The sequence below is a fragment of the Punica granatum genome, chromosome 3, assembly GCF_007655135.1.
Source record: "Punica granatum isolate Tunisia-2019 chromosome 3, ASM765513v2, whole genome shotgun sequence".
In the NCBI taxonomy this organism is placed as follows: Eukaryota; Viridiplantae; Streptophyta; class Magnoliopsida; order Myrtales; family Lythraceae; genus Punica; species Punica granatum.
Window position 1 is genome coordinate 11,365,330 of NC_045129.1, and position 57,614 is coordinate 11,422,943.

Consider the following 57,614-nt stretch of genomic DNA (forward strand, 5'->3'; position numbering starts at 1 on the left):
CCTTGCAGGCCTGGGCGATGGCGGGCGGGGTTAGGGCTAGGGACGGCCTGCGGTCCACCAAGGTCAGGCGGGGGTGGCCAGCGGCGGAGGAGAGCGGGGAGAGGAGAGAGAGGAGAGAGAGGAAGAGGAGGAGACCGGCCATTATTGATTGGAATAATGCATTCATTCACTACTCTCAGTTGCAGAGACAGAGTGAGTGAGTGAGTGACAGAACTGTGTGAGAATGGTGAAAAGGTAAAGTTGGGGGTAATAGGAATGGCACTCTCTGGACGCTCCACCAGCAGGGAGAAATTAGTAATTGCATTCAAAATTATTGGAGACAAAATTAATAATAACAACATGAATTGTCAATTCATGTCATTCAACATGTCTTCCCTTCAAACACAATCTCGGATATGGGTCTTAACAAATAGAGAACATCCACGATCGAAAGAGTATTATCCCTTAACTCGATCTAGTTAGAACTTAAGCTTTTGAAGATCAAGTGGTGTACATCGAAAAAAGAATTAATAATTTTTATTATTCGTAATTCAGATATAGTGAATGAAGAAAATTCATTATTAAAAATATATTATTCTTTTATAGAGTGTCCTAACTTGAATTTGATTTTTTTATACTAAATTGTGCATGCCGAAGAAATGAATTAATACTGCTTTCTGAAAATAGTGCAAGAACATCCTCCAAGTCCAATATATAAATTTTTGATGAGTATGTCGTCAATCCGTTCAAAATCTACTTAAAAAATATTTTGTGGTTATGATAAAATATTGTTCGAGCACATATTGATTTTATATAATTTTATAGGCTGAAGACACCTCATGATCTAATAGAAAAAAGAATAGCTTCAATTTCTATCTTTTGTAATTCACGGTAGTTTAATAGGAACGTTCAAGCAAAATGTGCAACGGAAAATGTCCTATGCATAATAAATTGGACGCTTCATGTGGGCATCATGACCGTTAGACTAATGCGGTGGGGTTGCATGATCAGAAAGGAATTGGCCCATCCTTTGTCGACGTTTCCATTCCACCATGGCATCTATCCGCGTTCCTAATGAGATTGTTGGGTAAATAATTTTGAAAATGGAAGCATTGTTTGGATTTGGATTTGGATTTAAATTTGAGTAAGTGAGATTTCTCGTAACGATTTATTTTCCTTTTTCTTATCTTATATAAGGGTCGATAAACCTCATAACCGAAGCTAATTAAAGTATTCTTGACCATGAAGTATGTAATCATGCCCTACATACAATTCTTTTGGCATCTCGGTATGTCAATGTAATCGACCAATCAATTCCCATTTATGTGCTTTTGGCAATCTTTCTTGCTCTCAGAAATTCTTTTCCTGCGAGGGTGGCGAAAGTTGTCCGGCATCTCCCTCGCGTCATATCATTCTCCATGATGTTTCTTTAATTATGAAAATCTCGCTTTGAAATATATTTGGAGAGGAATAAGCTCTTTTCATTTTGCCTCCAATGTCCCTCTCTTTTTACCTGGCATTTCGCCAATACACGTATGATAATACCCCATAGCGAGAGAAAATGAATCCTAAAATTTATCGTGTTCGAACAACACGCATGGTCTCGGTAGCTGCAGTCTCTACAGGTTCGAAATGTATTATTCCAAAACTAAAGACATTGCCATATGGCTTAAAAATTATTCTTCTTTTCCAGCTTACAAGTATCTTAACCAAAGGGAGGAAAGAAGGAAGCCAAGCTGGCTGAGAGTGCATCTAGAACCGTTAATTAATTTCAGCAAAAAAATAATTGGAATTTTTCCCTCTTTGGATATATAAAATAAGGCTGAAATACTCACGTCGAAATTTTTAGTAACTATTCTGTCGAAAATTCTTAATAATTACTCAGTCGATATTAGCTTCAGGTAGAGTTGCATGCTTGACTGCATTTGCTTGCAACAGAATAATTATATATTATATGTTAAAAAAAGTGTCATCGTTTAGCGCGAGTCACGGGAGGAGACCTGCTTCGGATTTTTCTTATTGTTTTTTTATAGAAGAGATGAACTAATTGATTATGTTTGGATTGTTCATATAGACTAGATTTTGTGGCTTAGATTCTATAAAGTGACGGGATTAGATTACTAAATTCAACATACAATTGAAAGTATATATTAAAAGAAATAAGAACATAAACTAACATATTATCCTCAGGCCGGGGTCCACATAAATGTGGAGATCTTAATTTTCAAAGTTCTTTTGACAAAACTGCTGGCCTTGAAGCCAATGAAAGCCACTTTGGTCTACGTCAGTGCATCTGTTTATCGACCACATGCATCCCCATACCCAGAACAAAAACAAAGAAAATTTTGAAACAAAAAAGAAACCTAAATTTTATGGTGCATATTTTAAGTTTTTTCACGACATACATAATTAATTTGGACCCTTAGATATCCTTGAAAAACACTCTTAATAGACAGAAACACAATTGGAATCTGGAATTGTTTCCAAAAATTATCTATATTATCAAAAATAATTGATTCAGGTAGTTCGATCATTTTTATTCTTACTCAATATTTCAATTTCATGTCTTGTGAATAAAAAAAAGGTCCACCATTGAGATTGTTATACTTTTTAGAGAGCTCATTCGGCTTGAATCTAAACTTTTCAGGTCTGATTGAACTTTCGAATAGTAAATATGATGCGCACCAGAAAGAAAAAATTACTTTTTTTTTTCTTTTTTCAAAATTTTTAAGACAAATAGGTTAACGTAGTTTGCTGATTGGCTGATGTGTTGCTAAGAAATCGGAAACATGGACTGCGGTTGACAACAGATGGACGGAGGTGATTGAGATGGATTGGTGGAGGTGGAAGGGGAAGAAGAGCTTTGTGCTTGCAAGAGAAGCAAATTGAATATACAATTTTTATTTTAGAATTGAATATCTTACTTATTAAAAAAGTTGTTTGTGAATGAGAGAGAACGTAGTTCTTATATACGCCATCACCTATAATTTTAAGATTTCAAATTCAATTTTCATGATAAGACTCTTTTATTATATTAATTTTATGATGTTAAGTCTATGTGTCTTCCAAAAAAAAAGAAGTTTATCTAAAGCATTTTGCGGGACCAGTTGAAGAAAGGAAAAATTTTGAATTTGATAAGGGTGAAAAAATGATCATTTGGATATACATTTTTTTTCCCAAAATAGCTCATTAACTAATAAAATATCACAATAAAGTTCTTTTTTTCTTTTTTATAAATCAGTAAAGTCTATCCAATCGGCCATTTAGAATTAATGTTGTTATATCATATGATGAGGTTCGCTTGAATTCATACGCTAATGCATTAATCTCGAGAGTACATAATGAAAATTGTATAATATCAATCTACATATAATGACACTTTCGACAGGCTCTCTCTTGTATCTTTCCTGTAGTTTTAATTAGGTAAATTTTTTTTTTAAAAAAAGCCCTTGAAATTTCTATATTAACTGTTGGAAATATAAGAGATGGCTTTTTACTCTTTATATCTTTAGGAAAGTAACTTAGATAAGATCAATTCACCGAAAAAGAACATACATATATATATATATATATAATCAAGGAGACAGACGAGAAGATTTTGTGTGTAATAGAACATAAGATTAAATTATAAGACACATAGAAAATATTATTTTTGACAATAATGATCTATTTTTGTCAACAATGAATTCTTCTTATTTTTGTTTACATACTAAAAATTAAAATATCAATATGAGTTAGTTCAAGTGATTTGACTTTTTATTTCACTTACGCAAGGTTTCGAGTTCGAGTTCTTGTGAATGTAGAAAATATATGTTGGGAGAGTTTTACCTCTTAGTGGGTCGACTTGGCTCAACTGAATTAGTCGGGTTCCAATTAAACTTTCGGATACTAAGGTTCATCAAAAAAATCAAAATGATAGGCTCTTATTGGTTTGTGACATTGCCAGGTGATACGTCCGTTGCATACAAGACTTTCTCGAGGTGGACCCACATTCATCTTTGATAGAAAAAGGATGGTTTTTACATAAGAAATTATGGAAGTTTTAAGTTAAGTACACTGCTATATGCAATTTGAATTAAAAGTAAAGATGAAGCTAAATAATACTATTGACCAAAAAATTTCCTTGGATAATAATGCAATTGAATGGAACGTGGGTCCAGCTTTTGATCGTCCATAGGCAACCTCAAGGAGGCGGTGGACTGCGGTCCCACCGCCTCTTGGAGGTCGGACCCCACTGCCTCCATGGTCGGAATTTGTGAAAGAGAGAGGGGAGATTGGAGAAGGGAGAGCCGTTCAGGTAATTTCGAAAGGTCAGAGAAAAAGTCATTTCCCTGAAGAGTGGGGACACATAGCAAACTCTTATTGCTTAGTTTTGGTAGGCCAATCTTACCCAAGGTACCAAAAATCTAATATATATATATATATATATATATATATAAAGTAATAATGGTGGTTCGACATATATTCCTTTGAGTAAAATTTCGAATTCGAGTCTCGTGAATAGAGAATTAATGATTAAAAGCGCTTGACTCCTAGTGGGACAACTTGATTTGAACCCAAATTGATTTGGGCAATTTTTAAATATCAGGTGATACATTCAAGGAAAAAGAAATATATATATATATATATATAAAGTTTAATTCGCTAGGTATATATCGAATTTAATGATTCTTGAATCACATATCAAAATATACTTAACGACGGCCCACGAATATGGGCGGGCTATAATTATTGGGCCCAATCATTTTTTAAATTTTATTCAAACATGCAAATATGAAATATAGCCTATTAATATTGAGAATGGAGAAGTACTGGTAAAATGATATGCGTATATGCAGATTTATATAAGAAATATTAAGAGCGAAGATGAAACCTTTTCATTATCTTAATTTATTATAATTTTATTGAAAGAGCTTGTGGTATAGTGAGAATCAACTTTTTTTACATAAGACTCCACTTTATTTTGAAGATTTCAATATCAATGCAATATAATCGCGAAAAATTTCTCCCACCATGAATTTATGCGATGATGATTTTGAGAGTGACTTTTACTCTCAACTTGACAAAATTTAAAAAAAAAAATTTAACCAAATGAGAAGCAACTATTCTAGCTTCTAAGAACCTTCTCAAGCAAAATATTATAAGCAAGTGATACCAGTTTCTAAGAAGTATCAGAAGTAAAATGTGAGGAAAGATTTTGCATCCATCTGAGGCATTTTCAAGTATTTTGTCTATGTCATACATCAAAGCATGTTTCTGACGAGCATAAATAGTCCTAAATGCATCCTAACATAATAAATCTTTAAATACAATAGACTGAAGAAAGTATTGGACCAGAAAAAAGATTCAGTAAAATTTCTTCGAATTAGAAGTACTTGTTGAGATATATGAAATTTTTACTTGATCAAAGTTTAGATAAAAAAATCTCAAAGGCTCTTCTGTGAATTTTTCCGATAATTTCCTACAAAAAATGGTAAATTCCTTTATGCCTAAATAATAACACATCTCTATATTACTTCACAGCCCTTCCATGGAAATGGTTCATGGAAGTTTTAATATGGCAATTAAATAGATTCTTTATAAGCTAGTCTTTTTGGTCTTTCGTTGCAGGTTATTTTAGTTAAGGAAGTAAAGTGTCATCACAGTATTACGCCATTTGTCAAGTTGTTATTGGTAGTCACACGAAGTATCATGCAAGGTAAAGCCCTCTTCATCCTATATGGCGCTTCTCAATGAGTTGTCCCGACTTTTAATATTATATATAGATAAGAATGCATTTAAATTATCATTGGAAGATATAATACTAAATTAAAATTCTAAGCGTATAAGAGAAAATGTGCCCACACAAATTCATCGAAGCGATTCAATCTGTGACAATTATTTTCCGTTCCATTACCAACCCCACCCCCCCCCCCCCCCCCCCCCCCCCCCCCAAATTACTATCATCATAGCTGTCGAACCCGAGATCATTAGCAAGATGTCAGATCATATTAGACCATACATATGCAGTTATATATATAGACTCAAAATCCTACACGATTATGATTTAGAAAATCTCATGATGCGAAAAATCTAAATGATCAACGGCTGCATTTGGTTCGACAATTGGTCGTGGTGGCCCGCTAATTAGTTTCTGCAATAGAGGGCTGCATTGTTTTCCAACTGTGAAGAGCGTAAAATTTCATCGAACCTATAAGTTATTGGACCCATCTTCAATCGGAAAGATTGAGCCGGTAGGTTGTGGCACCAATCACTTATAAACCTGTAGATTTCTCTTTAATTTTTTCATATGGTACAATATGTCTCAACACCCACCCTCACGTGGCAATATGTGGTTTTGATACTTCATGTACACGTGCTACGTGGTCTTAAACACCCGCCCTTAAGAACTGAGTACGAGTTAGGACTGAACTTTTGTGCTCGGGAATTAACCATTAGGGGGACTTTTTCTTGCACCTCGGGTGAAAGAGGGGGGATAATTTAATATGATCCAACTAGAGGACCTTTCGCACGGACATGTGGAAGCATTCCAGGATGACGGGGTATGGCATGAAGTCGAGCATTGGGACATGCGCGTGCTAGCTGGACCAAGTAAAAGAGCATGGCCCAAGCGAATCGAACAAGCCATGCAAAGGATGTTATTGCACGTCCTTAGAAGAAAAGTCGAGCTCTTGGCTGAGATGCATGTGGAATAGGAAGCCACGACTGTTAATATCCTAGAAGTCTATTTAGAAGATGATCGCAGTTCAAAGAGCTGAATTTTGTTGCTTTTCAATAACTTGGGTCTATTTCATTTTGGGCTCATTACACTTAGAATTTATTTTAACCAAGTCCATTAGCCCATTTAGGTTATTAGATAGTATCTCTCTATAAATAGGCATGTGGCATCCCTAGAGAAAATAGATCAGTTTTCATTCAACTTTGTGATAGAGATTTTCTCCGAGCTGTTACTCAGCAACTTTGCGGATATTACAAGTGTGATCACTTGTGATTCCCGACATTTATAATATTAGTTTCTAGCTCTTTATAGCTAGCGGGTCAATATTCCGTTTATAATATTGGTTTGTGGTACTTTATAGTCATCGAGTCAATATTCCCTATCCTTGAAACCTTCATCGGACGATCCCTGGTTTGATCTCACTCTATTGTTGTTGGGTCTCGCGGCAGGTTCGTCGAGGGTTGCATCATTTGGTATCAGAGCTTTGGCTCCAATTCAGGTTTCACCTATCCTATTGTGTTTTGTTGTTATCTATTGTTCTTAGGGTTCGTAAATCGTTGATAGAAGTTGTAATTTTTGTTGGTCGATTCCAACTATCCTGAAGAACCCTAAAGTTTCAATTTATCTTATTGGAGATCTAAAAAAAAAATCGTCCAAAAAAATACAGAGGAAAAAAAGGAAAAAAGTTGAAAAAAAAGAAGAAAGAAAAGAGCAATTGTTTGTGAAATCTTTACTTTACTTTTGGGGTGGAAGAAGCTTCCTTAGATATCACTGCTAATCAAGTAAAGTAGAGAATTTCAAAAGTTTCATGTTATTTTCTTCCATACCTGCCATTATCCCTAAATTACTTTCCTTTATATATTATTATTTACTTTGATGGACAACTGGCATATAAAGTGCAGTCGAGAAATCTAATAATATTTCCTTTCAATTGAATATTTTTCTATCATATTATTTTCTTGTCTCTTAGAATAATTCATTCATTCCATTTCGATACTTTCCAGAAATCTTTCCATAAATCTATTGTTTCCTTATTCCCACAAATCTTCCTTGTACATCTCAGTTGTTTCGTTAACTTCATCTATCACATTATTTCCTTTCTCATTTAGGTTTGGATCCTAAAACCAACTGATTTTACTCTTGCGATTGAATTGCTTAGTTTCTTAGGAACTTTGAGGAGAAAATCTAGAGAGAGAAAAAAAAAAAGGCAAGAGTGGTGAGTATATTAGAGGGTGAAAGCCTAAAATTGAGTGAAACATGAGTGTTGAGTGACATTAATTTGAGTGCAAACACGTAAGCGAGTAGTTGTGAGGTCCATCTCTATTTCTAAAGTTTTACTTGCAGATTTCATCATGCCACAAGAAAGCAGTGGAAATGATGAGATTAACGGAGGAACTGATTACAATATGATGATCCGAGATATGCAGCAACAATTTGAGCGCATGAATGTGATGGTTGATTTGATTTACGATCGGTTGGAAATGCGAGACAAGTGGATTGAACAGTTGCTAGATGGCTATGACGAAGCTTTCGGTTCATCCTCTTGCAAATTGAAGTGGGGTTCTTCGACGAAGAAGGAAGAGAAAATAGCCTTGAAGCCAATAAAAGAGAAACCCACAAACAAGTTTCAACCCAACGGCAAAGAGAATTGTCATATTGCTTCTCAATTCCTAGACAGCGATGGTCGGAACGCAACGCTATTGTCGCTTCCACCTAACCAAATGGAGGAACAACAACTTCAAATCAAGCGGCCCATTGGCGAGAAAACTTTGTGAGAGAGATTTTCTTCGAGCTGTTACTCAGCAACTTTGCGGATATTGCTAGTGTGATCACTTGTGATTCCCGACATTTATAATATTAGTTTCTAGCTCTTTATAGCTAGCGGGTCAATATTCCGTTCATAATATTGGTTTGTGGCTCTTTATAGTCATCGGGTCAATATTCCCTATCCTTAAAATCTTCATCGGACGATCCCGGGTTTGATCTCACTCTATTATTGTTGGGTCTCGCGGCAGGTTCATCGAGGTTCGCATCATTTGGTATCAGAGCTTTGGCTTCAATCCAGGTTTCACCTATCCTATTTCGTTTTGTTGTTATCTATTGTTTTTAGGGTTCGTAAATCGTTGATAGAAGTTGTAATTTTTGTTGGCTGATTCCAACTATCCTGAAGAACCCTAAAGTTTCAATTTATCTTATTGGAGATCTAAAAAAAAATCGTCCAAAAAAAATACAGAGGAAAAAAAGGAAAAAAGTTGAAAAAAAGAAGAAAGGAAAGAACAATTATTTGTGATATCTTTACTTTACTTTTGGGGTGGAAGAAGCTTCCTTAGATATCACTGCTAATCAAGTGTAGTAGGGAATTTCAAAAGTTTCATGTTATTTTCTTTCATACTTGCCATTATCCCTAAATTACTTTCCTTTATATATTATTATTTACTTTGATGGACAACTGGCATATAAAGTGCAGTTGGGAAATCTAATATTGTTTCCTTTCAATTGAATATTTTCCTATCATATTATTTTCTTGTCTCTTAGAATAATTCATTCATTCCATTCCAATACTTTTCATAAATCTTTCCATAAATCTATTGTTTCCTTATTCCCACAAATCTTCCTTGTACATCTCAGTTGTTTCGTTAACTTCATCTACCACATTATTTCCTTTCTCATTTAGGTTTGGATCCTAAAATCAATTGATTTTACTCTTGCGATTGAATTGCTTAGTTTCTTAGGAACTTTGAGGAGAAAATTTAGAGAGAAAAAAAAAAAGGCAAGAGTGGTGAGTATATTAGAGGGTGAAAGCCTAAAATTGAGTGAAACATGAGTGTTGAGTGACATTAATTTGAGTGCAAACACGTAAGCGAGTAGTTGTGAGGTCTATCTCTATTTCTAAAGTTTCACTTGCAGATTTCATCATGCCACAAGAAAGCAGTGGAAATTATGAGATTAATGGAGGAACTGATTACAATATGATGATCCGAGATATGCAGCAACAATTTGAGCGCATGAATGTGATGGTTGATTTGATTTACGATCGGTTGGAAAGGCGAGACAAGCGGATTGAACAGTTGCTAGATGGCTATGACGAAGCTTTCGGTTCATCCTCTTGCAAATTGAAGTGGGGTTCTTCGACGAAGAAGGAAGAGAAAATAGCCTTGAAGCCAATAAAAGAGAAACCCACAAACAAGTTTCATCCCAACGACAAATAGAATTGTCATATTGCTTCTCAATTCCTAGACAGCGATGGTCGGAACGCAACGCTATTGCCGCTTCCACCTAACCAAATGGAGGAAGAGCAACTTCAAATCAAGCGGTCCACTGGCGAGAAAAGTGAGGAATTCAAGAATTTCTTTCTCGAGCAAATACTCCCATAAAAGTCACCAATCAAGTCAGTTGTCATAAATTTAAGGACGAATCTTTTTGAAGAGAGGGGGAATGATATGATCCAGCTAGAGGACCCTTCGCACGGGCATGTGGAAGCATTCCAAGATGACGGGGTATGGCATGAAGTCGAGCATTGGGACATGCACGCAAGAATTTCTTTCTCGAGCAAATACCCCCAGAAAAGTCACCAATCAAGTCAGTTGTCATAGATTCGAGGACGAATCTTTTTGAAGAGAGGGGGAATGATATGATCCGGCTAAAGGACCCTTCGCACGGGCATGTGGAAGCATTCCAGGATGACGGGGTATGGCATGAAGTCGAGCATTGGGACATGCACGTGCTAGCTGGACCAGGTAAAAGAGCATGGCCCAAGCGAATCGATCAAGCCATGCAAAGGATGTTATTGCACGTCCTTAGAAGAAAAGTTGAGCTCTTGGCCGAGCTGCATGTGGATTATGAAGCCACGACCGTTAATATCCTAGAAGTCTATTTAGAAGATGATCCCAATTCAAATGACTGAATTTTATTGCTTTTAAATATCTTGGGCCTATTTCATTTTGGGCTCATTACACTTAGGATTTATTTTAACCAAGTCCATTAACTCATTTAGGTTATCAGATAGTATCTCTCTATAAATAGGCATGTAGCCTCCCTAGAGAAAATAGATCAGTTTTCATTCTACTTTGTGAGAGAGATTTTCTCCGAGCTGTTGCTCAGCAACTTTGCGGATATTGCAAGTGTGATCACTTGTGATTCTCGACATTTATAATATTGGTTTCTAGCTCTTTATAGCTAGCAGGTCAATATTCTGTTTAAAATATTGGTTTGTGACTCTTTATAGTCATCGGGTCAATATTCCCTATCCTTGAAACCTTCATTGGACGATCCTGGGTTTGATCTCATTCTATTGTTGTTGGGTCTTGCGGCAGGTTCGTCAAGGTTCGCATCATAATTGATAATGAGACTACACTTAGGCCGGACTAATATGAAGCACAATCTGGCTGCCTTGAAATTAGATTTGGCGTGGTGTGAACTCACACGAGGGTACGAAAGCATAGCCCGCTTTGATACCATATAAAATTTTACTGGGTCTATAAGCTATTGGATCCATTTCCAACCCAAAAACTCGAACCGATAGGTTGTGATACCCAATTACTTATAAACTCACGAATTTCTCTTTAATATTTCAGCGTGGGACAATATGTCTTAACAAAGACAAATTATCTAGTGAGTTGCATCATGAAGAATGCGGAGTGGTGTTGGCAAGGATGGACTGATTACCAGAGTTTGGCGGTTCAAAGACTGACCTATATGGATGCCTTTATGGGCTTAGACTCGTAGAAATTACGATAGTGTTTTTAGGTATGCACATAGCTGAAGCACTTATACAATTGCTAGTGCTTTGGGGATCTAGGATGTTCGATGTAAAGGTCCCAAAGTATCCTAGAGCCAAAGCAATATGGTTCCTGACGTACGCACTGAGGGTCTCTTTTATTTGCTGGCTTAGTTTACTGGAAAGACTGAGTGCAACAGATAAAACGAGTGGCTCCCGAGTGCGGCAAAATGTAGTAGAGTGTGAGGTTTACGGCCAGAAGTAGAAACCAAGGATCATTTTGTTGTTCACATTTCAGATTACTCAAGCTTTGTGGAAGAATTTGTTTTATCGGAGTGATATTTGGAGATTATTAACTCAAGCCGGTCGAATGAAGTAGTTTAGGCGTGCTCGTTAAAGTGGGAAAATCTTGACACAACCGTATTAAAGCTCTTGCGTATACACTTATGTATGTCTATCATGTTTGGAAGGAAAGATTAATATTGGATGTTAATTAGCCCCGTCTTCCTACAGGAAAAATAATGTTTGCAGGGAAAGAAACCTGCGATATTATGAAGGGAAAAAGAATGCAATATTTACTATTATTAGCCATATATCTCATATATGCTCATGGTTTGATTACGATTACATAAGTAATTAATTAGCTGGCTTTGGGTCTATCATTTGGATCAATTTCTTTCTGTTTGTCATATTTCTTTGGGTGAGTGCCTGTCATATGCACATATGTTATTTTATTAGCCTTTAAAACTCTCCACTTTATAAAAGAAGAAAGAGAAAAAAAAAACTAAATTTAGCCAATAATTAGAAAATGTCTCTATGCTTTCAGAGTTTGGTCTATACGGTTGACTGATAGTATTGACTGTTAATGGTAGCAGTTAGCAACAGAGCAGTTGTGGTTTGAAATATGAGGGACTGGGTTGGTGTAGCATTACAAGTGAGCTAGAATAGTGAAGGGGTACCACCATTGCTTTCGTCTCCAGTCTTCCATTTTCAGGTAAAACGGATAGTGAAATATCGGATTTGCTTAGTTATATCGATAACCATATATGTAACAATGATAAGACTCGGAGCTCTACATTTTCCTAATGCAACAGGGAAATTCGCGAAATAAAACGCTGTAGTTCATTTATGAATTGGCTCCACGCCACAATATCAGGCGTTATCCCGATCATGACATCGTATCGGGAAATTCAAATGCCAGTGAGCTAACCTTGCACAAGTTGTTGAAAAGTGAATGAATTTGGTATCCTTGTCGTCCAATTGCTTACCTACTTTCCATGTGAGACAGCCAAGCTGTATAATTCAAACAAATATACATAGACTCAACTAATTTTATTGACCGGCATAGGTTAGTTCAAGTGATTCGGCACCTATTTCCTTTAAGTAAGGTCTCGATTTGAGTCTTGTGAATCGAGAAAATCCACATTGGGAGAGTTTTACTCCTTGACTGATTTAGTGGGGACCTATTGGACTTTTGAATATCAGGGTTCACACCGAAAAAAAAAATAATTTTATTTTTTTAAATTCCAGAAGCTATCATAAAGAATGTAGTGCAGTGGCGTACGCCCACGCTTGGTAACAAAGAGATTCCAGTTTCGATACTTAATGGGACTACCATTGCCCATTTATTAGATGTTAGAATTTCTATTTCATTGTTTTAGGCTCATGAACCTTTCTTATAACCGAAAAAAATTCACAAGCTAAGTACGCATCTCTCACATGTTTAACATCTTAAGAATACAATGACCTTAAACCAATCACCTTCCCATAAAATCTTTAATAGGAGCAATAGTATTCGTGATGCATAGACGACCTCCCATCTGAATCTTTACATTTTGGTGCGGTGCTTAGTTGAATTAAGAGGGAAAGGAAGGGGAGGGGGAGGCGGTTAAGTGATTCAAGAAAATGGATACTCGGAATTAGTTCAATCTAATAGAAGGCAATGGCACAACAAACCAAAAAAAAAAAAAAGGAAAGAAAATCTATTAAAAGCATTATGCAGTCAGAATCAAGTCGATATCGAAGTAGAATTAGTTCAATCTAATAGAATAACCATACATGTACTCTCATCCAAAAAGAAAGAAATGGCAATTGGAGAAGTTGGGGCACTAAAACATGAGATGAGATACACGCAAGGCTCTTCCCACAAACTAATTAGTGGAGGACTCATTTGCCTAAAGCCCACCGTCGCACTTCTATTCTATTCACGCGGACGTGCCATAGTTGCCAACCGATGAGAGTGGGAAAAAGGCAATTCGGATAACGTATTTAAATTAGGGAGCATTGTGATGCTTGTAAGTGAAACAGATATTCGAGCTGAGCATTTTATATGCTTGGGATCGAAATCTTCTGAAGTAGCAGTACGATATTATTTGATAAAAAAAATACTTTCCGATTTCATTGATCGGTAAAGATGAGTCGGGTTATTGTCACCAGCAAGTTTTTACCGTAGACGAAAATCGACCGTTGATGGCTGCAATAAGTGCTGAGCTCGGCCGATCACAACTGCATAGCATTACGAACCAATGATGCATAAAGTTGTGGGCCATTAATTTAATCCCATGAAGCCGTAGATGCACCACTAGAAGAGGCTAGTATTTTCCGAGAGTAGGAAGCACGGGATTACGAGTGAACGAGGTTGGATGACATTAGCAATGCAACCACTTTCTTTGACTTGAAGGTTAAGCCAACCCCACTCCATTAACAATCACTAGGAGCTACAAGTGATTTGCATTATGAGCTATGCAATGCACCTTTTCTCCACTCTCATTTGGTTCACACAAGCTCAGCTTTTCTTGCCCGATGCCGGCGATATTTCGCTTGCTTTATGTCTTCCCTTTCCAGCCATTTCGGGATGAAAGCGAACAGTTTCAATCGGTTATGGTAATAGAGTGAAATGTCGACACTAAACAATCACGTTGCGTTCGACTAGTCTATCACGTAGCAGAAAGACCATGTTGTCCAGTATATTTTTTCTTAAATGGAATGTATGCGATCACTATGCGTCCATTTAAATCTGACCTTAGAAAACCGAACAAAGTAATGATGTTTTACCCTCTAATTGAGATTATTTGGTCAACTTTCAGGTAATTTTGAGTTTTAGAATTGTGCAAGTTTTGCAAGGGGTCGCAAACTCTCCAAGACTTTCATTCAATGATCATTTTCGGAACGCCTGATGAATTTTTATATATGTTATTAGAAATGAACTACAGAGGAGCTGCTCAAACTCCAGCACCACTTACTCCTGAGCACTTCTCTCTATAACTACCTGAAAGACCTACAAAAAGATCAGGACGATGTCGGGATCCACTCGTCCCCTTGAATGAATCTCTTAACCGAATAGTTATCCACATGCTCAGCAGGAATTTGACTACTCCATGAAACTCTCTGGGATGTATCGGACCTGGGCCCGGTGTTCTTGAACTCCCCGTAGTAGAGCGTCTTCAGGGCAAAGTCCCCGCTCCAGGGCATCCACCCTGCAGGCGTAATTAGGGCTTCGAGATTGCAGTTAATAAAGACAGTCCTTGAGTACTCCTTCCATGGCCTGCCGAGGAAATTCTTGTGCACTGCAGGCTTCTGGTTGTACAGTTTCATGTACTCCTCTGTCCCGTTGATCTGGCAGTTCTGGAACACGAAGCCAGTCGACTGGGAGGGATCCGTCCTGCCATGGGCTGTGATGGCGTTGTTCTCCCCTTTCTCAGGTTTGAGCTGGCGGGGCCGCACCAGGATCTCGCAGTCCTGGAAGTACGCGGCTGAGTTCCCAAAGATGAAGTCGACATTGCCTTCTATCCGGCACGACTTGTAGTACTGGCGCAAGGCATGGACATACAGGGTATCTTGATTCCCAAGGAACTCGCAGTTCTCTATGAAGGATAAGTCACTCTCTGATCTGAACGCAACAGCCTGATGAGCATCAGGGCCGGCAGTGTTCTGAAAGGTTATGCCGGTGGCCATGAATCCATCACCCAGGACGCCTGCATCGATTTTTGATGAACTAAGTCGCACATTAATACGATCGTATGCAAATGATCTAAGGTAATGACTTTTCAAAGGATTTTCCAATTAAATTCATGCATCTAGTTAGTGAAATTTATTGATCTTGGTCAATGAAAGGATGTTGTCAACATCATTTAATGTTAACCATCGTCATCGGTTGGTATCGCATTAAAGAAAATATCACGACATTCAGCTGTAAAGACGGAACAAAAACATCGGTTGCTTTCAAGAAATAAGGACTCAATTGCGGGGAAGCATATTCTTGCTGCAGTGATTCCTTCCCATTTCGTTCGGTCTCGCCGAACCATGAAAACAGAATAATATAGAGAGCCAAAATCGTAAAGGCATTACGAGCAGGTCGAAGGAAATTACCGACGGTGGCAGTGTTGTAAGTTGACATCCCTGGCTGGCCCACGTTCAAGGACCCAGTGATGACCGTCTTGCCCACCCCATCGCCCACAAACACCACGTTCTTCTTCTCGAACGGGACCCTCACAGTCTCCTCGTAAATCCCGGCCCTGATGCGGATCACGAACCGGCCCGCCCCGTTGTCAGGTGCAGCATCAACGGCGTCCTGCACCTTCCCGTAGCAGCCACCTCGGCCGTCCTTGCAAACTGTTGCATCCGCCGTCAGATTGGACGGGAACCCGAACCCGGCCGCGAAGTCCGAACCCGACTCAGACCCTGGCTCCCAAAACCCGTCCCGCTCCGTGACCGGCGGCCTCCACGACTTGGTGTCTTTCTCGTAGAGGTCGTAGGACACCAGCATGCCGAGGGCGTTGCTGGTCAGCATGGTCAACGAGTTGAGGAACGACATCGTTTCATTAACCTGCGGTGCAATGAGGAAGTGTATTTAATAAGGTGGGTTTACTTTTTCATAATACGGAAAGTTCACTAGGAAATAATTGGTAAGCCGCAATCAATCACTAACCGATATATGGAATAATTGTATTCTAATTATTCTGATTCATTATATTATATTACTAGTTCTTTCTCAATTGGTGAGATTACTATGTGCTTAATTTATGAAACAAAATTACTTCACTTAGAAAGAAAGAAATCTCTTAAAAAGGACAATGTACACAAAAATGTTCGGGTTTTTTTTTTCCGAGAATCATACCGTGCATCGATGACTAGTTAAATAAAACTTAAGACTTGAAAATGGAAGCTGGAACGGAACGAACAGATTCTAAAAGGGTCCGGGGATATGCGGTATCATTGATCGAGAACCATTTTTATCAGAAAATCCATATGTTCTGTGCAATGTAATTAGTTATTAATATACATGTGAATGTGGTTAGCAAATACCGACCAGGGCGGTGTCGTTGGCGTACTTGAGGCCCGACCAGCAATCGTATTGGTACAGGAGGGCGGCGCTCAGCCACGCGCGGGCGTCCTTCGTCTTGCCACGTGGCAGCGCACCGACCGTCGCCTGCGTCCGGTACGCGGAGTTGTCGAGAACCTGGAGGCAGTTATTAGCGGCGGTGGTGCGGTTCGCGTTCCCGGCGGAGGAGTCCAGGATACGTTTCACCATGCCCTGGGCCGTCTTGAGGTTGTCGGCGGACACCGAGATGGCCGCGTCCAGGATCTGTGTCGGGTCAGACCCCACCGGAGGGGACTTGGACGACAGGGAGGAGGCGCAGAGGTCCGGGAACCTCGTGGCCTTGCATGCCAGCTGGAGCGCCCGAGGCGCTGCGGCGGAGGAGGGAGGAGAACGGGGTTGCGGGTGGTGGCGGGCGGCGGAGGAGGAGGAAGGGAGGGAGAGGAAATGGAGGGAGAAGAGGCAGAGGAAGAGGAAGGCAGCCATGGAGATGATGAGGAAGTTGCGGGTTGAGAGGAGGGAGAGGAGAGTTGGGTGTCTTATAGCTCTCCTATGGACTGCTGCTGTCGTCATCGTCATCGTTGCTGATGAGCTCTATTAATGTTTGGTAACGGCGGGTTAATTTGGGAGAGAGCGAATTTTTGGATTCTACCCGTGTCCCTCTTGTGTGGATCAGAAGCTCTCAGAGCTGGAACGGAAAAGCGTTTAACCCTTTTTTCACGAGCAACAACTCTCTCTTTCTCTCTCTATCTCTATCTATCTGGGTCACGGGTTTGGTGCGTTCACGGGCTTCACAGAGAGAGAGAATAAGGGGTTGCGTTGTGGCTGAGTCGACTCGGTTGTTGGGTCGGGGAATGGACTGGGAGATCTGATCTCAGGCGGTTATTGGATCGCCATTGTTTATGGCAATGGAGGAAAAGACAGAACTTGAACGGAAAGTGGTCATGGAAGGCTTTTTTGGATGAGAGATGAGCTGTGAGATTTTTTATTTTTTATTTCCGAACATCGGGAAATTCAATTAAATCCGATTAATTCGGTTGAGCCGCATCGACTTACTTTTCCAGTATGAATTTTCTATAATCACAACGACTAGAACCCGAGATACTGTTTAAGCACCGAATCGCTTAAATCAACCCATATTAGTTGAGTCGCGGAAGTTTTAGAGAGGGAGAGTTTCAATAATGGGGTCGATTGAAAGCGTGATTAACAATATTTCCGGCCCCACTCATATTCGTTCGAAATCGATAAAGCCGTCTTGTCTTTCTATATCTCGTAAATTTACCGAGGCAACGCTTGCTTGCACGATACCACTCCCTTCCCATGTCACGAACCCGGTTGCCGATGGATTTCCTTTTTGACAGAGATCCATTACGGTTGTGATATTTTGTGGGCTATGCGATTGTTGGGGAACTCTAAAAAGTAATTGATAGGCTATTCAATTATATACCCATCAAAAAAAGGTTATTCCGTTATCGACTGAGTAATTAAAACTATATATATATATATATATATATATATATATAAAGTAACCCGGCATTATTGCATTGATAATATTTTGGGATAATACCATCGAATTTGGGTCACGTTAATATGGTACTGAGTAGGCCAAGTTTTGAGCAGTGCTCAGACCAAGCCAAGCCACACTCAGATCTAGCAAGGTCCCCATCGGACTTATAAGGGCTGGGTCTTGTCAAGAATTGGGACGTGTTTTTTGGGCCGGTCCAAGAAAGCGCAGGTGAACTTTCTTCTACGATGTCTATATATATATATATAATATAATTGTTGGGACGTTTGTGATTATACCTCAATAGTCCAAAAAGTTAAAATGGGAGGTTCTCATTTATAGAGTTTTCATATGTCAAATGTAATAAATTTACGTCACTTCCGCAAAGAGATGAAGGGAAACTTTATTATTATTATTATTGTTGTTGTTGATGTTGCAAGATTTTATCTTTTTATTTATTAACTAATTCTTTTTGTTTATTTTTTCATTCAATTAATAATCTATAAAAAAAGTTTAATAATCTAATTGAGCTTGACTAATTTTGAATTTGATTCTATTGGTTAATTTGTAAATTCTTAGCGAATAAAAATCTAATCATGAGTCATAAGTTACATGTAAAATATAATTAGTAGAAATATGATAATTAAAATTTTCAAATCAATATCTATTTTGATAACTTGCAAGTGTACACTAGAATAACTGATATTAATTTGATTAAAAACTTTTTATTTAAATAAAAAAATTAAATAAATATCAATAAACAAATAAAACATAAAATTTTGCAAGAGAATTTCGAAATAAAACTATAAATTCATTTAGTTAAACAAAATTCATAAATAAAAATTTGGGAGAATCACTAATGGTCCTATAAGTTTGCTATTTTTTAATATTGAGTCTTATAAGTTTCATTTTGATTTTTTCAATCCTAAAAGTTTATTCTGTTAGATAATTATAGTCCAAATAGTGACTGTTCGTTAACGTGTACCGATGTGAACATAACGGCGTCAAATATTTTTCTATTATATAAAAATTAATAAAATAAGTTTAAAAGAACAACCCTCTCCCCCTCTCCCTCATCTACGATCTCTCTCTACTAGTATTTCTTTGTTTCTCCCAATCGATGCCCATGTTCTCTGTTCTTTCTCGCGCTCGATCCCAATAATTAATGTTGCGTTTGGTTTCAAAGTATGATTTTAAAATAAAATTTTGATTTTGAAAAAGAGTAGTATAAATGGGGTCCGCCCTTTGACTTTATATAAGTTATTTTGTTTTGTTGTGAAAAAAAGTGCTATAAATGGGACCCACACTTTGACTTTGTATGAGTTATTTTATTTTGTTGTGCGTAGAATTATGTTAAAGTTGTGATTTTAAAATCACATTTGCAAATCAAACAAGCCATAAGGCCCCTAGCCATCTTCTCCAGTATCAAATTTCAATTCCAATAGCAAATTACGGAAAAAAAAAACAATATTTTCACCAATCAGAGTAATAAAAATTAACAAGCAGTAGATAATTGTGGGGAAAATCAAAGAAAAAAACTCAGACCAAAGAAGAAGAAGGGGAAGTTTGCTGCCGGGGTAGCATGGGATAGGCCATGACAGCAGGGATCGACAGCCATGGGAGCAGGGGGTTAACTTTTTCCTTTTGCCCTGTTTGATTTGTGGACTGGTGACCACGCCCTCATCAAGGTGGCCGACTGCCAGAGCATCCTCAAGCAACCTCGACGAGTTAAGTGCTTGTCGTCGACCTTGCCTCCAGTTCTCCCCCACCCCCCAACAAAAGAAAAAAAGAAAAGAAAGAATTGAAAATTTCATGTCAGAAAAAACCCACACAACCCTTGTCGAACTAGGTGGTTACCGGAGCGAGGGCCTCGGTGGCGGCAACCTCACCCAAGAAGGTGGGGACAATCAGCGAGGCCCAGACTCGGGTTGGGTGATTTTTTATTTTTTATTTTTTTTTATTTTTTTTTTATTTTTTATTTTTTTATTTTTTTTATGTATTTCACGTAATTATTTAAGGACACTTGGAAAAATATTTGACGTTGTCATGTCCATATCAATACAAGTTAACAGACAATCACGATTTGGATTATAAGTATTTAACAGAGCAAACTTTTAGTATTAAAAAAATGAAAATGAAACTTATAGGATTTGATGTCAAAAAATGACAAACTTATAAGATCATTTCAATAATTCTCCCATAAAAATTCTATTCGCACTATGTAAGGGATAGTGAGTAAATTTAATAAAAATATAACTTCATTTTAATTATTATAATTTGAAGTATATAAATTTTTGAGTGAATTATTATTGTATAAAAGATGTTAAATTTCAAAAATTGAATTTATGAGTGAATTATTACTGTATTAAAAATGATAAATTTCAAAAATCGTAGTATCTTCAATAATTTCGATGTTAAAAATTAAAAGAAAAAACAAGAAATCAAAAAGTTTCAATTAATTACCTTACTATTGATTAAAATAATTTTATTCATTTGATTCTACTAATTTTAGTTATACATATATAAATCAATGTGTCTCTATAATAAGTGAATGAAGTAGTACTTTGTAAATAAAGTATCTAAGATCTAACTCAATACGATGAATTTAAAATTCTTTTTCTCATCATCGATAACTTAAATATTATCAAATAATTAATTTTACTTCATAAAAGAATTAATATTTTTAAAGATTCAATTTAAATATATAATTTTTCTTATCGCGAATAACAATTCGCACGATGTGTGGATGAATTGTTTGGTTATTGAGAAAGATTTACCCCTTGATAGGTTGATCCAACTTGACTGAATTAGTTGGGAACCCATTGAACTTCCGAAGATTGGGGTGCACAAGGAAAAAAGTTTATATTTCAATTTTCACTTTCAGCAATTAACTCTGCAAAGTTTAAGTCGCTGCCAATTTGCCCCTTGAACGTTGAACTTTGGCAATTGACTACCTACCTCAGGCAATTTTTGCTAATTACCATCTTGGTCGCTTTTATAATTTTTTGCAATTTAAATTTCAAAATGTAAACTCCCTAATAAACTTTGATGCTGCTCCTCGCAAATTTACTGATGTTCTAATCCTTAATAGTAAAATCTTAATTTTTAAGCGCACAACATGCATTTTGATTCAATTTTAAAATCTCGCTAATAAATATTAAAATTTTAAAGGGGCTCATTGCACCTCTACTGAAAATTCATGGGGATTTTTGTAATTACCTGAGACACTTGATTTCCTTTCGGTCTGGGGCCACATATAGGCCTCAGTGTATATGGGGACCAATTGCAATCCCCCCTTCCCCCCTTCCCAAATCTCATGAATAGGATTGCCAGCTAACCATACCAAGGCCCGCTGCATGACTTAGATGAGCCTGGTGCTGCTTGGCTTGCGGAGAAAAAAGGAGCCATGGTGGTCCATTTTGATTTTGAGTTCGAATGGAATTTTCCAATTGAATTGGTCAAGTTACATTTCACGATTCTCTCTCAAGGGGCTTGAGACACTATTCGAGTTTTTTCAAGATTTATCTCTTCTTGTGTAATATAAGATAAAAAATAATAAGGAAATTAGCCTTAAAATTCGCGCCTTGCGTGGGCACTTTGTGTTTTTTGTTTTTAGTTGACATCTCGTTATAAATATTCTCTTTTTACACCTCTTGCCATCAAATAAATAAAATTTATGCGTGGATAATTTATCCGACCATATAGAAAAATAATATCAACAATAGTTGCATTTTCAAGAAAATCAATAAATATTAAAAAAGTTGATCGTGGGCAATTTAACTAGAACTAGGATATGTAAATATATTTATATTACAATTTGGAGAATTGAAATATATAATTTGGAGATAGATTTGAGGGAACTCGGGGAATTTCAATGGACTATCTATGGGTTTTTTTTCTTGTTTGTTTGGGGAAATTCATAGAAGTTTATGCACACAATACATTAATTAAGGGACACGAATGGATGATTAACCATGAGCTAAAGGAGTTGGCCAAAAAGCTTAAGTGGAAGGCTCACATTGATCAAACGGAGAACTCTCATGAGAGTAGTTTAAATTAATATAGTTAACTAGCCATTATGCCAGCGTATTGCATGAAAATATTATTAGTCAAAGAAAATATTATAATATATGACTTAAAAAAGGAGTATAAATCTATAAGCTAATTCTGTTTTAATTTTTTTTAACCTCTTATTCAATTTCTCTATTCAAGTTATTAATTAGAGATACGTTTTTCTTGAGTTTATTTCAGTATATGAATATCACTAATTCCTTTAAGATTTTAAAATCTAACCCTTAATTATATTTTGTGAGTGAGGCAAAATAAAGTGGAAAACATATATTTTAATCAAAATTATCGTAGTCAATTATTTTTTTATTTTATCGAACTAATTTTTTACATATTTAATTGCAAAAGAGATTTTTTTTTTGAATTTCTTGTCACATTACAGATAACTCATATAAAAAATTTTCAACTTAAAGTATAGTCAATCAATTTACTAGGCATTTTTTAGAAATTTAATTGGCATGTTATCCCGAGTATTGGTGCAGAAATCTTCATTAACATGCTAGCAGTTTAAATTGCTTTCCAACAATTTGTATGCTCATGACCTCTATGATTTGGTCCGGAGTCGAGAGACTCAGATTGGAGTCCATTTAGTGAAGAAGAAGGGTTATTATGTTGAATTGTGCATTCATTAATTCTTATCATTAAGTTTCATGCCGTACTCAATGTCCAAGCACGCATATTATTTAAGAAATAAAATCTAATAAAATTTATTTTTTTAGTATTGAGAATTTGATGAGGGAACGTGAAGGAATATTACACAATATAGCTCTATGGATGGATGTCACTCTTTCGCTTTAATATATTATATATTGATTAATAATATATAGATAGATTGGTGAATGAGAGGAGGATCGATTTGTGACTGTGTGAAAAGTATAGGGTGCAAAACGAAGAGGTACCAAAAAAGAGAGGAAACAGTACCAAAAGCACAAGAACAAGAAGACGAGGTAGCAGCAGCCAAGAAAGTATCTTAAACCGAGACACAGAGCCACTCTTCTTCGTGCTCCCTCCCTCCCTCTCTTTCCCTGCCCCACTATCTCTCTAGCTCTGTCGCGATTCCGTACGACGGCGACGGCCCAATGGCGAGCTGAGCTCACGCATTCTGTTCAATTGGCCCACCTCTCTCTCCCCTCCGGATTGCTCGAATTCTTGCCCCTCTAGGGTTTCGTATCTATTCATGGCGCTCCCCCTTTAATACCGTGTGAGTTCCTCTTGCCCCTAGTGAATTCACTCTCCGTTGTAGTCTTGTAGTGAAAGGCTTCGGTTTAGCTCCTGTTTGGGTTCTTCATGCTCGCTGTATTTTGCCTTGTGTGGAAGAAAGCTTGAATTTTTCCGTTCGCGCTCTGTGAAGTATTTGGGTTCTGTTTTGGTGTCTGAGTTCGAAATTTTGCCTTCTGTTTCGGGTAATGGTAGGAAGAAGCAATCTTGGGACCGTAGCAAGTTGGACAAAAAAGAATAAAGGAAAAAGAAAAAAGAAAAAAGAAAATGCTTGTTTTCTTTAACTTTTTCGGATGAGTAGAGTAATCATGTAGCAGATATACTTCTTGTGCTAGTGGACTGAACTGATTTGTTTAGTTGGAATGAAGTCGTAAATTAAAATGCATTGTTTCGGGTGTTCTTTTGAATGCTTTGGCATTTACCGGGATTGGGTTGATGATACTTGCACTATGACTGCTGTTGGATCATACTTGAATTATGTAAGAGATTGGGCAGAGACAAAAACTGCACTGCTCACAAAGCTGGGCTGACTGGGTTAAATGCTTATTTGAGGAATTCATCTTTAGCATGTAGTAGCATTAATGAACTTTTTGAGTTGGTTTGCATTTCTGCGAGTCCGTTGGTTCAAGATGGATTGCGCTTGCTACTGCTCTTTGTTGTTGATTTTGAGCTAGTTGAGCAAATTTTCTGCTCTGTGCACTGTGTGCACCTTTTCATTGTTCTTTCTTTCTTATGTAGACTGCTGAACCTTTATTATTTTGTTGCCAATTGATACTGACCTAATCAAAGTTCAAACTGTTAACACCATAACACTATAGTAAAGTTAGTTACATGCTGTCTCTAGGGTGAAGCCCTCCTTTTAGGTCTAATTTCTTTCCAAGTTGAGTTGCTAGAGACATGAATTTGGTTTATAGAAAAAAAAAAGCACTCCCTGTGTTAGCTCTATGTTTCTCTGTGACTGCATGAACTTGAAAGCTAATATCAAAAATAATTTTTCTGCAGTATTTTGAAAGGTGTAATGGGAGATTTGTCCAAGAGCTTCTAACGTGATGGCAATATATTCGCATTGGAATTCTTTTTCTTCCACAAAGCAAACTTGGGACTAAAACCATCTTGGTGGATTTGTCATGAAATATTGTGGAGTTGCTACTTAGAGCTTTTATGAGGATTGGGTTTCCATAGACCAGCTTTGTAGTTGAGCTATCAGAGAAGAAAAGCATTAGAGGATACCTTGTATTGGCTCTAGTGTGAATTGATGTGGAAAGGAGAAAGAGGAAAAGATATAGCAAGATTGTTAGGTGGCTATTTGATCTGGATATATTGTAATTTTACTGGAAAGACGCAGATCTTGAAATTAATTTTGTATTAAGTGATGCTGTTGCACTGGAGCGACTTCTGTTAAACTTGGGATGTTGCGCATATTGGTTTTGCCCTGATGCTAGAGATGTTTATTCATGTTACAAAAGATGCTAGTGTTTTCTTTCTTTTAGACTGTCTTTTTGTTGGGCTGATTGAATGATGCATTAAGACGGCCTTTTCTTCCAAATTGGTCGCCATACCGAATGAATGTCGAATCCTCTTTTTGGTCCCTTATTGTTAGTGTTGGTTATATTGGCTGATATACTCTGTAATAACCTTGTTGGAATGATGGGCTGTAGCGATCATGGAAGAGATTATGCTTTCAGACATAATTGAAGCAACAAAGCTCAGTAAAACTTATAATGCTAGAGTGATATTATAATATTCACTTTAATTTTTTCATTAATTTCATCCTTGCTTTCAGACTACAGAAGAGAACCACATTGATCGGGAGAAAGCATTATTGATTCAGTTCGCAGATCATGAGCGACAGGTCCAGGAGACGCTCATCTAAATGGGATCTGAAGGAAGACCGTCCTCTTTCACCTGAAAATATTCATGGCCGTAGTAGGGAGTTGGATAAGTTGACAGCATGGGATGGAGATGGAGGTTACAGTACAAGAATGTCACCTGGTCTCAATGACTGGAGAAGGCACAATCATGGGCGTTCCCCTAGGGAAAAATGGGATAGGCCTGTGAGGTCAGTTTTTCTCATCCTGATCCAAAATTTTTTGCTATTCATTTCTTGTTGAGTGCATCTCAAAGATGATATAGTGTGGGAAGTGCTATTGAAATTTATATATAAAATATAGTTTTTTTTGGGGGGTCTTATTTCAGGAACAGAAGTCGAAGCCGAAGCAGGAGCAGGAGCAGGAGCCCAGTTCGTGGTTTTAGGCAGGAATCAGGAAACTATGATAGGAACAGGAGTAGATCAGGAGCACTATGCAGAGATTTCAGTGCTGGTAGATGCAGGAGAGGAAGTGATTGCCCCTTTGTCCATCAAGGTAATCGCAACTATGATGATAACTGGGAAGATAGGCATAGGAAAGGTGGAATGTCAAAATATTCGACTGCCCATGATGTAACAGAGTATCCATCAAGAAGCAGTACTGAACGTCAACGTGAACGAAACAGGAGCAATGATACCCTTTGCAAGTTCTTTGCTGCTGGAAATTGCCATAATGGGAGGTATTGCAGATTCTCGCATGGTAAGACCAGTGAAAGCCCTGAAAGAAAGATGGATGAGACAAATAGACATTGGGAAGATTCAAGGTGGAGGGTAGCTGGCCATGTTCCTGATGCTGGAAAGTTTGAAGATGGAAATGGAAGAAGAGGTGCCTTGGATCAGAGGGTGAATGATCAATTCTCGGAAGGCCGAAGAGAGTCACGCTTTGAAAAGGAAAGTCGAACATGGAATGACCCAACTGCTGGTGCTAGTTCAGTCATTCTTCCCGAACCGAGAACTGCCGAGAAAGTTCTGGGTGATGTAGACATGTCTCCTGATTGGAACTATAGACCAACAACATCCAGTCATGCTAAAGATGAACGTCAACATAATACTTACAGCTCCCCAGTTCCAACCTCCCTGCTACCTATACATGGACATGATACAACTTGGAATGGCTCTGGACAGATGAAACACTCTCCCTCAGTAAATAAGGACATGAGATTTGATAACCCTGGAATTTTACAGAGCGATTTGAACTTCACATCCAATGTATTGCATGGACAGGGATTTGATCAGAATCGGCAGAATTTGAGTTTGGTTGCTCTTCCAAGCTTGAATCCAGTTGGACAATCTAATGCGGCAATTATCGTTGATCCACTGAGAGGAGGTCCGTTAAATCAACCCAATAATGGTATTTTTGCGGAGGGAAAACTAGTTGGGGATCCAAATATTCCCCAAGTAACGGGAGTTCCTCCAAACAATAACAGTGTAAATGGAGAGCAATTGACACAGCTTAACAATCTCTCAACATCGCTAGCTCAGTTTTTAGAAGCTGGGAAGCAACTTCCGCAACTTTATGCGGCTCTAAGTGTCCCACAGCCTCCTCCTGAGGATCCTGTTGACCAAGTGAAACCAGTCCTGTCAAATGTCTCTATTGCACCTCGGGAACAGTATGAACATATATCCGACAGCGCCGAACAGAAGAAAGTGGACGACGTTGATGGATTGAAGACAGCTGCTGATGGGGAGCAAGCAGATGGGTCAAAAACTGGCAGTTCAAATCAGGGTCCCTTGGATAGTCGTGATGCGAAGGTCAGTGCAGAAGAAGTTGCTGAGGGAATTAAGAAGGTGGATGAGGCAAAGGAGGTGAGAAGCGATGATCAGACAGAGAATGCTGATGGGGTAAAGAAGGATGATGATGGGAAGAAGAGCAAGGAGGCAAAAAGTGTCCGTGCTTTCAAATTTGCCCTTGCAGAATTCGTGAAGGAGCTTTTGAAACCAACATGGAAAGATGGTCTTGTCGGGAAAGAGGCCTACAAGACCATCGTTAAGAAAGTGGTCGACAAAGTGACTGGTTCCCTACAGGTGGCCAACTTCCCTCAGTCCCAAGAGAAAATCGACCACTACCTGTCAGTCTCAAAACCAAAGCTTACCAAACTTGTACAGGTGAGCTCTGATATATGGACTCGTTTAGATTTCAAGAGAGACTACAAATTGGACTTATCTTCTGCCAGAGTAGACATTATGCAATTCTTCTTTGTAGGCCTTTCTTGCCCTTTATTCTTTAGTTCTGCATGTCATTTGATCAAATCAATTTGGTTTTATTTTAGCCGTCTATAATTATTGCTTTTTATTATTGTGGCCTTCAGTCCTGAATCATTAGTTTTTCAACTGTAAATTCAAATGTTGCGCCTTGCTGCCTGTTGGTTTTTGTGGTTAGGGCTGTAGGCTGAATTCCATTTTTTTCATTTTCTTTAAAATGCCGTGTTACTCTTTACTACCGGGTGGGAAAGCATTTGCATGAAATTTCATTTAGAGATTTGTAGAAAATGGGAGGAATTGCTCCTTCATATTCTTGGTCTGTCTTCAGTAAAAGCTCATATGCAAATCTGATGTAATTTTTACTTATATATATAGTTTGAATGGTCAATTGCTCCTGCAAGTTAAGACCCAGTATGTCCATTTCAACTGCCTCTGGCAATTTGTGAAGGCCAGAATTATATTTTTTGCGATTGATTGCGTGTTGCATGATATGCATTCGTGAAAGGATTGCCTCTCTCAATGAAAATTATAATTATGTAATTCCATATTCTCTCTGATATCTGTGCTACTTTCTCCCCTTTGCCTGCAGGCATATCTGGAGAAGTTTCAAAAATCCAACAAATAAGATTGGAGCTTCTGGTGCCACCTCCAACTTGCTTTAACCCTTTTGTGTTGCAATTTCTTGTAGCCAGTTCTCACCTTTCTGTTAGTTCTTTTCCTACAGCATGCGGAGAACCTGTGATTTGTGTCTCTGCTTGTTTCACATGTACTTCTCGCTTCTCAGGAATAGCTCCTAGGAAAACTATTTCTAAATCTCATTTTGTAATATATTGATGTTCTTGTTTCCCCGGCTGTGAGTTAAGGACCAATACCTAGGATTTTCTTTGTAAACAGATAGTACAGTTGCAGGATACCTGTTTCTTGAATTCTTCCAATTCCCATTCAACGACGGGATTTCTTGCTCCATTTCCTCAGTTGTATTGTTCCAACTTGGTCGACGTTGTGATCATCGTCTGCGGTGCACATTGGTTCTCGTTCGATTGGGAAGGCTCTGATCAAAGGGGTCACCATTCCTCAGAGTTTGTGATGATAGTTATTGCTGCCGGGTGCATTTATGGAACCTCTTCCCCTCAGTGTACTGTTTTCTAGTTTAAGCAGTTAAGGAAGATGCTTCTCTGTATCTCTATGATCCGTTTCTCTCTGTGTACTCTCTCTACTTGAGTGGTAGAGTTATGGGATCTGATTATCAAAGAAGTCTTGCTGTTTTCAGAGCTATATTGCATTTAGTGTGGGGTCTCTCTTTCCACAGAAGATATGGATTCTGAGACAAAGATAGTAATGGGATAAAAGTTCATTGCTCGCTCGCGAGTATGCCTGTCTGCACAGGTCAGGGTCTAAGCCCGAATTCGGAAGTCCATATCCTTGAACATCATGAAGGAAGTATGGAGTAAGCTTGGATTAACTTATGATTGACCGGCCCGGCTCATTGTGGACAATAGTCAACTGGATCGGCTCAGTTGAGTTCGAAGACAATGTAGTGCTATTCTTGTATAGTTCAACTGTAGATGTCTTTCATATCCATGTTTAGATAGTACCGGCGATCTGATAATAAGAGATATATTACGATGTATGATGTGGTTTATCTCGAGAGGAAATTCTATTGGCCCGGCTGGATATGTTCTCCCTCGATTGTTGGATGCTAGTCTTTTTTTGAAGGAATTATTGGTATGGTATGTTGGTAACTGGTGGGAAAATTGGAATCGTTCATCCGTACAAAGAAATCTGTTGTATTATATTTATTCTATGTTGATTTGGCTGTGCTCTTTCCCAATGATATGAATGAAAGAGAGGGAAAATGCAAAAGACAATTAAGGAGCTGCCGAAGGCCCATTAAGGGCCCAGCAAGGGACAGCTTCACTTTTCGTCCACTTTTTCCCTTAATGGAAAGCCCAAATGTCACCATTGAAGAAGGGGAGCCCGTACGGACTCTCACGAGCCACTGTTGCCATTTGCATTTTCTGCCCAAAAAAAAAAAAAAAGAAAGGGGAAGAACAAGGAGAAGGAGAAGTTTGTTTGTTTGTTTTTATTTTTTTGAAGGTTTTTGAAAATTTTGGTTTTTTTTTTTTGGATTGGAGACAGACATGGAATTTAATTGGTGGTTGAAAACGACGTATGGGGTGTATGTCAGCTCTGAAACCAATCCTTCTCGTTTTCTGCTCTGTTCTGTTCTTAGGCCCTTCCCTTGCCCTGCAAATATAAGAACGCTGAGCATCAAATTTAACTAATTTATAATTCAATCTCTTTTCTCCCAATCCTATTCAAAATTCATAAACATATACATAATGTGCACAAGATTAACCTGTTATTTTGTATCATAATCTACGCCGTTACACGTAAGTGTATTGAATAGTGAATATATATGCATTAATTGCGACAACTAGTCAGATCCCAAAATAAAAGGACTGAAATGAAGGCCGCACTTCCATTAGACATATCATATCATGACATATATATAATATGGTCTTGTGTATATATACTGTGTGATTCAACCACCATATAAAGATTATATATAGGAGAACATATATCCACCAACTTACATATATATATATATATAATATTATATCAGGGTGTGTATTTCATTTTTTTTTTGGGTGAAATATAAAGTAGTAGTTTTAGGGGAAGATAGGGGTGTGGGCATTTCCCCTATGTTAGGGAGTGAGTGAGCTACAGCTTGCATGTATACAATAATTCCACTAGAACGTCCGAAGTATTACTTACTAGACCATTAGGCATGCATTGCATGGACGACTCTCTTTTCTCGGTTAAAAATGAGACATATCGGCTTAAAAGACGATAGATAGGGAATTAGAAATTTTTGTAGAGAAATAGGGGGTATTTTATGTTAGGGGTAAATTGCACCGGTGGTCCAAAATATTTTACAAATGTTACATGATGGTCCAAAAAATTTTTTTCGCTACATGATGGTACAAAATGTTTCAAAGTTGTTTCATGATGGTACAAACCGTCAACTCGAGCTGACGCCGTTAACATTTTGCTGAGGTGGCGCGTCTTATGTGTCACTTTTGTTATGTGGAACCAATCATAATGCGCCACGTCATTTAAGATAAAATAAAATTTTAAAAAGTCCAAAAAAATACAAAAAATAATTAAAAAAATACAAAAAAAAGAGTAAAAATTTTGAAAAAAAATAAAAAAATATTTTAAATATTGAAAATTTTAAAATTATTTTTAAAAATTTAAAATTTTTTAATTTTTTTAAAAAAAATATAAAAAAATACAAAAAAGAGTAAAAATTTAGAAAAAAAATAAAAAAAAATTATTTTAAAATTTTGAAAATTTTAAAATTATTTAAAAAAATTAATTTTTTTTAAATTTTTAAATTTTTTTTTCTTTTTAAAAATGTTTTTAATATTAAAGTTTAAATAATTTTAATATTAAATATTTTTTTCTAAAATTATTTTTAAAAATAAAAAAATTTCAAAAAATTTAAAAAAAATTTCAAAATTTTAAAATTTTTTTTTATTTTTTTTTTCTAAATTTTTACTCTTTTTTGTATTTTTTGTATTTTTTATATTTTTTAAAAAAAATTAAAAAAATTTAAATTTTTAAAAATAATTTTAAAATTTTCAAAATTTTAAAATATTTTTTTTTTTTTTTTCAAAATTTTTACTCTTTTTTTTGTATTTTTTTACTCTTTTTTTGTATTTTTAAAATTTTTTTTGTATTTTTTTTGGACTTTTTAAAATTTTATTTTGTCTTAAATGACGTGGCGCACTGTGATTGGTTCCACGTAACAAAAGTGACACATACGATGCGCCACGTCAGCAAAATGTTAACGGCGTCAGTTCGAGTTGACGGTTTGTACCATCATGAAACAACTTTGAAACATTTTGTACCATCATGTAGCGAAAAAAACTTTTTGGACCATTATGTAACATTTGTAAAATATTTTGGACCACCGGTGCAATTTACCCATATGTTAGTGAGAATTAAATCAAGGACCTTCTAGTTTGATCGAGGTCGATACTACTGTACCAAACAAATCCTGATATTCTTCCTTAATTGTTTTTCATTTTGATTTTCTCATTATTTGGGAAAACAAAATTTACTCTATTAAGCTGTTGACACTTTTTATGTATTGATTTATATATTATTAAGACACTGATTTACATATTTAAGTACTTCATTTGGGCCGACCCACGAGATTATCATGGCATTCTGCGTACTGTTGCTCAAACTTATGTTGGACTATCTTCAATTTTGTCAATTTGATGCACGTTGGACCACAACTTAACCGTATATTTTGTCATACGAAGAAAATTTGGGGTAATAGTCTAAATATTGAGAACTACTGTACCATATTTAGAGAAGTGGAGAAGTTTAATGAAATGAGAAAATTGTTCTAATTATTTGAAAAAAATAAGATTATAATTAAGAAGACATGACATATGGAATACATATATTCCTTCATTTAAATAAAAAAAAATTATTAAGATACAATCAACGAAAGTATTAAAGAAAAAACTAAGTAAATTACTAAACTTCTAAGTAATATAGGAATTACTCGGTTGCACCCAAGACAGAGCCTGTAAGGAGGACATGCTGAAAGGGCGAGGGCCCGAACGTCACTAGACGCACTCATTCAGAGCCGGACTCGCCGGTGGAAAAGGACTGCAAGGGAAATTAATTGGGTGACGATGGAGGCTCGGTCTCTGAAGGATAGTTCGAGAGATGAGGAGAGATATTATGGTAGCTTACGCCACGAGGTTAAATTAAATCGACCACGCACAGTAAAATTTGGATTAGCTTAACATTGCATCTTACCACAAAAATAAGTAGGTCTCTCCGTAATTTAAAGACATGTGAGAAGATTGACTCGCACAGCGTATTTTTTAATTTTTGTGAGATTAGTACGTACTTCTAATATGTGAAATCATAAATTGCTATACATTTTGAAACGTAACCTTTGGGGAAATGATTACATTTTGTGCATGCGTATGTCCAAATTAGTATAGACCCGTCAATGCCCCCAAACGAAAGTTCAGGGGTGTAGAGAACTTGAATAAGAATGACCAAGGCAGAGATCAAATTATGGACCGTCCGATCCAAATTGGAAGGTCATGATGAGATTACATCAACTGATCATCATCCATCATCATCCTCATCATCATCATCATCAAGCTGTCTGTGTGTATGTATATATGTATATGTGTGTCTCTTCCTATAACATATATGTAAGCAACTCGTGCATCATTTGTTTTATGGTACCTCACGTACCCCAGCAGACAGCAATCGAATCGAACATAAAATTTCATTGCTATCTTTTTCTTCTTTTTCTTTTTCTTTTTTTTTTTTGGCGGGTCAAATTCATGTCTATCTTTTTGTGGGTGCATGTGCTGCACTACTGAAGTTGGGTTTCTCATTCGCATGTCTTATTTATATATTTATTTGGCTTTTTAAAATTTTTGTCACGAAGCAGGAAAAACTATCAGGGACTTTTAATGCGATGCAATAGCTTTTTGTCCAAGTATATACAAATAAATATGATATGAATGCAATAGGTATGACAGAATGGCGCATACTCTCACCCGATAACTAAGATATTTCACAGGTTCGATTTTCATGATGAGATTTCCAATACCTCTTTATTAGCTGTTAACATATATCTTTCGTTATATTAAGTCATAAGCCTACCTTGTACTCATAATTTTTTTTTAATATCCTCTAAGTAAAAGTAGAGGTAAAGTTCATATACACGTATTAAAAACTCAATGTAATTAAAAATAAAAAATTATTGAATTCAGTTCTCATAAATGAGATTTCTTGTGCTCGTCCGTGTTCTTCCTTTATTCTTACACTAGGCCAATGGGTTGCTAGCTAGTAATAAACATCCGAGAGTTTGTTGCTGGATAATGAGAAGCAATGAACTAAATTTTGTCTTTGATATGAAATAAAGAGGGTTTTGAATTCGGTTATCACAAATGGAACGATATTCATCTTTATTTCTTCCTTTTTCTCTGTTTGTTAGGCCGATAAATTTCGGTTACGTTAAAAAAAAAACAGTATATTTAAATTTACCGAATACACAGCTATAGTAGAATACCATATCTAGTGAATGGGTTAAAGTTGCAAGTTCTAAAAAATTCTCTTATGCACTCTCTTGACTTTTCTAAATTTTGTTGCTCATCCCTCTGATCTATCCTCTGCTGAATTAGCCTTTTCTAATGAACTTGTCCGATCCAAACCTTAATTCCTGTACATTCGGACGCGTTGTTAGAAATTTAACATGCCCGTCACATACTCCTCACCTCATGCATATTTTCGAGAACCATTACTTGGGACTTATATCATGTATAAAGCTATCCCTCTTGATTGCGTTCCAATTCTTTCATACCAGACATGTGTACTTGCCATCTTATACATGAGGTCGATCCATGTTCTGGTTACTTTGAGCTATGCATTGATAACAGACCACTAATATATATTTCTTGGCAACAGTCCATGAATTATGAACATCCAAATTGACTTATGGGGTCATTAGCTATGGTTAATTCGTGCACGTTTAATGCGCTTTAATTACTAACTCCTCATTCAAAAATGTGACATCATTAGTCCCTCCTTTTGAGAGGATGGGTCGAAATAATATGTGATAAATTCTGCTAAAGTCCTATAATATTATGCTAAGATTTGAATATGAAACCTGAATCAATAAGTTCCGCAAAATCAATTCTAAAATGTTTACTCTGTCATACACGTTTAGTCCGAACCGGTTATTTTCTATTGTGTCCATTAACTGGGTGATCATGTGGACACCACGGAAATTGGCCGGTTTGGACCCAATGTGTATAATGAACTGCATGTTTTAGGACTAATGTAGGTAAACTGATTCATTTAGAACTGGAGTTCACATTTGCGCTGTAATTACACCTAAAATAATGTACACATGATAATCTTTGGCTTCAAATGGTGTATATATATATATATATATATATATAGGCGGTATATATATGTATTTAATATATATATATATATATATATATATATGCAACTTATTTATAAACGCAATTTCCAATTTATGGGCGCATTTTCATTCTCTTGCACTTGGTCCTAAAAGACGTATGCCCGAAATTGTCTAGGTCAATATGTTTAATTTTAAAAAATAAATAAATAAAAGAAAAATAAAAGGAAGGAGCTGGTAGTGGCACCTTTCGATCAAGCTTGGCATGAAGACTAAAATTATAAACTTCTCATACTTTGAAGTACAGCATCAGGCCTCCCTCTTAATGGACTCTTTCCATGGGTCGTTCAATACTTCTAATTAGTTGAACACGATCGCCAATACAGTCTGACAAGCAACATGATTTCAGATGGTCATCTAAAATCCAGTAAACTCGTATAAGATTTACTCTGTTTTGGTACTGTCTTCAGACTTCGGCCGGCTGAAAGTTGAGTCATACGAACAAAAATAAGACTTCATGAATTGGGTATTAATTAGAGGAGTACAGATATGAAAAACTGGATGGGGGAGTATTGATGGCCCTAAAAGTCCTTTTAAGTATTGCCCTTCATTTGGTTACCTTTACATTTGTTGCATCATCTCCCCCCCTTCACTTAAAGTACCATAGCCCTAAATATCTCCTCTCTCTCTCTCTCTCTCTCTCTCTCTCTCTCTCTCTCTCTCTCTCTCTCTCTCTCTCTCTGTTTTCTCTCTTTCACATGTGGGTCACCAAAGACCCAGCTTCTTAAAGCAAAGGAAAAAACTTCAATAGGGTTTTCTTGCATAACCCACCAAGCCGGCCCTTCAATATATCCCCCCATGCTCCTCTTATGGAAAATACATTGACATATGTTTCACAATATTTTATCACCCTTGTCCTTGAATATAATTGTAAAGTCTGATCAAATACCTCAATCTCAATTTCTTCTTTTTTTCCTTCACTTTATTATTCACCTCTCATGGACTTCAACCAAAGTAAGTTCACAAATAACTCTTGGGATGATCATCACCAGCACCACCCTCATCTTGATCATCACATAGCCATGGAAGAGCAAATCCTTCATGATCATCATCATCACCACCATCTTCCATTAACTGCCCTCCCTCAATTCAGCAGCTTTCCTGATTTCCAAACAAACGACCAGCATCATCAACATGAATTCACTCCATCATTAACCCAGCTGATCATTCCGACGGGTTCCATCTTATCGGGGGAGCATGTTGGGAATCAGGTTGTGGAAGATGAGGATGAGCCGGAGGACGAGCTTGGGCCGATGAAGGAGATGATGTACAAGATCGCGGCGATGCAACCCGTGGACATCGACCCTGCGACCATCCGGAAACCGAAACGAAGGAACGTGCGGATCAGCGACGATCCCCAGAGCGTGGCAGCCCGTCACCGGAGAGAGAGGATAAGCGAGAAGATCCGAATCCTCCAGAGATTGGTCCCTGGAGGAACCAAGCTAGACACGGCCTCGATGCTAGACGAGGCCATTCGGTACGTGAAGTTCCTGAAGAGGCAAATCCGTATGCTACAATTGAATCAGAACACCCCGACAAGCCCCATGTTCAAGACAGGGCTGCCGAGTTTCCTTTCGACCTCTTCTTCCATGGGAGCAGAGACAGAGTCACGGTTCGACTTCCGAGTCAGTTGCGTCGATGACGCCAGCTTTTGTTTTAACAATAGCGAGGTAATAAGTCATCAATAACTACAACGAGAGTATGCTTTATTTATGAGTTGTTAACAATTTAATTAACTCGACAAATTATTATTACTGAAAATTGTGTAACTTGGTTTTAGTTATATTGTTTAGGGTTTATATGTATGAGAACCCTCCAAAATGGTCTTCGAACATAATGTTGTTGACTTGGGCGGACCTTCTCCGCTTGGACATTTTATCCTAACGGTTATAGCTTGAATTACGTACGAACAAATAATATATATAAAATTTTTGCTCATCAAATTAAAAATTTCTTGTGTTATCTTTTCTATATTATATGTTTTATGTTTATAATAATATTCTATGAGAAATGAGGGAAAATAGTATAGTAATTCAAGTTTGGCCGGAAAGTTTGTTTGGGTGACTCTCTTCCGGGAATTAAACAGTGACGTCGAAGATCATTGACTTTGATTATATCCTCTCTCCCCCTTGCCCTCTCTCCCCCAATATACTAATATATAATATGCACCCACATATATATTTTTATCTGAACATTAAAATTATATGCACAAAAAAATCTGAGATTTGTATTTACGAGTAAGAGTCCACAAGTATTTTTAATGCACGCGAAATTATCAACTCATTAATGAAAATGATTTATCTTTCTATTCTCCGGTTATTTTATTCTTAAAAATTGTAATTCTTGAATTTTTAGAGAAAAACACTTAAAAAATGAGGCGAGACAATTTAATAATGCGTTAGCACCCTTCTAATGCGTACAAGTCTTTTCTACGTCATATACGTTAATTTGAAGATTGGATTAAACTCTGAAATTAATGTAATCTTTGCAATATGTAATTGGACATAACACTGACAAAAGATCCATCAATGTGTATATGTATACGCTGCGTTGGTTCTAAATTGCATGCTTGTCATCTTGCTGTGCTGATCATGTGTGAAATGATCTTAGCTTCCATTGATCTGTTATAAATGTGTGTGTATTAATACAAACACTTATACAAATCAGAGTTTAATCAAGAAATAAGCATTATGCTTAGAAGTAAATAATCAGCCTCAACCTGGTAAATTCTCTCCAGAGTATATCTTTTACTAAGGCACCAGTGACTCATGACTAGCACGTTCTATTTATGTGTGTGTGTGTATATATATATGTATGTATGTATGTATTTACCAACCTTAAGTAACCATGTTTTATGGTCGAAAGTTTAGATTATAGCGGATACAATGTATAGAGAGTAAGGAGAAATACGGAAATACAGATATATGGCCACCTGTAAGAACTGATATTCCTACGTATAATATCTCATATGATAATAATTAATATTTGTTTTCACGATGTAACCGACTTCTCAAAGGGATTAAGATTATTTGCAATGTATATATGATTAACTGCACACAAGTTGATCCTTACCTTTTCCCAAAGGTAAAGGTATCAAAGCTTTCGATGTATATATATATATATGAGACTCACTAACTTGGATAGTCTCCTAACTTTGTGTCTAATATTTTCATCAATGTCTGCTCTCATTTACACATTATGCATATAATATGTACATGTTTGGACTAAGCATGCTACTGCAAAAGTACAGAACTAACAAGTTCCTATAGAGAAATTTCTTTAGGGGCATTATTTTCCACAGAGCTTTAATTGGAAGCTCATTATTGATAGTCATCTTCTTCAATAATATATATTAATATTGCACTTGCGATGCTTTTCCTTCAACCTATTTCAAGATCAAACAAGAGAGATGTGAACTTTTCTATCACCTTTTCCCTCAATGGAAACTTGGGAATTCCTCTCTGCAAAAATAAGCTTCAAAAGGTCACTGTTCAAGGGTCCAGACTCTGAGGAACCAAAGGGGTTGAATTTTTTGTATACCTCCCCAGCTAATTTATTACAATGAAATATTAAAAAAAATAAAGAAATTAATTGTTAATGGGATGTCGAGAGATTTGATGTGAATCAAATATTTTATTTCTCCAGAACTTTGGTGCACCTTCCTAATTAAGTTGCACCGGCCATATGTTGAATTAGTAAGTGGAATGCATATATGTATTATATATATATATATATATTATATTATATGTGTGCATGTGTATTTACATGTATATATATCTTGTGTGACGAGAATATTATATATATTAATTAGATAATTTTTAGCTAACTTAATTTGTGTTTTATTTGTTCTTCCTGAAAGTTCTCTAGATTATTGAAGACTAGGGTTTTAATATAATCCATCTCAGCACCTTAGGGGTTCTAAATTAATCTCGAATTAAGCATATAGTCCCTTGGCCAAAAAAAAAAAAGGATAGAGTCCCGACCTTATTATTGTTAAGCAAGTCTGTGAATCATGTTGAAGGAGACCAAAACAACGTCTGTGTACATTATTTCATTCAGTTTATAATATAAATTCTTTGTTGATTGACCGAATAATAATTCATCACAAATTTAAATATCAGGAACACCAGCAAGCTAGAAGAGAATTTGGCTACCCAGCCGGACTGTAATTATTAACTAGATCGAAGTATGAATGCAGTTCCCATATTGGAAATATGCAAACATGATTTTACTGGTCGATGTTCGTATCCTTTTCGTCTAAGGTGACACTCAAAATCCAGATTTGTGAAGCCGAGGAATGATTGCGCTGTGTGCATGCGCAGAGAGGTCTCCAAAGTGCAGCTGATGTATATATATTCAATGAACAGTATACATCTAAAAGGACACGAGTTCGATCTTTTCAGTGTGTGTGCAGCTTGCCGCACTTGCACACAAATTAAATGAGAGAGAGAGAGAGAGAGAGAGAGAGAGAGAGAGACATTGCATCACCTTTTTAAAAATACGTAAATCATATATAATTTTTATTTTTCGAATAATATATAGAATTTTTACTTTTCAGAAAAAAATAGTATATTCCATTGCACCTTTTGATTTTGTTTGAATTTCAAAGTAATATATTTATCAGTTCTTACATTCGGCTTTCAAAGGTACAGTTAACAATGACAAAGTAAAAGACAACATAAAGAGAGCAAATGATATGTATAAATCAATATATATATATATATATGTATGGAAAGAAAGACACATATAGGTAATGAGCAAGAAATAGTTGGCAATTTTTCACCTAGAAAAGGTGAGAGTTGTTTCTCTTATTCAATAGTTAGACGCTAATAGAAAAAAAAATATAAAGATTATGATTGGAAAGAAAACTGAGTCTTACATTGAGAAAATGTGTAAAAGCGTAAAACTATAAATGTTAGAAATTTAAAATTTAAATAATCATAGCAAATATTTTATGAAACGCCGACTATTCTCTTAGAAACTAATAGCGAAGACATTAAATGAGAAACATAAATAATAAAACGAATAGTGTTAATTTAAATTTATCTAGATATATTGAAAGATAGAGTTTTTAATATCAGTCTACACATATCAAAATGGTTAAAATAGTCTATATACATGAAAGAAACTAAAATTTGTCCTCTTACACATTATAAATGTAAAACTATAGATACATAAAACACGTAGTATAGAATAATTTAAAAATGCTCTCTATATATATATATATATTGAAATAAAAATAAAGTTGATCTACCAAAAATTGAGAAACATTTTATTTAGTTTCATATTTATAAATCACATATTAAAGTGCCGGGTGATACTCAGTGCTATATTTATATATAACATATGTTTCAATTTCATTTTTCTTGGTGGATATGTGTTTCAATTTCTTAACCGTCTAAATCCATATACATTATCATACATAAGAATAATATATCAAATTTGTTTCGGTGTCACTTATGCCTTAAAAATTTCCAAAATAGAGTTCGTAGTCGTACAATGCATGGGCTCCCACTTTTTTTTTCTTTTTTCCTTTTCATGAATATTAGTGATAATTGAATAATTACTGGATGTTGATCGGAAAAGTTTACTAACATCTTGAGCTAAATTCATGGAAGGATGCTAGGTCAACTTTGCATATGGGCCTGCGACAAGTTCTTATCTTTCTACTTGGGCTTAGATGCTATTTCTTTTGTTTTTTTTTTTCCCAGAAGGTATTTCTTTTTCTGAATTACAATGGGACTCAGAGATATGAAAGAAAACAAAAAGTGGAGGGAAGATATGGGAATATATGGAGTGCCACTAGTAAAGATTGGATCGCGAACCTCTTAATTTTAGATCGAGAATGATGCCACTATACTAATCTCTTTTTCACGGAAAGATACTATTGGAAAGGTGGGAAAAAATTCAGCCATCGGAAATTTCTAAAATAGGAGGTCCTATCAATATCAAGTACCACGATACCTCCTTAATTTATTATATAAGTACAGCGAACTCTATCCGTAATAAATGTTACAAATAAATGCAATAATTATTTCAAAATTTTTTACTGTAAATAATATATGCAGAAATAAATAAAAATAAATAATTAAAAAATAGAACAATTGTTCTAAAATTTATTATAGAACAATTGTTCTAAAATTTATTATTAAGAATAATATATTGAGACAATAGACAAGTATGAAACATTGATATAAAGATAATTTCCATTTTAGAGTAATTAATCGAGAATATATATAAAAAATTTATTATAAGCCAATAATGGAATGAATTTATGTTGGCAGCGTATTCACGCGTGGACTGTGAGATTAGCCAGACGAAGTCCGAACACCCTCGTTATTAAAAAAAAGACATTATGAATTTATAATTACACATAAGAAATAAGAAATTTACTGTAGAAAAAGTATGAATTTAGAATAATACCATTTTAACAAATGTTCATGTATTGTGACTGAACATAATTTATTGAACATAATTAAGTAATATAATCACTGTATTTATTTTCACGGATGACTGAAACAGCATAATATATTGAAAGAATTAAGTACCCTGTAATGAAAAAAAAATTAAAAGTGAAAATGTCACGAACATTATTTTAGGATAGTCTCTGAACCATTTAAACTCTGTATAATACATTAGAGATTATTATTCAAAATTTGAATTTAACCCTTCAAAATCCTTATTGTTCTTAAAAAGTCCTCTCTCTTTTAAATGTTAAAATATGCATGATACCAAACTTGTGCAATACAAGAAATGGAAGACCAGTGTTTTATTGAGAAATGAGATTTAGTGCCGTAACATTACTCTCGACTTAAGATTAAGAAGCTAAGGATTTGATTCTCTAATAGAACTTTTCTATCTAGCAAACCTTTAGGCTTAATTATCTACTATTCATCAATTAGCTCAATTAAACAGCGGCGAACATGATGTTATAAATTTTGTAAAAAGAATGACCTAATTTAACTCCACATAGGCAAGGTAGGTTAACGTATTTCTCAAGAAAGCGAACCTAAACTTAGAGGAGTTAGATTTCATTCTCGTCAATTGGACTTATGTGTCGCTGTATTCCCTTCTATCTTTTATGAGGCTCATAGAGCTCCTAATATAACCCAAAGAATGCTACCAAGAAATACGCCATGGCAACTACCAAGTGGTAAAAAAATACCCAATCTCTACATGACTCACTTGAATAAACAAGATGATTGATGGACAAAAGGATCGGGTAGTAGATGATCTTCAGTGTGGGTGAATATGTGACTGGGCCTAAGTACGTATCGACTGGCAGTCGATCTAATGAAACTAAATAGGGGACTATAATCCCCTGATTGGCCTTTTACGTGGTGGTCAAAGTCGGTCTGTCAAGCGCTACTGTTAGCCGGTCAAGCTATAATTCAAACAGCACCTGCACATATAGATTCATCGAATTCAAGTTCTAACACAATGTAAGTTATTCTGATCCGTCATCAGCTTCATCTAGACTTATATTTCATTGAATGCTCTGGCTTGGAGATAGTGAGAACCCAGAAGTGATCTGGTCCGAAGAAATGCCACGCCGAACTCATCACCAAAAAACATATTCCCTGAAGCATTCCAAGGAGAAGTGCAGATTCGTATCTGCAGCTTGTCGAGATCATAAACTTGCTGAACTTTTCAGGTGCTTGAAATCTCATCATCGATCGTCGCTACATGCATCTATCAGATCACCATATATATTGTGTGGGTATAATGTCGTACCCAACAAGGGTGGTTGTGTTGTGTATATATATAGAGAGACAATCGTATATAAATTACATTGCAATTCTCATAATGTGAAGATATCACATATATATCCTTAATATCGCCCCTTCAATCTGTTGGGAGCGCAACTACAAACAGATTGCTACGATGGGAATGAAATAATGAAAGTGATACATTTTTAGTGAGCAAGTCTGCAAGTTGTGATGATGTGGGGACATATCGTACAAAAAGTTCTCCACGTGCCAGTTGCTCTCGGATGAAATGATAGTCAACCGCAATATGCTTACTTCGATCATGTTGGACAGGATTTGCGGCGAGGTAAATAGCACTAATATTGTCACAACATGCTATGATCGGACTTGGTGAGTGGCAGCTAATGTCTTGTAGAAGTTGGCGGAGCCAAAGTGTTTCAACCACCGCATACCCAAGTGCTCGATATTCAGCCTCTATCGAGCTACAAGATACCGTTGATTGTTTTCTGGACCTCCAAGAGATTAGGTTCGAGCCCACAAAAACTGCATAAATTGTCGTTGAACGACAACTATATGGACACATCGAGCCCAATTGTCATTTGTATATGCAGTGATCTAAAAGTCCGTGGACCTGCAAAGATGAATACCATAGGAGGACATGCCACGAAGGTGTCGCAATATCCTCTTAGTAGCCTGTAAGTGTGTAGTTTGTAGAGCTTGCATAAACTGCTCACTAAATTCACTGCTAAACATAAATATGGTCTAGTAATAGTAACATACTGCAAAGCACCTACCATGCTCCTATACTTTGAAGGATCCAGAAGTGGATCAACATCTGTCAAGGACAAATTACTTTTAGATGGTAATGGCATCTTAATTGCAGAAGTTTTGTCAAGACCGAAACAGAGCAAAACATCCTATATATATTTATACCGAGAAAGAAATAGTGTTTTTGTAGTTCGAGTAGCCTGAAGACCCAAAAAATAATGAAGAGGACCAAGGTCTTTCATTGCAAATTCTCAAGAGAGAAGTGCGATGAATCTAGCAAGAAGAGATTTTGAGCTATTTGTGAAGATAATGTCATCAACATAGAGGAGTAGAAGAATTGTATGGGACCCCTAACAATAAATGAATAGAGATGTACCAACAAGACTCGAATGAAATCCCTGAGAGAGTAGAAAAGAACTGATTCGAGTGAACCAGGACTTGGATGCCTACTTTAATCCATATAGAGATTTGTCCGACAAACATGATCAAAAAATTGAGGATGAACGAATCCTAGAGGTTGACGCATGTAGACTTTCTCATTGAAGTGGCCATGAAGAAATGCATTCTTAAAATCTAATTGACTAAAGGGCCATGATGAGGAGTGAGCAATGGATAAGACAACTCATAAAAGAAAGGTCGGTTGGCGAGGGATAGGGAATATTGGCATCGACATGATTAAAGAGACTGTGAGACTTGAGAAATGTAGAGAAGCGAGACTTCCAGATTAGATAGTTCTGATTATTCAATTGAACATGGATGACATTAGCAATATTTGGAGCTGAGACAGAGCCAATTGCAGGTGTCATTTGTACTAGAGAAGCAGGAACAATCATGGGCGTAATTGGTGGAGATGAGGGAAGAGCAGCCGATGTATTGGAGGTTTGTTGATCAGTGGGATCAGCCGTGATAATGGGAGGGGTGGGCAGGTCATAAGGGTCCATGAGTGACGAGATCTAGAGATAGGGTTGGGCAAGTCAGAAAGGTTTCGGACGACAGAGAGAGAGGAGGGATGATTCTAGGTATTAGCCAAGCTAGGCTCTGATACTAGGGGTGTGCACGGGTACCTGGTATACCCGGAACCGGTTGGAACCTACTCATTAGGGTAGGGTCCGGGTAACTCGTATTGAAAATATGGTAGGTTCCGGGTATTAAAATCAGGAATCAGTAAAAATCGGTTATGGTTCCAGTTCCTACCTACAAGATACCCGGAACTGGTTATTTATTAAAAAAAAGGGGAAAGAGTAACGTTATTGTCTCCTCTAACGAATCAGAACAGATGTACTTTGTTGTGTGAGACCGTAATGTGGATGTTTAATTTTGTTGATGTATTGATGAGATATATTTTTTTTTTGTTGTGAATTAATCTAAATTTTGTTGATATTTGGAGTGATTACCGATTATATATGTGACATTTTCAGTTTTATTTAGCGAGAGAAAAAAATTTACAGGTTTCAACATGGTACTCGGAACCTGTGGTATAATACAAGTTCCGAGTAAGTTCCGGTTCCAGGATTCAACAGGGTAGGGTCCGGGTATTGTGAAAAATATAGGGTACTCGAAACCGATCACTCCTATATGATACCATCTGTAGGTATAATGCCATATCCAACAATGGTGGCTGTGTTGTGTGTATATATATAGAGAGACAATTGTATATAAATTACATTGTAGTCTCCATATTCTAAAGATATCACATATATATATCACCAGTGAAACCTGCATCGATACAATATCGATGCTCCAGATCAGAAATCTCATATGTCCGCTTGACCCAACACTAGTCCAGCAGCTAGTATATATTACTATTAGGGAAAATGACACTGTTGGTCCTAATTGTTTGACATTTTTTGACTTTGAGTTCTAAAAGTTTTAGAAAGGGTAACAAAGTCTTATAAGTTTGGAAAAAGTGTCAGTATTGGTCCTAAATCTAACTTACCGTTACCGTCAGCCTACGTGGACTTAACGCCGTCAAACTGACCGTCACTGTGATGACGTGGCACGTTCTTATTGGTCCAATTTGAAATCTGCGGATTTCGACCCGACTTGCTCCAATTAATACCGTTTTCAATCCGACTTGCTCCAATTAATACCGAAACCGACAGGAAGCTAAATTCCCAAAATCTAAAACCCGGCAATGGAGGATTGTGGAAGAGAGCGAAGCCTCCATCGAAGCTAAATTCCCAAAATCGCCATCGAAGCCTCCAAGGTCGCTGGCCCCGACGCAGAAGTCCGACGCCATCGCCCCGCAGATCGCTAGCTCCTTCACCAATGCCGGCCTGGAGCTCGGGGTCACCGCTGATCCGAGGGACTTCGTCAAGGGATTCACCGCCACGACCCTAATTCCCTGCGGGGATTAGGATCTGAGGGACTTCGTTAAGGGACTTCGATCGAAACCCTAATTCCCTGCCTCACCTACGTTCAACCCCTACAACGAGCAGCTGAGCTCGCCACAAGCAACCACAAAGCTTTGACCTTTCTCCGAGACCTCTGCGCGCGGAACTGTTTCAAGATTCCTAATTTCTCATCAACCCCAAAAAGGGATCTCGAAACTCTGCGAGCCGATGCTTCAATGGCGGATGAATTGTGGGGTCTGAATTCCTTATATATGGGAGTTTGCTTGCAAGTTTAGTCGAGCTCGGGTGGAGCCTTTGCTATTCTCTGCAGCCCATAGAAGAAGATGAACGGTAGTTTCCTTCGCTTTTTTTTTTTTTTCGATCATACAACGAAATCGCCATGTATAATGATTCTCCACATACACTATCAATTTATTCTGCTAAATTCCTCCACCCATAATCAATTGGTTTGTTCGATTTTGGGGTAATGAACTGTCAAAAAATTCGACGATAAGTCATTTACTCATTTAATTTTCTAGAAGGGTAATGATCTGTCAAAATAAGTCATTTACCCCTTTAATTTTCTGGAAGGGTAATGATCTGTCAAAAAATTCGAAGATACCAAAAGCTTTTGCATCAGCACAGCATGTGCTCCTTGACGAAGTCCCTCATATCCTTGGACTTCTGGGCGGTTTCAAAGCCGACTAGATTTTGGGAATTATGGTGGGTCGGGTATTACCGGGAGCAAGTCGGGTTGGCATGAGCAAGACGTGGTGGATTTAAAATTGATCCAATAGGAATGTGCCATGTCATCGCATTAACGGCCATATCAGCAAACTAACGGCCACGTTGTCGAAACGGACGACGTTAACTCCACTTAACGGCCACTTGACAGATAGGACCAGTGGTGTCATTTTTTCAAAACTTTTAGGACCATTGCTGACACTTTTTCCAAACTTTTAGGACTTGATTTTTCGAAGTGAAACTTTTAGGACTCAATTTCAAAAAATGCCAAACAATTAGGACCAATAGTGTCATTCTCCCATTACTGTTATCTAACTCTTGCTCCCGACCACCATAGCTGCTGCCATTGTCGATCCTAGTTTGGTTCCCGACGAACTTAATTAGCCAATTAAAATGGGAGTTGAGGCTTGCCAAATCGAAGCAGTCCAACAGCTAAGTAAGGGTCAAAGTCAAGCTCATCGCTTACAAAGTAGAAAATGTGGAAGAAGCTTATTATAGTTAGGAGCGACTTCCAAGCTTATTATACTCAAGTCGGGTAGTATCTCGTTATTGATGCAAAGTAAGGTATTTATTCATATGGAAGGTTTGAGAATATGGCATGATATAGTGCTAAAGAAAAATCATCAAGGAATGAAAGTCCTATTTTTCAAGCGATACCGGTGTTATTTTTTCTCGATTTAACATGTAATTAAGTGTCCATCAGGTGGCAATGGCATATTAAAATACTGAATGAGAGCTGAAGTGAAATTACGGCATATACAAATTTGAGTATGTAAATAATTTAAGTACTGAATAAGTTTCAAAACGCAGCATGCTAGATCTGCAGTTGACAGCGACAAATTTTCATAATGGTCTTTACATACAATGGAAGGGATGGAAAATCAAGTGAATGACGGAACCTGAATCAATAAATGAGAGTTATCTCTTATTTCAACGAGATAAAAAAGAAATAGTGACCCGACAACATCTGCAAGATCTGTTATTAATTACATCAGATGTCATTCACCCTTTACGAAACAGAGACACACACATACATGCATAAATATTATATGGAAATATTGTCATTGTATAACTACTTTCAGCGGAATAGCTCCCACCGGCTATCTCTGCCTTCAATTCTCTCTCTCCCACCATCCCATCTCTCTCTGTCGCCCTCCGATCTCTTCTCCTTCTTCGCTCGCTCCCCTTTTATCTCCATCTCGCATCTTCTCGGAAACTCCCAACGAGATGCGTAAGCGCCTCTGAATGAGTTGTTTCTGCTTGCGCTGTTCAAGAATCGCTCTGTACGTGTTGGTTGGTGGGGTTGCTGGCTTTGAATTGGTCTCCCTGTAGATTTGAGGTAACAGTAACACCCATTTGTTTGGTTCTTCTCTGGGTTGCGATCAAGTTATGCACTGGAAGCTAGAGAAGATCCGGTTGTTCGAGTTCATCTTTATTTAAGTAGCAGTGATGATCTGGTTTCGCTCTGTGATAGCGTTTCGAGTTACAAAGTTTGAGTCAGTTCGGTATTGCACAGGAAGTTATAGGTTTGTATTGATTTTGGATTGGATTTGAGCTTCTGAGGAGAAGTTATCTCATATATAAGTTGAATAAGAGCTAAAGTGCTTTTTAACTTGCTGGGCCCTTTGAATATCCCATTTTTCATGTCTGACTTTGGATTGGATTTGCCATAGAAATCTGTTGATTGGGATGTTCGCTACATGTTCCGCTTCTCGTGCATTGATAGGCTATACTGAGGAGCTAATGAGTTGATAGTGCCGAGCTGCTAAACTTTGGATTGGGTCTGTATAGGACTTGAGGAGCCTCTTCTGGGACAAACATTTGCTCTGAGCTTTCTGGGCCTTGCAAATCTCCCATTCGGACAACCGATGGGGGGCTTGGGTTATCATCGAGATGTTGTTATTTGGTTTTTGACATTAGAAAGTCCGCTTCCATATTGGTGAAGGCTACAATCAGTCTGCGTGGCATGGCTTTATGTGATGATGCATAATTTCAGCAGGAGCACGTCATTAAATTTCAGCAGGAGCACGTCACTAAATTTCAGCAGAAGCAGTTCATTTAATCGCAAGGGAACAGCCTTGAGTGTTGGAAGCCCAAGAGTTAATGTCCGATCGAGCTGGGTGTCACGCCATTTTCGCATAATTATTGTGCTCGGTTACTCGGTCACATTCCTCCTTGCAATCTTTGCTAGTTACGCTTTTGTTGTCCCCAATTTAAAGATCACTTTCCATGGGGATACTTCTTTGAACACGAATGCATCCTTAAGTGCTTGTGATCTTTTTGATGGAACTTGGGTCCAAGATGAGAGTTACCCGTTATACAATGCATCAAACTGCCCCTTTACTGAACAAGGATTCAATTGCTTGGCCAATGGTCGGAAAGATGATGAATATCTCAAATGGAGGTGGAAGCCAAGAAACTGTGATATTCCAAAGTTCAATGCTCAAATGGTCCTGGAATGGCTCAGGAACAAACGGTTGGTTTTTGTTGGAGATTCCATGAGTAGGACTCAGTGGGAGTCGCTTATATGTTTCCTTATGACTGGAGTGGATGATAAGAAGAGTGTTTATGAAGTTAACGGGAATACGATAACAAAAAGGATCAGGTTCTTAGGTGTCCGGTTCAGTTCATTCAATTTCACCATCGAATTTTTTCGGTCTGTTTTCTTGGTACAACATGGTTGGATGCCTAGGCATGCTCCAAAAAGGGTCAGATCAACGCTGAAGTTGGATAAATTGGATGATATAAGCAACCGGTGGGTTGATTCAGATGTTCTCATATTCAACACAGGGCAGTGGTGGGTGCCTGGGAAGCTCTTTGAGACGTAAGTTCTCCCCACTTAATTTCTACATAAAGTCATTTAGCTATTTGTCGCTGGATAAGTAATTTTGCATGAAGTGTCTCCGAAGATATTCGATATCTGTGAAAGCTTCACACTTTTTTATTATTAATAATTTTAAATACCATCTACTATTTGGCTTTGAAACAAATATGATCGCGCAAGTCCTGCAGTGGTGTTGTAACTTTCAAATTACATTCCTTTGGGAGGATTATGAGCTCTTTGTGATTAAAGGTATATTTGTCCATTTATCTGTTTCCTATTAGCATCGGAGATTGCTTTTGCTCCTAGAAGCGCAACAAGGATTTCTAGCTACTTTTCTTTTTCACCGGTCTGCCATTGAAGTTCTGATAAATTCACTAGGCACAGGCAAATTTGAAATCTGAGATATCTCCAAGACTGTCAGCCTTTGAGTTCCGTATTACGAGTTGTGTAAACTTTAAACTTCAGCATGGGACTAGCTAAACTAGTTTTCAGTGGGCATTCTGCTCTTAGCATCATCAGAAACACCTGGATTCTTCTAAATTTTATATTGGGCAGGGGTTGTTATTTCAAGGTTGGAGATGCATTGAAGCTAGGAATGTCTATTCCTACAGCCTTCAAAGTGGCCCTAGATACCTGGGCTTCATGGGTCGACCGAACAATCAATCAAGCAAGGACAAGAGTATTTATTCGCACTTTTGAACCATCTCATTGGAGGTATTTTTTTTTCCCTCGGGTTACTTGCTCTGGAAGTGCTTAACTTACACCAATCCACAGATCATTTATGTATCTCGTTTAGTCGTGGTTGATGTTTATGTTTTTTTTGTATGTTTCTCATTGGTTTATATCCGCATGTGCATAGCTCGGCTTGTATCTGAGGGAGTAATGAATCATGCTCATAAACAAGCCTGTGTGGATATTCCGACAAGTTTTAAGGTTTTGGGAGTAGCAGTTGCTTAATAGGCTAATTTCTGTTTCTGCATTGTGAAAGAATTCTTGTCAAGAGATTGTATTTGGCACGACTAAATCTAGTTTCTGCATATTTCCAGTGATCAAACTCGAAGGTTTTGCAATGTGACCCAGTACCCAACTCCAGACACTCAGGGAAGGGATCGAAGCGTATTCACGGACATAGCGTTGGATACAGTGAAAAACATGACAGTTCCAGTTACTGTCTTGCAAATAACATCAATGTCGGCTTCTCGGAGTGATGCCCACGTGGGCACATGGAGTGATAAACCGCTTGTGCCCGATTGCAGCCACTGGTGTCTCCCTGGAGTGCCTGATATGTGGAATGAGATTCTTCTCTCGCACCTTATAAGGATAAGAAGCCACTGACCTCCTCTCCGGTGACTGCTTTACATTAAATTGTGTATGCTTCCCTCTGAGCCCGCCCATTTTGTTGTTGTCGGTTCCGTTGATGTTCCATTGAATAACATTTTGAGGAGAGAAGCAGATTACTGGCCACTAACCGCACCGACTTTTCGACTCTCCTCATTTGTTTCAGGGAGCTGCACTTCCTTCGCTGAGGATTCCAAAACAAAACATACAGTTAAACAGACAGGTAAAGATAAGTTTTGTCAAACGAATCGATTTGTTTCTATTTGTTCTTCTTCACAGTATTGTTGCGATTCTTTTGTTTGTTGTACCAGATGCTGAAAGATTCATCAGTGTCTTAGATGTAACATTTTTGAGGATTCTATAGATAGGCCTTCTCCGAGTGATACCGAATATGTTGTTTACTAATGAGGAGAGGTGGGAGTGATTGGAATTGTAACAAAACGACGGAATAAAACATTCTTCCTCATCCACAATTTAAAGATGATTTTCTTCTCTTTATAGCATCTGAAAGTCTTGAAATCTTTCCTAGATTGAACAAAATGGGCACATTATTGTTTCCTGATCAAGGTAGTGGCAATAGTAGAAAATGTACAAATTCAGGAACCTTCAGTCCCTTCATATGGCTGCTTCCCCTTCTGAAACATAATTGATTAACGGGTGGAACAAACTTGGAAATGCAGAATCTGCCTCATTCCGATTACAAACGACAATACATAATATAATGTCTGAATGGCGATTTCTGTTTCATTCCATTCCCACTTGTGCCATACATGAGATCGGGACATGTAACAGGAACCCCAGAGGATGCTCGGGCTTCTCAAAGTCAGGCCCGACATACTAAACCAAGGATATTCCTAAAATCGACTAAATCCAGAAACTACGTCTAACACATAAAAGGTAAACAGAAGGATTGCTCCCTCAGAGAAGGATCTTCTTCGGCGGATCCCTCTTGTTCCCATTTAGTCCCCTCATTACTCTTTTCGTTTACTTTTTCTAACATTTTTAGTACCAACTATCTAAATTTTAACCTTCCAGCGGATCTTGCCGCTTGCTTTTGCTTATCACTTCGGATATCTGCAAAAATACACATCATACACGAGAATGAGATACTGCACAGGAAAACGTATTCCAGAAGATAACCATATGAATCATGTCCATTAAGTGCATATGATAAACCATATTAGTAAAGACTCTTGACTTTACCAATGGCCCGCCATGTGAATCTATCTCAACACCAGTAGTCCTTCCTCATCCGTCAGAACAGGCTATAAACATTAGGTTGATGAGACTCTTGATCCAAATCAACTTTCTTTTCTTTTCAAAGTGGCCTAAGGAGCACATTTAATAAACAATTGCTTTTCATTCTTCTCAAGTTGTGGCCACTTTATTCCTACTTTTTTGTTCTCCTATAGCTGCAGAAGAATCACCTCTCAAAGTGAATTGACGATATCCACTCACATATGTAGGCGTCTAGAAGGGTAAACCACTGATTCCCTGCCAGGAGCCAACTCATCTGGTGCAAGATCATCAATTGGCGGCCGTTGCTTGTGGTGATCTGTGACCGACTGGTAAGCCATGGCCAGGGCTAGAGCCTGCGAGTAGCACAGGAAAATGCAAAATACATTTAGAGTTACTAGCATACACATTTCCATCCTCAGTCATTGCTTCTCACCTGCTGCTGTGACAGAGAAGGATTAGAAGAAAAACAATGTCCACTTAAGAATCAGACACTAGGCTACTGGTTTGAAGTAAAAACATCAGTCTCCTCCCTAAGCAGGAAAGGGCTTGCAGATATATGTACAGTGACAGTTGATAGATTCTGCCGTCACAGTCATCAACTCTAGACGATCTTGGCTTGCTTCAGTTAGCATTTCAGTTTGTTAGGTTCTTCTTCAGCCGAACAACCCAAAAATAGAAAAGAAATGAATTTCTCTTTTTCTTTCTGTGGCAATGTTTCTTGCGGAAAAAGAATGACCATCCAATAAAATCTTACGATGTGATCCTTCTCTGGGGGAGCATAAATGCCAGTGTTCAAAGTGGTTCTTCGTTTTGACCCACCAGAAGGCAGATTGGATATGCTAGTAAATCCAGTGGGAACAACGATGATAGGGATTCCCACGAGATTTCCCAAGCAAACTTTCTCCCAGTCAGTTGCATTTCCAACAAATGCATCAACCTCAAAGCCTTCTCTTACTTCGCGAATCAGTTTACCCCTAGCTCGTTGAGCCTGTGGACACAAATAGACAGACAGTTATGACATTGCCACTTTCTGTACAACTAAGAAGATTTAATAACGAAAGTAAGCTATATTCCAAGTTAAGACAGGTCCGCACATACTATTTGTATATGGAGCCACAACATGGTTTAAGAAGTACAAACTTTTCAAAGAATTGACAGTATATTGGATTCTATTAAAGCCAAAAGAACATATTCAATGTCCCTCTGGAACAGTACAATGTAACCTTAACATTGAAAATAGACCCAAAATCACACTGATGAATGTTTCTGACCAAATGTTGTTAGCAGTATGTGCCTACACCCAGCTTGTTACTATAAAGTTGAATGGCATAAACTATATAAATCTTTGTTGTCAACTTTCATTTAAATCACAGCCAAGGAAGGGATAAGGGGGGAAAATTGAAGGAAGGCATAGATCTGGACATCTTAAGTGGCAATGAGAAGACCGCCCTCCCCCATGGTGAGATGATCATACAAGTTCTGCTCCACGATGTACTTCAGCTTCACTAGGCTTTTCATAAGAAAAAACAGAATCCTACCATTATTGACTCCTTAATAGGAGTTGGCAAGTCCATTTCTCAACATTCACCAACATTTCTATCACCGACAATTTCTTTTGTGTAGTTTCCAGCCAGTCACCAGGCACAAAATCATAAGCATATTATCTCACATTAATGTTCTTTCAACACATTTTCTATATCCTGATCTCAGAGTGACATCACGTTGCGAAACTGATGGTTGATATATTTTCAGTTAAGTTAAACTAGCGACCTAACCACAGTACATGCAGCAAGATGTTGGGGCTGATTTTATTAAGCTTCGCTTGGATTAAGGGAAATATGCGGGGAAGTGGAGGGGGTTTGTATGAAGATTTTGAAAAATTTCATAGAAAGTTCCCCTTCCCCTTCCTTTTCCTCAATCCAAACAAAGGGTTAGTGTACCATTCATAAATTATTGGTAGTAATCAATTTTCACCCAACTCATTATATTTTCAGTTAGAAGATGAAATTTGGACACACTTCTTAAGTTAAAAAAAAAAGAATAATAATAATAAATAATAAATAAATAAATACATCTACATGTTTAGCCTCTACATTAGAACAGATTTTTCTTCTTTAAATTTGGAAAAATGTAGTATGGGCTTCTAAAATAAAGGTATTAGCTCGCATAGATGGACAGTCACTTCTAAGCCACAAACCTGCACATAGTCCACAACTGAAATCATGCGTGCGCGGCGCAGTTCAACAGGCCATTGATCTTGAGCTTCATAAACAGCATCCTTCCCCTGTCGCTGCCACTCATCAAAGTGGGCCAACATATCCACATCCATCGTGAAATTGAGTATGCCTTGAACGGACTCTACTGTGTAATTTAATTTGAAAGGGACCATGTTGACGCCTTTTGTTTTAAGAACTTCAATAACCTGTATGCATTATAGAAAGTTATATATCTGATTAGAGACTTTGCAATCTACAGCATCCATCCGGATACTGTCCGTCATTTCAGGACCAGAACTGTTAGCACAACACAGAATGCATCATTTATGTGAATTCTGTTTAGAAAGATAAACGAGGCCAGGTACTTATTAAGTAAAATATGCACGCCGGGAAACAGATTCCCCTAAAATTGCACATATGTCCTCAAACTACTGCTACCAGGTATTCCCCAGAGAAATGATTACAGTACTGACCTCCATCTCGGCATCATCTAGATATCCAACTGTGAGTTTTGTTATGTCCACCGTGAATGGATTATCAAGTGAAATGTCTCTTGATGATAGATCATCAGGATCCTTTCCTCGAATAGCATCCAGTATGATTGCACAGTCTGCTGCTGTCCTGCAGAAAGGGCCAAGTTTATCCTGCCAGATAAACAAGATTCATCGGTGATCCTCATTCCTCATTGCCCAATAAATGAAATAAAATAAGAGCATGGAAAATGCGAATAATACTAGGCTTTCTGATATGCTCATAACACCAGTCCGACCAACAGAACCAAATGTCGGGCGCAATGCAGTAACGCCACATCGAGCTGCAGGATATGTCATGGATCCAGCCGTCTCTGAACCAATTGCAAAGGGAACCATGCCTGTCATAAGAAGAGCCTTAGTTCAAGAAAAATCTACCAAATGATCAATCAGACCTCCGCTTGGAGAGAATCCCATTTTTTTTTGTTTTATTTGTACCTGGTAAATAGAAAATAGGTCCAGCCAGAAGTAGATTCATGATAAAAATTTCAAAATAAATAACCAAAACCGGAGTTCCTGGCAGCAGCTCATCTTATGATAACATGAAATATCAACGAGTCCTTCCCATGATAAATGTTAGTAAAGTTTCGATGATATATGAATATATATATATCAGAAGAGGCATCTGACAAGAACCTGCTGAAGTGCAGGCAGCGGGCCCAGCTGACGAGCCAGTGGAAAATTCCTCGATGTTCCAAGGGTTCCTTGTTCTACCACCAAACCATATATCATCATATGCCAGTGAACCAGTGGCAAGCTTCGCAACAAGAACTGCACCCGCGGATTTCAACCTATACAAGCATCACCGTTGATTAAGCTAACTAAATAATCCCCATACATCTCACTGTACTTCTGCATTTAAGAACACCTCAAGTACCTTTTGTAAACCCAAGCTTCAATGTCAAGGACCTGGTCTTTGAAAGTTTTTGAACCCCAAGTCGTTCTGTAATGTGGTACCGCAATTATGTCCTTCAATCCATAAGGAATCCCATGGAGAGGACCTAGACAACATACAGTCTAATCAATTTCACATATCCCAAAATGAAACTACTTCAAATCTTTAGGTAGAGCAGCAAGTGCAGGCCCCAGACCGTAAATATAGATGTCTCTACTATTGGACAGCCTCAAAGAAAGGCTCTTGCTTGGTAATATAGAATGAGATGGAACACATTCACAATCCTGTTCATTTTCCAGAAAATTTCACTCAGTAAATTAGAAATACTACAGTGTAAGGCCTATACCAAGGTATGTCCCCTCAGCAAGCAACCTATCAGCTTCTTTTGCTTGCATGAATGCTAATTCTTCCGTGTAGGATACGACAGATTGAAGCACATCGCCATACCTGGAGGCATTATTAGCAACAACATTTTAAAGATCTTTCACTAAACTTGATGCTTCTCACATCGTAAATAGAAATACCTCTTTAATCTCTGCAGAAAGATCCTAGTAAGCTCCTCAGATGTAATTTGCCCTGTTCTTATAAGCTCTCCTAGTCCAACAACCTGGTCACAGCTGGTAACCTTGTTTAGAAGGATGACACAACCGAAAGCAATGGGAATGAAATACTGCTGCATCTCATTTCAGGATAATGTGGATAATAAGCACATACACTCATAAATGCAATATCTTCATCATTCTTTGGTCTTTGTATGCCAGACGGTGAAGGGTAATCAAATCTTCTGCTTTTGATGTTCACTTGTTCACTAGCATTGCCCCACTTGGCATTGAAAACTAATGGAGATGGATTCTGCAGACCTCCATCAACGGAGGCAACAGATTTTCTGTTTGCTCTGATTATGGGGATATTGTAGTCCACTGCACCCTCTGCAATCTCCTGGACCTGATGTGAGGTACAGCAAACTTTAAAACTTGAAAAGACTAGATCGAGAAACCATCATGACATAATCAGCAGCTAGTTAGTAGATCACGCAATACCTTACTGTCAGGGAAGAAGTCCGCATCAAATAATTTGAATGCACATTTAAGCTGTGAAACATCACCAATCTTCTCCGGACATGCATCGCTCCTGCTGTCCTGATCAAGTAAACCCAGAAAGCATTCATCAAAAAGAAGAAAACCTTAGGGATGACACAAAATACCCGCACAACGTCTTGAATGGGCATTACCTGGAATAAGAAGAGGAGGCACAACCATGAAACCGAACTTTCGGACACAACATTTTCTCGATTAAGTTACAAGTTCTCGCCTGTTTTAAACAAGTGGGGATCACGCATATGGAGGATATTTATCTCCCTCTTAAGAATTCTAACAGAAATGAAAGGAATTGAGATCTCAGGGTGCTTCATTGGCTAAACAAAATATGGAAAAAGCCCGGATTAGGTTACAAGTTCCCATTCCTTTCATGCGATGCAGAGTCAAGTCAACCAATCACCAATGTCACAGAACAGCACTGTGAATTCTACATGAGAACGTCTCTGCCACTGGCAATCAAATGACAGTGCTTGAAGCATGATGAAACTATATGAAGCCATCAAAGTCAAACTTGATGCTTGCTGTTCTAGTCTATTCAATATCTTAACGACCATTATAGTCGATGCCCAAGAAGGAGAACAGGGAAGAGAGGTACCGTCATCGCGGAAGGGCTCACGGCGGCCGGATGACTGACGGAGGTCGTTGGAGATGAGCAGGTGTGGAGCTGCTGACACGAAGCAGCGGCGCTCCTGCCGAAGAAGGTAACAGAGAGGAGCAAGAAGAGGGACGACAGACGGAGAGCGGTGTGCATCGACACGTGCGCGCTGACGAGGCCACACTTGCCGCCGGGCAGTCGAAGCTGCAGCAGCATCATCGCCATGATTGCTCGCTCAGCTCCTCTGTGCTCCTCTGCGATGTTTACTTGAAAATATTATGCATACAAAAAGAAAAGGCTAAAAAAAAAAAGGGTTTTTTTTACCTAAAATGGCATGTGATTTACCCGTTTTGTCAAATTTATCCTATGCTTTTTTTTATCAAATCTATCCATGATTTACTTTTTGCATCGAATCTATCCCGACATTATCTTTTCCGTCGACATTTAACGGACGTGCTGACATGGCACGTTTGAAAATCAACGGCGCCCACGTGGAGCGTTAGTGGGGCCACACTTGCCACTCTGGACATTTTTCTCGGGATAGATTTGATAAAAATGTAAAACCATGGGATATTATTGAAGTTAGTTGAAAACCACGGGATATATATTGAAGTTAGTTGAAAACCATGGGATATGATTGAAGTTACATGAAAACTACAGGATAGGTTTAGGAATTATAAAAAACAAAAAGCACCCG

At 37.6% G+C, this 57,614-nt stretch overlaps 6 protein-coding genes across 10 annotated transcripts in view; 3 read left to right on the forward strand and 3 right to left on the reverse strand.

Moving 5' to 3' along the window:
* LOC116200017 (probable pectinesterase/pectinesterase inhibitor 51) overlaps positions 1–235 on the reverse strand; it is a 2,455-nt gene extending 2,220 nt beyond the window's left edge. Inside the window, exon 1 of the mRNA XM_031530670.1 lies at positions 1–235. This exon is cut by the window's left edge and continues 209 nt beyond it. Coding sequence (XP_031386530.1) covers positions 1–166 — 166 coding nt within the window. The 5' untranslated portion in view covers positions 167–235.
* Positions 236–14,537: 14,302 nt separating this feature from the next.
* LOC116201401 (probable pectinesterase/pectinesterase inhibitor 51) lies at positions 14,538–17,485 on the reverse strand. Its single transcript, XM_031532627.1, has 3 exons — positions 16,723–17,485; positions 15,783–16,239; positions 14,538–15,388 (listed from the first exon to the last, which is right to left on the reverse strand). The coding sequence occupies exons 1-3, from the start codon at positions 17,308–17,310 to the stop codon at positions 14,703–14,705; spliced, it is 1,731 nt and encodes a 576-aa protein (XP_031388487.1). The 5' UTR covers positions 17,311–17,485; the 3' UTR covers positions 14,538–14,702.
* Positions 17,486–23,256: 5,771 nt separating this feature from the next.
* Positions 23,257–28,865, forward strand: LOC116200001 (zinc finger CCCH domain-containing protein 38). Its single transcript, XM_031530640.1, has 4 exons — positions 23,257–23,504; positions 25,305–25,580; positions 25,718–27,494; positions 28,180–28,865. Exons 2-4 carry the CDS (start codon positions 25,363–25,365, stop codon positions 28,213–28,215), a joined length of 2,031 nt encoding a protein of 676 aa, XP_031386500.1. The 5' UTR covers positions 23,257–23,504; positions 25,305–25,362; the 3' UTR covers positions 28,216–28,865.
* Positions 28,866–35,265: 6,400 nt separating this feature from the next.
* LOC116199267 (transcription factor HEC3-like) lies at positions 35,266–36,638 on the forward strand. Its single transcript, XM_031529564.1, has one exon. It carries the CDS (start codon positions 35,568–35,570, stop codon positions 36,315–36,317), a length of 750 nt encoding a protein of 249 aa, XP_031385424.1. The 5' UTR covers positions 35,266–35,567; the 3' UTR covers positions 36,318–36,638.
* Positions 36,639–47,155: 10,517 nt separating this feature from the next.
* LOC116199414 (protein trichome berefringence-like 7) lies at positions 47,156–50,829 on the forward strand. Of its 3 annotated transcripts, none has more exons than XM_031529754.1 (5): positions 47,188–47,522; positions 47,910–49,007; positions 49,563–49,721; positions 50,054–50,376; positions 50,512–50,829. In XM_031529754.1, the coding sequence occupies exons 2-4, from the start codon at positions 48,163–48,165 to the stop codon at positions 50,340–50,342; spliced, it is 1,293 nt and encodes a 430-aa protein (XP_031385614.1). In that variant the 5' UTR covers positions 47,188–47,522; positions 47,910–48,162; the 3' UTR covers positions 50,343–50,376; positions 50,512–50,829. The 3 variants fall into 3 exon arrangements, with proteins under 3 accessions (XP_031385616.1, XP_031385614.1, XP_031385615.1); XM_031529755.1 differs by having other exon boundaries at positions 47,975–49,007; XM_031529756.1 differs by having other exon boundaries at positions 47,156–49,007; positions 50,054–50,374.
* A 166-nt stretch (positions 50,830–50,995) lies between these two features.
* Positions 50,996–57,188, reverse strand: LOC116199413 (glutamyl-tRNA(Gln) amidotransferase subunit A). Of its 3 annotated transcripts, none has more exons than XM_031529751.1 (14): positions 56,918–57,188; positions 56,457–56,536; positions 56,266–56,359; positions 55,940–56,170; positions 55,750–55,832; positions 55,572–55,672; positions 55,208–55,331; positions 54,967–55,121; positions 54,535–54,671; positions 54,274–54,444; positions 53,782–54,006; positions 52,339–52,572; positions 51,804–51,937; positions 50,996–51,419 (listed from the first exon to the last, which is right to left on the reverse strand). In XM_031529751.1, exons 1-14 carry the CDS (start codon positions 57,140–57,142, stop codon positions 51,407–51,409), a joined length of 2,007 nt encoding a protein of 668 aa, XP_031385611.1. In that variant the 5' UTR covers positions 57,143–57,188; the 3' UTR covers positions 50,996–51,406. The 3 variants fall into 3 exon arrangements, with proteins under 3 accessions (XP_031385611.1, XP_031385613.1, XP_031385612.1); XM_031529752.1 differs by having other exon boundaries at positions 51,014–51,419; positions 51,773–51,937; XM_031529753.1 differs by lacking the exon at positions 56,457–56,536 and having other exon boundaries at positions 56,266–56,364; positions 56,918–57,187.
* Positions 57,189–57,614: the final 426 nt, after the last annotated feature.

Bases quoted from the DNA above. Each gene is read 5' to 3' on its own strand.
- LOC116199413 (XM_031529751.1), bottom strand. From the start codon at position 57,142: ATGGCGATGATGCTGCTGCAGCTTCGACTGCCCGGCGGCAAGTGTGGC. The intron at 54,672-54,966 runs GTTCTTGTCAGA...TTCTTATGACAG, and splicing joins CGCTGCCTGCACTTCAGCAG to GCATGGTTCCCTTTGCAATT. The intron at 52,573-53,781 runs GTTTGTGGCTTA...TTGTGTCCACAG, and splicing joins CAGTTGTGGACTATGTGCAG to GCTCAACGAGCTAGGGGTAA.
- LOC116199414 (XM_031529756.1), top strand. From the start codon at position 48,163: ATGATGCATAATTTCAGCAGGAGCACGTCATTAAATTTCAGCAGGAGC. The intron at 49,008-49,562 runs GTAAGTTCTCCC...TATATTGGGCAG, and splicing joins CCTGGGAAGCTCTTTGAGAC to GGGTTGTTATTTCAAGGTTG. The intron at 49,722-50,053 runs GTATTTTTTTTT...GCATATTTCCAG, and splicing joins TTTGAACCATCTCATTGGAG to TGATCAAACTCGAAGGTTTT.
- LOC116201401 (XM_031532627.1), bottom strand. From the start codon at position 17,310: ATGACGATGACGACAGCAGCAGTCCATAGGAGAGCTATAAGACACCCA. The intron at 16,240-16,722 runs GTCGGTATTTGC...ATTGCACCGCAG, and splicing joins ACGCCAACGACACCGCCCTG to GTTAATGAAACGATGTCGTT. The intron at 15,389-15,782 runs GTAATTTCCTTC...AAATCGATGCAG, and splicing joins TTACAACACTGCCACCGTCG to GCGTCCTGGGTGATGGATTC.
- LOC116199267 (XM_031529564.1), top strand. From the start codon at position 35,568: ATGGACTTCAACCAAAGTAAGTTCACAAATAACTCTTGGGATGATCAT.
- LOC116200001 (XM_031530640.1), top strand. From the start codon at position 25,363: ATGAGCGACAGGTCCAGGAGACGCTCATCTAAATGGGATCTGAAGGAA. The intron at 25,581-25,717 runs GTCAGTTTTTCT...GTCTTATTTCAG, and splicing joins AAATGGGATAGGCCTGTGAG to GAACAGAAGTCGAAGCCGAA. The intron at 27,495-28,179 runs GTGAGCTCTGAT...CTTTGCCTGCAG, and splicing joins AGCTTACCAAACTTGTACAG to GCATATCTGGAGAAGTTTCA.